The sequence below is a fragment of the Schistocerca americana genome, chromosome X, assembly GCF_021461395.2.
Source record: "Schistocerca americana isolate TAMUIC-IGC-003095 chromosome X, iqSchAmer2.1, whole genome shotgun sequence".
NCBI lineage: Eukaryota > Metazoa > Arthropoda > Insecta > Orthoptera > Acrididae > Schistocerca > Schistocerca americana.
The window spans coordinates 263015990-263088078 of NC_060130.1; the positions used below are offsets into that span (position 1 = coordinate 263015990).

Below are 72089 nucleotides of genomic sequence, written 5' to 3' on the forward strand. Positions count from 1 at the left end.
TAACCTTTTTAGTACGGTTACTTTAGCCTGTTTCTTTCATAAGTCCATTCACTGAGAAATTGAAAAAGTTCTGAAATTAAAATCCATTATCTGTTACAAGAACAAAAAATCTCAAAGGAACAAACAGTTTATTAATTTCATTTTCCCAAGCGATAGCCCATGATTTGAGAATTATTTTGAAAAGAAAGTGATTTTCGATGTACTGGAGTACCATGTTTTTACAAATAAAAATATAAAAATGTATATATATATTTCCTTGTGTTGACGACGTTACATAGGTATGAGATATTCTGTTATATTACTTGTGTTCTAGAATACACATCCACCAATGGTAATCCATTTCAAAAATGTTATCGAGTGTCATAAATGACAAACTCCCAAATCTGGATATACCATAAAATGGAAACAGAGAGAGTTAAAATGCTGAAATTGATAGTGGGTATTTATCACCACAGGGAGAACACATAATACAAGTTTCGGCCAAATCTGAGATAGTGAATGAGCAAATGCTCTTTTCTGGTTCAACTGACACAGAATAACACAATAGTAAAACTTTATTACGGATTAAAACCATGTGCCAAACATTGTTACGAACGCAGTCTTGGTGACAGTTTTTGTTTCTCTAAAAGTTTCACAAACTCTCTGTCAAATCTAGGACGAGGAACTCCAGGAATGTACTCCTATAACTGTGTGGCAGGAAGGTGCGACATCGAAGAAATTTCGAAGAAAACTGCAACTTCTAAAAATTTCTAAGACAGCAAAATATATTTTTTACTTTAAGCATATTATTCCGAATACATAGCAGATCACATGCAATTAAGCCATAAAAATGCAAAAAAGCAGGTCAACCTGTACAAACACACATTCCCAGTTGATGTAGTTTCATATGAGCTACCAAAAGAAAAGAAAAAAATGCACATCTTATAGTTTATAGGCCTAAAATAGAAAATCAACAACGAATGTTGTACAACATTTTTACAGAAATAAAGCGAGACCCTTTGAAAATGAAAAACAGGTATCGAAACATGTTCGATAAAAAATATGAAAAAGAAATATATTGTGTTCACAGAAGATGCAGCTTAAAAAACGTAAATGTAATTCGCAAACTCTCAGAAAAAAACGTCAATAGAAGCTTCCAACTCCAGCAAGACAATTATTTGAAAACAGTCTTTCAAGACAATAGCGAATCTTAAACTGAAAAATTGATCATACGAATACAAAATGAAAACAGGCAGGAATCTCATTCTCGTGTCTTGTCTCGCAAGCAGCAGTTACTCATCATCGAAGTAAAATCGTGTGATTTACGACAGAGAGCAAGTTTTCCTGTTGCAAGTTAGCTGTATGGTGACAAGATGATGCTTGTCCACATTGCGTGGACAGTGATGCTGCTCTACACCGAAGTAAAGGTACGTGATTTACGAGAGAGAGCAAGCGCCTTAGTTGCATGGCGGCGAGAAGATGGTAGTTGGCGACGTGGTGCAGGGGCAGTTCAGAGCGGCTGCGATCCGTCAGGCGCGGTGCAGGGGTCCCAGTCGTTCAGCTTGACAAGTCGCAAGCTCTCCTCCCATAGGCGGCGCGCCGATTCCGCGTTCCGCGCCCGCCGTGTGGGCGACGCCTTTTTGCACCCACTGCAACAACACACACACAGGTACAGTCTGTCTGGTCAGTCTTCACCTGTGTGCGGTGAACAGGATGGTGTTTGCTAACACAGCCTGAAATATTATCGCATTCCGATACTGCCCACATGATACGCCAGTCCTGCAGGGCAGCAGAGATGTCAAGCGTTACCAAACCTTTCCACCCATACTCCCACTCCTACTGAATGGACCTACTAGAAAGCAAGTTAATATTGCATTGTCATCCAGTTCTGAGTGACACTTAAAATTTCAAGCCTCTAGATCTCTGGGAAGGTAGTTAAAAAACAACTGCATAATTTGTATTGACCGAGAACAAAGACAAGAAAGCGACCTAACAAAAACGTGTCAAAATAATTTTAATTTAAGGCTATACAAAAACGGAAATTCTGCAATATTCCTTACGTATACGGTTCCACGGCCTCAAAACAATTGCATGAAATGTGTAATGTTGTAATAATACACCATCAGACCTTTTTTATATTTTATTTATCACTAGTGGTTGCAAGAGCTGGCTCTTTCTCAAGCGGAAGCTATATATGAAATTTCCTGGCAGATTAAAACTGTGTGACGTACCGAGACTCGAACTCAGGTCCTTTGCCTTTTGCGGGCAAGTGCTCTACCGACTGAGCTACCCAAGGTATGCAGGAGAGCTTCTGTGAAGTTTGGAAGGTAGGAGACATGGTACTGGCGGAATTAAAGCTGTGAGGACGGGTTGTGAGTCGTGCTTGGGTAGCTCAGTTGGTAGAGCACTTGCCTGCAAGACGCAAAGGTATCGAGTTCGAGTCTTGGTCCGTCTCACAGTTTCAATCAGCGCTCACTCCGCTGCAGAGTGAAAATTTCATTCTGGAAATATCCCCGAGGCTGTTACTAAGCCATGTCTCTGCTATAGCTTTTCTTCCAGGAGTGCTAGTTCTCCAAGGTGTGCAGGAGAGCTAGTGTGAAGTTTCGAAGGTAGGAGACGAGGTACTGGCGGAATTAAAGCTGTGAGGACAGGTCGTGAGTCGTGTTTGGGTAGTTCAGTCGGTGGAGCACTTGTCCGCAAAAGGCAAAGGCCCTGAGTTCGAGTTTCGGTCCGCTACACAGTTTTAATCTGTCAGGAAGTTTCATATCAGCGTACACTCTGCAGCAGAGTGCAATTTTCATTCTGGTACCTAGACAAATCAAAATATTATCAGTACAGACACACACACACAAATTATATATAGGGTGATTCAGCTGCCCCCTACCGATTTCTTTTTATGCAACCCGCAATGTTATACCTGGTCTTCATAAACCATGTGCAAGATTTTCGCTTTCTTTCGCTCACTACACACAAACTTTTAATCCTACAGAAAATACGAGGGTTGCCCAGAAAGTAATGCACTTAATTTTTTTGCTACAATTCTTTACTGAACATAATGAGAATTACACACACGAAAAAATGGCGATTTATCAACACACCCCATTTTTCCACGTAACCTCTATTCTGTTCTATGGCCTTTCTCCAGCGTGAAACAAGGCCGTGTTTGCCCTGTGGGTACCAATCCTTTTCCTGGTGGCGGAGCCAGTGCTTCACTGTGTGAATCACCTCCTCATCGTCCTCAAAATGTCTTCCACAAACGGCATCCTTTAGTGACCAAACATCAGCTTGCTGCAACATGTCAGGTGTGACACCCGTGGATGGTCTCCCTGACCGCTGCAAATCGTGGAGCACCGCTGAACCACTCTCTGATGATCTCACCCTCCGTGCCCTGTCGATAGCAGGTGCTCCATAGACTTCGCACAAGGGTTTGTGAATATTCCCGACAGTTTCTTTCCTTTCGGTGAATAAAATCAATGACGGCACGTTGCTTGTAATGTACACTCCTGGAAATTGAAATAAGAACACCGTGAATTCATTGTCCCAGGAAGGGGAAACTTTATTGACACATTCCTGGGGCCAGATACATCACATGATCACACTGACAGAACCACAGGCACATAGACACAGGCAACAGAGCATGCACAATGTCGGCACTAGTACAGTGTATATCCACCTTTCGCAGCAATGCAGGCTGCTATTCTCCCATGGAGACGATCGTAGAGATGCTGGATGTAGTCCTGTGGAACGGCTTGCCATGCCATTTCCACCTGGCGCCTCAGTTGGACCAGCGTTCGTGCTGGACGTGCAGACCGCGTGAGACGACGCTTCATCCAGTCCCAAACATGCTCAATGGGGGACAGATCCGGAGATCTTGCTGGCCAGGGTAGTTGACTTGCACCTTCTAGAGCACGTTGGGTGGCACGGGATACATGCGGACGTGCATTGTCCTGTTGGAACAGCAAGTTCCCTTGCCGGTCTAGGAATGGTAGAACGATGGGTTCGATGACGGTTTGGTGTACCGTGCACTATTCAGTGCCCCCTCGACGATCACCAGTGGTGTACGGCCAGTGTAGGAGATCGCTCCCCACACCATGATGCCGGGTGTTGGCCCTGTGTGCCTCGGTCGTATGCAGTCCTGATTGTGGCGCTCACCTGCACGGCGCCAAACACGCATACGACCATCATTGGCACCAAGGCAGAAGCGACTCTCATCGCTGAAGACGACACGTCTCCATTCGTCCCTCCATTCACGCCTGTCGCGACACCACTGGAGGCGGGCTGCACGATGTTGGGGCGTGAGCGGAAGACGGCCTAACGGTGTGCGGGACCGTAGCCCAGCTTCATGGAGACGGTTGCGAATGGTCCTCGCCGATACCCCAGAAGCAACAGTGTCCCTAATTTGCTGGGAAGTGGCGGTGCGGTCCCCTACGGCACTGCGTAGGATCCTACGGTCTTGGCGTGCATCCGTGCGTCGCTGCGGTCCGGTCCCAGGTCGACGGGCACGTGCACCTTCCGCCGACCACTGGCGACAACATCGATGTACTGTGGAGACCTCACGCCCCACGTGTTGAGCAATTCGGCGGTACGTCCACCCGGCCTCCCGCATGCCCACTATACGCCCTCGCTCAAAGTCCGTCAACTGCACATACGGTTCACGTCCACGCTGTCGCGGCATGCTACCAGTGTTAAAGACTGCGATGGAGCTCAGTATGCCACGGCAAACTGGCTGACACTGACGGCGGCGGTGCACAAATGCTGCGCAGCTAGCGCCATTCGACGGCCAATACCGCGGTTCCTGGTGTGTTCGCTGTGCCGTGCGTGTGATCATTGCTTGTACAGCCCTCTCGCAGCGTCCGGAGCAAGTATGGTGGGTCTGACACACCGGTGTCAATGTGTTCTTTTTTCCATTTCCAGGAGTGTAGATACGCAACGTTTCGCAATCGTAGCATTGCTTCCGGCTGAGATAAAAAAAATGCGGTACATTACTTTCTGGGCAACCCTCGTATGAACAGGACCATTAAATTTAATGTGGATACGTTTTCGCTGCAAACTACGGTTCGTGAGTTATTCAAGAAAAACATAATAGTCTGACCTTCAAACCTCCTCCCTCTCACTCATCTGTAAACAGCCAGCATTTCTAATATGCTGTTCGTGGCACTCCTTCTAACCGCTGCACAAAAGCTTCCGACTGCAGGAGCTATTCCCGATATTCACCCTTTTTTGGTCTCTATTGATTGAGCTATTACGTCACCGGTATTTCGTTGGCATTATTAATTTAAACGTGCTCTAGAGTGTAATGAAAGGAAAAGGTCTTTTGGAAACTTTATGGTAAAACTAATTTCGTTGGCAATTCCATCCAAACTCAACTCTTACAAGTACGGTAGTTTCGTAGTCAGAATGCTTGGCGAATACAACGCTGTAATTGTTTCTTGTATGAAACTTCCTGGCAGATTAAAACTGACCGAGACTCGAACTCGGGTCTTTTGCCTTTCGCGGGCAAGTGCTCTACCATATGAGCTACCGAAACACGACTCACGCCCGGTACTCACAGCTTTACTTCTGCCAGTGCGTCGTCTCCTACCTTCCAAACTTTACAGAAGCTCTCCTGCGAACCTTGCAGAACTAGCACTTGCCCGTGAAAGGCAAAGGTCCCGAGTTCGAGTCTCGGTCGGGCGCACAGTTTTAATCTGCAAGGAAGTTTCATATCAGCGCACACTCCGCTGCAGAGTGAAAATCTCATTCTGGAAACATCCCCCAGGCTGTGGCTAAGCCATGTCTCCGCTATATCCTTTCTTTCAGGAGTGCCAGTTCTGCAAGGTTCGCAGGAGAACTTCTGTAAAGTTTGGAAGGTAGGAGACGAGATACTGGCAGAAGTACAGCTGTGAGTACCGGGCGTGAGTCGCGCTTCGGTAGCTCAGATGGTAGAGCACTTGCCCGCGAAAGGCAAAGGTCCCGAGTTCGAGTCTCGGTCGGGCACACAGTTTTAATCTGCCAGGAAGTTTCATATCAGCGCACACTCCGCTGCAGAGTGAAAATCTCATTCTGTTTCTTGTATGCTATTAAGATTCACAAAACTGTTAGGTAAAATGTACACAAACGTCAGTTTTACAGTTTGTATGTGCTCAACTAATCAGGTGGCGTCAGGAGGCCAGGTAGTGAAGGCCAAAAAGTATGTCTAATATGGAAAATAAATCGTGCCGTTGTAAATTTTTGTACAATGGCCAAGTGCCAAGAACAACAACTAGAAATCCTGACCGGTGGGGGGCTGTGTGTTGGAGAGGGGCTGTGTTTGAAGGTCTCTTTGGTACGTTTTTCTTGAATAACCCGAGAACTGCGGTCTCTAGAGTAAACATAGCACTGTACAAAATTTAATTGCATTAAATTTCCTACAAAAATATCCTGTTCATTTTTTCCATAGGACTAATAGTTCGCTTGTACGGAACGAGAGAAGAAAATATCGCACGTGGGTTATGAAGGCCACCTGTACCATTGTGGGTTGCATAAAACGACATCGGCAGGGGCAGCTGAGTCACCCTGTGTAGTATAAATGCGCAATATTTAGTCGCACACATAATTATTACTTACGTTATAAGATCTTAAATGTTATTTTGGATTATGAATTACTTTTTTGTCATATTTGTGCATGATATTAAAATATCGAGTTACATGTCACACACATAGTTTGCTATTAAATTTATATCCTGTGGTGTCACCGCCAGACACCACACTTGCTAGGTGGTAGCCTTTAAATCAGCCGCGCTCCGGTAGTATACGTCGGACCCGCGTGTCGCCACCACACGGCCGGTCTAGTGAGACATCCTAGCACTCGCCTCAGTTGTACAGCCGACTTTGCTAGCGATGCTACACTGACAAATACGCTCTCATTTGCCGAGACGATAGTTAGCATAGCCTTCAGCTACCTCATTTGCTACGACCTAGCAAGGCGCTATTACCAGTTATATTGAGATTATATTAATGTCTAAACAAGAGCGATGTTCTCCAATTGTGGATTAAAGTTAAGTATTCCAAGAACTACGTTCTTTTCTTTATAGGATAATTACTTTACCTTGTTCCAGACCTCACGCCAATCTGCGTGAGCTTAAAAGCGTGCATTTCGGCCTCCTCTAGCAACACGGTGTTGGCTCTTCTGCCAACACTTCATATCCTTGATAAAAATCGATTTATATCGTATGTGACACTAAGGATTGTCTTTCGTTCTTAATTATCTATGACCAACAAGAATTTTGTCAAAACTTTCAACACTTTGTTCAATTTTGTTTTTGTTAGTTTATAGCGTTGTTTCGACTTCTTGCCAAATGTATGTAAAGTTTTATTTTCTCTAAGCTGTTTACTTAGGTTCGTTTTTTGAGTGTATGGAGAACAGAAAGATAAATGTTTATGTGTACTATAGATTGTCGATTTCCTCGAAAATGGGTTGGGTTGTTTGAGGGAGGAGACCAGACAGCGAGGTCATCGGTCTCATCGGATTATGGAAGGATGGGGAAGGAAGTCGGCCGTGCCCTTTCAAAGGAACCATCCCGGCATTTGCCTGGAGCAATTTAAGGAAATCACGGAAAACCTAAATCAAGATGGCCGGACGTGGGATTTAACCGTCGTCCTCCCGAATGCGAGTCCAGTGTGCTAGCCACTGCGCCACCTCGCTCGGTCCTCTAAAATGCGTACTAAATTTGGAGATGTTTTTCGTTTTTATTTATAAGTTCTTTACATCTTGCGGTAAATTTTAGTCCTGTTTATCTGTTCTACAACATGTCACAGTCGCTGTACTTAGTTTTACATATTCCTGATTGGTAGTATTTTTGAGGTTTGTCTCTTCTGGGTATTGTGTTCATTTCTAGTTTATTAGCTGTACAAAAGTTAATTTTAACATGTTTTCTGGGTGCTTCACGTTTTTGTCCAGCAGTGTATGTAAAAGAAATGAGCAAGGGAGGGGGAACCTTTTCAGTGTTATTGGTGAAGTATGATCACCTTAGTTGGGCACTGTGGATTCACTTAGAAAAAAGCCTCTCGCAGTCTTATTTGTAAAAGCACTTCATGTAAACACTTTCTTCTATTTGTTCAGTGCCCCAGGGCTTTGTCCTCTCCCCTCTCCTCTACCTCCTGTACACGGCAGATATGCCCCAACCCCCCCCCCCCCCTTCAGTACACCTCTTGCAATATGCCAATGACACCGCATTCCTTGCCCTCGCTCCTACCCTCCAACAGTCCCAGCTCCTTCTCCAGATTCATCTTGATCTTTCTGTCGCACGGTGTAACCAGTGGCTCCTGAAAATCAATCCTTCCAAGACTCAGTCAATCATCGTAGGTCGTACCACTCGCTCCTTCCGGCTCCTGGATTTCTCCCTTACCGTCTGCGCCCGTCCTGTCCGCCTCACCCCCACCCTCACCTACCTTGGACTCACCATTGACTGTCACCTCACCTGGATCCCTCATCTCCGCTCCATCCAATCCAAAGCCCACAACCGCCTCCGACTCCTCAAACTCCTCTCTGGCCAGACATGGGGGTTGCACCCCTCTACCATCCTCCACACCTACAAATCCTTAATCCGTCCCATCCTCTGTTATGCCAGTCCCGCCTGGATATCGCCCCCCCCCCCCCCCAAATTCTATAAGTCCCTCCAGATTCTTGAGCGTCACGCACTCCGCCTTATGCCAGTCCCGCCCGGATATCTGCCCCCCCCCCCCACCCAAATTCTATAAGTCCCTCCAGATCCTTGAGCATCACGCACTCCGCCTCGCCTTCCGTACACACCTCCCGTCCCCCATGCAAATCCTCTATGACATCATTCCTTTCCCCCATCTGCTCCTATTCCTCGAACATATCCGCATACTCTACACCTCCTGCTGCCTTGATCCCCCTCACCCCCTCGTTGCTCCTCTCCTCTCCCATCCCTGCCCCCTGCCACATCTTCAATGTTGTGTCCCCCCTACCCTCCATCTCTACAGCCGTCATCTCCTTTCCCAAGGTGGCTTCCATCAACTCCCCCTCCCGGATGATGCCCTCTCTCTGTCCATTTATCCCTCCTGTCAACTCAGATCTCAACCCCTCTCCTTTCCTCCGTCCTTTTCCTGGGCTCCCTGTCCCGCCTTCCATCCTCTTTTTTCCCCACTTCCCTCTCTCTGCCCCCCTTCTCTGCCCCGAGTCCTTTTGCATTTCTCTCCTCTGCCTTTTCCCATTCCCTCTCACGTCTGCCCTGCCCCTCCCCCCCTTATGAGTCCTCTCCCTCCTTTGGTTCCCTCCCTTTCATTTTTCCTCTCCTCCCTCCTTGTTTTCCCCCTCATCTGTCCAGGTCCACCCCCCCCCCCCATCCACCCTTGGCTATGGTGTGTCCTCTTTGTGCTGACATTTTAGTGCTGTGTTTACAGTGGGTGTTCAGGTGTTCAGTGTCGTGTGTCTTTTCCGAAGTGTTGTGAACGGACATCATACTGTCACTGGGTGTGATTTTATATCTCTTGCGAACAGAAACCAGACTGTCGCCATGTTTTTTAATTGTCTGTCTACTATGTTACCTGTCTGCTTCCTGTGTATTTTATTTCGCTTTGCCAACCCTTTGCTTTATGTTTTAACTTTCCACAATTTTCCGCCGTTTTACAATTTAAGTCCCGTTTTATCGCCTGCTTTTATTGTCTCTTATCTTCTTCTTACGTTTTAAAAAGTTTGTAGGCTGCAGAGCGTAATAAGCTGCTGCCAGCCCGCCCCCTTCAGGGGGAATCGAAATTCAATAAAGGGAAAATAAAAATGTTCAGTGCATGCAAATGAAATTGATTGGTACCGTACCTGTAGTAGAGTCCGCTTTCATTGCTGATGCTCTCTTCAACGGCGCAGTATATGGTGGTCTGAGCGCCCTGCTTCGGTGATTTCAGGTAGAGGCGGCCCAGTTTGCCAAAGATCCAGCTGAGGCCCGGGAAAAACGAGTCGTCTAAATGGCGGCCTAATTCGGTCGCGATAACACCAGGGTGCAGGCTGTACGTCGTTACGCCGCTACCTGTGCAGACAACATCACACATTGCCAGAAACTGAAAATCTCATTCTCTGGTCGGTACATCGTGTACTTTGAAACAATGAAAACAAAAAGAGTTTGTCTCCACCACTGGTGAATGACTGGTATAATCTCTTGCTCAAATCGACGAACGTCTTATGTCTTTCAACGATGAGATCTTAGTGAATGTACGTATTTGCAATTTACAGCAAATTTTTGATGAAATGAGATAAACTTCTTTGATATGGAACAACAACACATTTTTATGAACTGATGCTGCTGCATTTAACCTTACAATACCTGCATACAGCACGCTGTGGCATAAGAACATATAATATGATAAAGAAAATCATAAAGATGTTCCCCATGCATGCATGTCCGAAGGAACATTGTATCCTAACCCAGAATAACGCAGACACTACACAAGAGTTCCATACCGCTCCAGAGATTTAAAGATTTTCAGAAATTTTAGCTATTTTTCAACTACATTGGTACTTGTATCTGTATTGCTCATCTCAGCAAAGGGGGCAGTACCCCGCATTTTTCCTTTGTGAAGCATCTTCTGGGATCGGCGTTCAGCATTTCAGATATTTTCCCCTGCTGTCTGTCTCCGCCAGTGCCGTCCGCAAGGATCTGAACAGTAATATAACTTCATGGACTTATTAATATACTGCCTGACAAAAAAGGTGAAACACCCAAAAGACGTGGTCGGATCTCAAAGTAACTTCGTACATGTACACAACAGCGGTGGGTACGTGAATGATACAGAGTTCAATTCTATGCGACAGGTAGAATGCCCAAAAGAGTGTTTCAGAGTTTTTCGCGTTTAGCATTGTTGCCAGGTGTTGTGTACATAGTCCCGCGTAGTCAGCGCGTACACAACTTTCCCACTAGAGCGCGCCCCGCTAAGCACAACAGCGCAGGCGCAGCGCTCGTCCGCCTCCGCACTACGAGATGGCGCTGTGTTAGAGACGGGCCAAATTCTGCTTCCACCGATCCGCGTATTAATATGTAACGCAGCCAATGAGATTGCTGCTAACGTAGAACCTTTTCTCCTCGCGGATCACACTCGTGCGGTGATACATGAACGCGCGAGGTATTATAACGAGTGTACAGACCTCCGATTAGTCAGTCTGCATTTGTCTGCACCAGTCTGCATTAATCTTTACGCGTCTGCATTAGTCTGTACCAGTCTATAGTCAAGTTTCAGTCTGCGCCTAATAAGATTATCATATTCCTGTACATAGCCATGAAGATAAATGAATAGACACTTTGTCAAGTATCAGAGATACGTGAGAATAAGATTAACGTACCAAGACCAAAGCAACTTCAGATTGTCAATTGTAAACAGCATCTAGAATCAAGTAATTTCTATGCATTTTATTATTTTAATAAATATGTGTGAAAATTAATCAAGTTCTGTTTAAAGTTGGTCACCGTCAATCTGCTATTCTAAGCGTGCAAGTGGCATTTCTATCGTCCGACCTAACGGCAAAAGATAAACACGCCACGATAAGACCACGAGACATATTGCTGACACTCGCCTACTTCGTTAGAGCGACAAGTCAAATAATCTGATGGTGTGTGTACCGAAGGTCTTACAGTACGCGCACCACACCAGGTCTAGTAGATACACGCGGTCCAGTCACATTAGTGAGACTACTGTCGATGTTCGACATCAGCCTCCAATAGCCACTCACAGACGGCAGGTGGCAGCACTATCAGTGGAGGGTACATAAAGCGTTTCGTGGGGACGGGTAAAACAGTGCAGTAGTTGCCATAATGCGGAAACGGGGCGATATATCCGACGTCCAAAAGGGTACGGTTATTCGCTCTCGAGCCAAGGGTGGAAGCATTTCCGAAACGGCTAAATATGTTAATTGTTCGTTTACCGACGCCGTTAAAGCATACCGTGCATTGAAATACAGCGCTATCGAAAACCGGCCCCAAGGCAACTGTGGTGCACCAGGTGCCATGGATGACAGGGGTGAACGAACCCTGCGGAGATGTGTACGGGCGAATAAATGTCTAACTAATGAGCAACTGACCGCTGAGATGAACCAAGGGGCTACAAACGACGTCTCCTCAATGACCGTTCAACGACCGTTGCTGCGTATGGGTCTCTGCAGCCGCTGTCTGGTTCATGCACCTGCGGTGACTGCTGTTCATCAACGACGAAAGCTGGAATTTACACATCAGCATCGCAACTGGACATCCACTGAGAGTTGACATGTGTCCTTTTCAGATGAATCACGTTTCATCCTCCATTGGAAAGATGCACGCGTAATGGCCCGGGAATGTTTTCAGTGGATGATCTTATTGAGGGCACAATTGATCAATGCAAGTTTGAGTGTATCCTTGGGGACCATGTCCACCCCTACATACAGCACGTTTTTACTTGGCGCGATGGCACCTATCAGCAGGACAATATAACACGTCACACATTTAGCAGTGTACGTCGGTGGTTCGACGAGCACCAGAATGAGTTTACCGTATTCCTCTGCCCACAAAACTCCCCGAATTTAAACCCAAAAGAGAATCTATGGAATCACCTCGCTCGGTGTGTTCGTGCCTTCTACATCTACATCTACATCCATACTCCGCAAGCCACCTGACGGTGTGTGGCGGAGGGTACCTTGAGTACCTCTATCGGTTCTCGCTTCTATTCCAGTCTCGTATTGTTCGTGGAAAGAAGGATCGTCGGTATGCGTCTGTGTGGGCTCTAATCTCTCTGATTTTATCCTCATGGTCTCTTCGCGAGATACACGTAGGAGGGAGCGATATAATGCTTGACTCCTCGGTGAAGGTATGTTCTCGAAACTTCAACAAAAGCCTGTACCGAGCTGCTGAGCGTCTTTCCTGCAGAGTCTTCCACTGGAGTTTATCTATCATCTCCGTAACGCTTTCGCGATTACTAAATGATCCTGTAACCAAGCGCGCTGCTCTCCGTTGGATCTTCTCTATCTCTTCCATCAACTCTACCTGGTACGGATCCCACACTGCTGAGCAGTACTCAAGCAGTGGGCGAACAAGCGTACTGTAACCTACTTCCTTTGTTTTCGGATTGCATTTCCTTAGGATTCTTCCAATGAATCTCAGTCTGGCATCTGCTTTACCGACGATCAACTTTATATGATCATTCCATTTTAAATCACTCCTAATGCCTACTCCCAGATAATTTATGGAATTAACTGCTTCCAGTTGCTGACCTGCTATGTTGTAGCTAAATGATAAGGGATCTTTCTTTCTATGTATTCGCAGCACATTACACTTGTCTACATTGAGATTCAATTGCCATTCCCTGCACCATGCGTCAATTCGCTGCAGATCCTCCTGCATTTCAGTACAATTTCCCATTGTTACAACCTCTCGATATACCACAGCATCATCCGCAAAAAGCCTCAGTGAACTTCCGATGTCATCCACAAGGTCATTTATGTATAATGTGAATAGCAACGGTCCTACGACACTCCCCTGCGGCACACCTGAAATCACCCTTACTTCGGAGGACTTCTCTCCATTTATACTTGGATACTCAACCGAGAAACCTATCGCAGCTGTTCGTGGCAGTGGAGTCGACATGGCTCCCCATCTTTGTCGGTACCTTCCACAACCTCGCTGACTCTCTTCCTGCACGTCTCGCAAAGGACTATGTTGCAAAATATGATATTCAGGTTTTATGCAGGTGTTTACATTAATGTGACTGGAAAGTGCAGAAGTGGCGTCAACAGCTTCAGACGTTATCACACTGAAGGACGCGGAAATGACGCGTACTCGAACGAGACCACGTTAGTCAGCACCTGACAGAGTCTGAACAGGACTTCATTGCAGATCTCCATTTGACTGGCTGGTCGAATTGTATAACATCAAGATTTGTGCGGCATTTGAATGCGACAGTGGCCTCGTGTTGGACTGCGTGGGGACGTGAGAACAGCCATACTCGTCGTCAACCTTCCTGTCGACCACGTCTGCCCGCCACCACCACCTCAAGGGAGGGTCGCAATACAGCGCACCAAGCACACTGTAGTCCCTTCACTTCTGTGCCTCCCATCTGAGAGCAAGTAATATACTCCCTGTAACATTCTTTGTCATTTCACACCATTTGTCAGACACTAGTAACAACCGGAGTAGTAGTTATGTCTAAAAAGGAAAATAAGGAGAAAAATTCGTGGAGTCCAAAATTTTTGTACGGTGGTATGATAAAAGGCCATGAACAACATACTAAAAATGCAAAATTAAACTACATTAAATTTCCTAAAAAAAGATCATTTTCATTTTTTTTCTCTAAGACTAATACGCTCTGCATTGCAGGGCTTGTAAACATTACAGATTGTTAAAAATTGTGTTTTAATGTGAAACGTCCCCTTTGAACAATTATACATGACTGTCCTTAAACCGACACACAATATTTTTAGCGCAACGCAATCTGACTTTCAAAAATCCCTACAAAAGAATGGCCCTGACTAACATTAACCTATACCTTTCACAAATCACTTACCTCACAAAAATCTTCGTTACTCAAGCTACAGCAATACAGCGAGCGCCACTACTGCCAGCTAAATAAAAGATTCAAACTACGGAAGGCACTAACTACTGATAGGCATAGTTAGCAAATGAAAGATTTTAATAGAGAACAAACAATGTATTTACCTCAATAGTCATAATATATATAGCAGTTCATGACATCCATTCTTACAAATTTCAAAACTCCGCCATTTCTCTCCCCACATCCACCACTGCTGGCGGCTCACCTCCAACTGCGCAACGCTACGCGCTGATAACATCTAGCTGCCCAACACTACAATGGCAGACAACAATGCAAACTAGCCACAGACTGCACACAGCACAGCCAGTGATTTTTCATACAGAGCGCTACGTGGCGTTACCAGTAAGAAAACCTAAACAGCCTACTTACAAATGGTATAAAATCAATATTTATTGCTAAATGAAGTGGGTTAAGAAGAAATTTTAAAGGTTTGCATCGCATCTAAGTGGAATAGGGCTGCATTACGGATAAATTGTGTCCTGGATGTATAAGTGGGTGGAAGGTCGAAGCGTGTGGATAGGTATATCACCGCACTTCCCTCCTTCATAGGTCTGCGACCTGAAGACCGAGCGAGCGATTCACAACTCTCTCTACCCCACTACTTCAGTAGAAGCAACTGCAGGGTGTTCCACAAAATTATAGCGATGCTCTCGCAGCACACCTGGCAACACATTGTACAGACATTACATGGGAATGTTTATTTTTCACAAAATGCGTAACGCGACATCGAACGTAGATATGATTCCCTAATAATACTAACACAAGAAACGCATAAGAACAGAATATGCTTTAATCTCTGCATATTTTTCTACACTGCTAGACCGGAAATTGATGCTTAGTCGTTGCGTATGGCAGTTGTCGTGTTCTTCTGAAAAGGCCACTTCCCCCACGATGAGCGCTGCTCAGTTTTCAGTTTACAGACAGACTATACCTCCCCACCAAATCTTGTCTAGTTCTCTTAAGTAAGTAAATAAAATTTCACCGAAGTTGTGTTTACTTAGTGCAGTTATTTTTAGTTTAAAAGTTAGTACTTATCTGCAGTTTTTCAGTGAGCTATTATGTGAATAATCTCAACAGCTGGAGCTGTTAAGCGTACGCCGAAGAGATAGCCCCAAGTATAACAAGCTTCTGTATGTATTCGGCAATGACGATTTCACTGTATCTAATACCACTGGATGGAATGCTTTTAACATAAGATGTTTCAAATACATCATCCCAGCCTCAGCTTTGCCAGCACCTGAAGAGGTCGAGAGACTTAAATTAGCTCCCTCTGCTAGAGAGGTAGGTCACCTATGTATTATGGAACTCTACACATTTTAACATAATTCAAATGGTTCAAATGGCTCTGAGCACTATGGGACTTAACATCTGTGGTCATCAGTCCCCTAGAACTTAGAACTACTTAAACCTAACTAACCTAAGGACATCACACACATCCATGCCCGAGGCAGGATTCGAACCTGCGACCGTAGCAATCACGGGGTTCCAGACTGAAGCGCCTAGAACCGCACGGCCACACCGACCGTCTAGCATAATTCAAGCAATGCATTACAGTATGTTACTGTTCTAGACTTTAACATGATCAGTCCCATTCCATTAGACATGTTTACAGCCACCTTGCAAGAAATACTGTGGACGTATGACAAGTTGTCTCACTCACAAGGGAAAGGCCTCAGACACGGCCAACCGATTCGGCTCAAATTTGGCAGGTCGCTTGAGCACAACCTAAAACGAAGGATTCTAAGATATTTTGGGTCAACCCCCCCCCCCCCCCCGTTTTTGAGAAAATCACCCCTAAAGGTTATGACGAGCAATCGACTCAAAATTGGAGGGATCGATAGATAATAGTAAATAGAGAATTTTTCATCATCAGGTATGGGGTCCGCAAACGCAAACTTTTCCAGAAATCGAGGTAAGAAACTTTTACAACTGCCGCTTCTGTACCCACATGGTACACGCATGTCGCCGACAGCGCCCGTAGCGCAAGGTAACTGGCTGGGAATCGGAGAACCCGGGTTCGAATCTAGTAGAAACCTAGCGGATGTTATTCTTTTCTTTTGTATTTTTCCATATCTCAATTGATAGGGATAGGAGGGTTAATAAGGTAAGTAAATCAATTAGGAATGATAATAATAACGTAGGCAACCTAATTTCCCAAACGCCGTGAGTTAGTAAAGTATTAAACTTTTAAGCCTTGTCATATGAAAACAACTCCGAGTAAGAGTGCTGCGAATTCGTCACGAGGGATTACAGATAACCAACCGCGCGACGCTTGTTTACAGCGAGGCACGGGACAGAATAAACGTGGGAGAGTTATGTTGTCCCTGTTGCCTCTTCGTCATATCATAGTTGTGAACTTGCAAGAGTGAAGGTGTTCAGCACGAGCCTTATAGAAGTCAATCTGAAAGAGTTGTTTTCCGTCATTAGGCTGCCGCGTACCTCGCGGATAGATGTAGTGATTTTTCCATCGCTAATGCGCCGAATGAAATACGTTTTTCAATGAATACAGTGTTCTTCCGTAAGTAACATATGACGAGGGTCAGCCGACGTGCACAGTAAAAGTAATACCATCAAACTGCACACCTGTGTGCCAGCTGTGTGATGTTTATTTCTATCGCCAGGTTAAAAACTTTATTTCCAGGCTTCAGAGTTGCAGTGTGCTTCTGGAAACCCAGCGGGGATGGCACAACCGCACGGATGCAATAACTATTCACAGCATAATTCATAAATTACTTTCAGCACCGATTTTTCAGGCAATAATATCGCATGCGTGGTGCGCATCAAAATTAATTCCCGAAAAAATATTTTTAAATGTAAACCAAGTTTGTTTTCTTCTGTCTCTTCGGAAGGAACAGTGTAGCTGTCGAAAGATTGCATACATTATATGTTCTTGGTGCCGTGAGTATATTTGTATCGAATGTTTATATGGCAAGTACCATCCATCTAGTTGTTCGAAGAAAAGTGAGGACACGTAACAGTGACTGGAAGAGCCATTGTAAAGTGACCTGGAGTAACATTTTAGTTGTTTACTATCCCAAGACGTTTGAGAAATATATTTGCCTACCTTATTATTATCATTCCTTATTGATACTTACCTTATTAACCCTCCTATCCCTACCAATTGAAATATGGAAAAATACAAACCAAATAAGAACATCCGCTAGGTTTCTTTGAGATTCGAACCCGAGTTCTCCGATTCCCAGCTAGTTACCTTGGCCGTTAAGCTATTTTTTTTTTTTTTTTTTTCAATCTCATTTTGTTCGTTTTCGTTCGTTGTATCTGGTCTGGGCGGACGTCGAAAGACACCCGTTTCAATTCGTTGTTGATCCATTAACTCAGTTATTTTTATTATAGAGGGTACCTAGCTCTCTGACCGAACACGCTGAACTACCGTGCCGGCAAGCTAACGGTGCTGTCGGTGAACAGCATGTAACTTGTGGGTATAGAAGCGGCCGTTGTAAAAGTTTCTTACCTCGATTTCGCGAAAAGTATGCTTTTTCGGACCCCATACCTGATGATGAAAAATGCTCTATTTACAATTATCTATCGATCTCGCCAATTTTGTGTCGATTACTCGTCATAACCTTTAGGGGTGATTTTCTCAAAAACGCGGGGGTGTTGACCCAAAATATCTTAGATTCTTTTGTTTTAGGTTGTACACAAGCGACCTGCCAAATTTAAGCCGAATCGGTTGGCCGTGTCTGAGGCCTTCCTCTTGTCAGTGCAGCCCACTCTACAAGTTCCAGTGACTACTGCTCCTTTACACGGCATTACAGTATGTTGTCTGTGACACATAGCAGGAAGGTAGCACATTTGCCAATTCTATAGCTTTCCTACTAACACTACATAAGTCACGGACCACATCGCAAAAATTAAACACTTCTCGGCCTGGCGTATAAACAAGTATTTTACATAAAAGTTCACGTAACAACTGCAAATAAATACTCGCCTAGTTCAAATCTTCAAATGTGTGTGAAATCTTATGGGACTTAACTGCTAAGGTCGTCAGTCCCTAAGCTTACACACTACTTAACCTAAATTATCCTAAGGACAAACACACACACCCATACCCGAGGGAGGACTCGAACCTCTGCCGGAACCAGCCGCACAGTCTACGACTGCAGCGCCGAAGACCGCTCGGCTAATCACGCGCGGCAACAATTTAACAACAAACATTAATTTTATACCATTAAAACACTATTTTTAATAATCAGCGATTTTTTTCTTCTCTGTAACGCGGAAATTATTAGGCACAGATAAAAATGGATACGACCCTTTTTGTATGAACTTTCATTTAGTTTAATTTTGTAGCACAAACATTTTCGTCAGGCGTAACGGATTTCGAATTATTCAAAAAAACAAAGAAAGAGATATTTAAACGTCTCTCCACCCCCAACTCGACGCTCACACCCCGCCGGTCTGGAGATGTATGAGAATGGAGTTAGTTCCGCCGACAACAAGGTCATTAGAGACGGAGAACAAGCTCGGATTGGGGAAGCAAAGGGAAAGAAATCGGCCGTGCCCTTTCGAAGGAACCATCCCGGGATTTTCCTTATGCGATTTAGCGAAATCACGGAAAACTTAAATCAGCATGACCGGATACGGATTTGAACCGTCGTCTTTCTGAATGCGAGTCCAGTGTCCTAACCACTACGCTACCTCGCTCGGTCCCGCCGGTCAGGATTTTTAGTACGTTGTTCACGGCCCTCCCACCTACCACTGTACTAAGATTTGGGACTACACGAATTTTTCCCCTATTCGACCTCTTTGGCCGCCATTGACTGTGATACATCCAATTTCTGTCAAATGTGTAGGCTGCCATTAACATCATAACACGGACAGCTGCGTCTGGAGTAATGCCATGGCCGGGAAGCGTGGATTTCTGATGAATGGTGTCGCAATGTGTTCTGCGACGAATCACATTCTGCACTGTCTTACAGTGTTTTGGAGAGACACAACGGCGTTACTCATGATGTCATGGAGTGGGGAGCCATCGGGTATGGCTGGCAGTGACTGAGGGAACTCAAGGCACAACTCTACATCATGGACATCCGGCATCCACTTCTGTCGCATCTCATGCGGCAGTATCGTGGTACCATTTTTCAGCAGGACAATCCTCAACCCCACGAAGCAATAGTGTCTATAAACGGTCTGCGTAACGTTGAGGAACTCCTGCGGTCAGAAAGGTTCGTAGATCTGTCCCCAACAGAACATGTGTGGGCGTTGCTCGGACTTCAACTCTCTCACAATACCAGTATATAGAGGGTGAGTTACAACAGTTGTTGGCCAGCTTGCCTCAGGAGTGGATACAACTGCTTTGTGATACCCTTCCCAACCGAATCCGAGCCTGCAATCCAGGCCAGGGGGGGGGGGGGGGGGGGGGGTGCAACGGCATACTGATCAGTGGCATCATACTGTCAATCGTTTGTAAATTTGATTAGATTTTGTAATGACCGGAATAATATGACATACCCTCTCAACACGTGAGATTTCATTTCGTCCACCCACCCCACTCCCACTAGTCTGTATACTTCACTTTTTTTATCAGGCAGCGTATTAATATCCTGAATGTATACAAAGTACACTGGTGTGCAAAACCACAGCCGGCCGCTGTGACCGAGCGGTTCTAGGCGCTTCAGTCCGGAACCACGCGGCTGCTATGGTCGCAGATTCGAATCCGGCCTCGGTCATGGGTGTGTGTAATGTCGCTAGGTTTAAGTAGTTCTAAATCTAGGGGACTGATGACCTCAGATGGTCCCATAGTGCTCAGAGCCATTTGAACCATTCTTTTCTTTTTTTTTTTTTGTAAAACCACCAAAACGATCATTTTCTCAAATTCTGGACTGAAGCAGAGATGTAGGAAGACGTAATGCACCTAATAACATAGTCAGTTACGATCGTTTTGGTGGTATAGGTGTTACGGTGTGTTGAGGCATAACGTTGAATGTGCGTACTGACTTCCAAATCTTTAAACACGGTACACTCACCAATCGACGTATTTGTGGCACTGCACTCCTTTCCCCATGTGCGTCTTTTCATAGATGCATTCGGCCCTTGCTTCATTTTTATGGATGAGTAAGCGTGACTGCATCTATCAGCATAGGCGGGAAGCCCTTATAACGAGAGGAGATAATCGGCGAATGGACTGGACTGCCTGTTCCCCCGACTTAACCCTTTCGTGGGCAAAATTATTGAGCAGTTTTTTTTCTAATGAATGGAGATATCAAATTTGCTCCAACTGTGAAAGTGAGGTCACACAACAAGGTGGAAAGTATTCTTCCCACTGCCCTTCCTTGGAGTTAAATGACAAAAACAACTTTTTCAATATATGTCATATTTATTTGATAAATTTACTTCTCTTGTTACAATGATTGTTCGCAATTACTTGCCATGAAATTTTCTGAAACATGGGTCTATGCAAAGTGGTATTTGACAATATGTACAAACACAGTGAGTGCTCTTTTCCGCAGCTTTGGTGCTACAATGACGGCACGTCCAGTAGGTTTCTCCTAAAATGGGTTGATGCTCCCCTACAGCCACATGACGAAAATCTTCAGGTACTTTACCCCTTTTTGCCAGAAAGACAGGTTTTTGTCCGCGCCTTTTTTGGGATGAGAAGGCAGCGATCAATTGCCTGGCTAGATGGATCCTGTATGTGAGCTGATCATGCTGTCCACTTTCTCTTTTACTTATTTTCCACAGGATAAAACTATTTACTGCAGCAACGTCCACCAGGAAACAAAATATTCTGTGCCACCATTTTACAGAACGTCTGCCAATAGCATAGCTTTCTCGTAATTGATGAAACTTATCGACACCACCCATTATTTTGTTGTCTTCTGCCACAACTTCAGGACAAGAAATCTCTGTACTAGTACCATCCTTGTTTTTCCTTTTCACTGTGGCTGTTTCTCATGGGTCATGAATTGAGGACGGGAAAGTGAGTGGACGGTTATCAATCTAGAAATGACTCCTTTTGTTTCAAACTGGAATTCTCCTCGTTCCAATTTTACGCTTTCCTTCATAAATTTGAGTAAATCAAAAGTATTTACCTTAGACTATAGATTTGAGGAAAAACTCACTCAAACAGCACTGAAAGGCTCCTCTACAGAGCAACTGAGATATGCCTATGCGCGCAGGTACAGCAAAAACGGCTGGAACTTCCGATTGGAAGTAGTACCCTATACTGTTCACTAGGTGGTAGCACCGTACAGAGGTGGGAACTGTGAATCCCACAGGACTAGGAGCGAGTTCATTGTAGTGAGAAGCATGTTTCCCACGGCTCACCAAAGGGTTAAACCCCATCGAGCATGTGAGAGATGCATTGGGAAGACGTATTGCAGCCCGTCCACATTGCACCAACGTCCATCCAGCAATTGTCAGCCGCGCTGGTGGAGGAATGAACACCCTACCACATGAACTCCTCGCCAACTTTTGGCCAGAGTGTAAGCACGTTGCGGAACATGCATTGCCGTCGGTGCGCATTTCTTTCAGTTACCTTCTGTGCTACACTGTAGCAGTTCTCTCTATGTATGGTACAAGTTTAATGACAATGAAATGGACACCATTAGCTGCTTACAGGCGTTGACATACGGCAACGGGGACAGATGAAAATGTGTGCCCCGACCGGGACTCGAACCCGGGATCTCCTGCTTACATGGCAGATGCTCTATCCATCTGAGCCACCGAGGACACAGAGGATAGTGTGACTGCAGGGATTTATCTCTGGCACGCCTCCTGCGAAACCCACATTCTCAACTTATTGTCCCGCACTACATTCGTAGTGCCCCCGCCCATTATACTCGTTACTCGCGGCGCGGTGCCGATTCCCGTAAGAGTTTGGGCACTGTTTGTGCATTCACACAGAAGAAGATGGTCAAGAGGCCGGTGAGCCTTAACTATATATATACTAGGATGGTATCTGTTCTTTCGGGCATGTCCGAAAGAACAGATACCATCTTAGTATATAACAATAATTAACCTGTGTTTACTTCGCAGTGACGCATCATGCAAGAGCTACACTCATTGTTAGTTAAATTTGAACCCGAATGTATAGAATTCGAAATGCGCAGCACTTTTATAACAATCTGCTACATTTAGAATCTTCTCAAAGGTTTATGCTGTCTCCCGAAAACAGGAAACACCAGATATGAAATCATCATCATCAAATCTGTTAAAAAAGTGTCACACAGAGACTACATGTGTGGTTAACATAATGTAATATGTCAAATGATGTCACTAGTTCATGAATTCCGTACGTTTGTTTCTCAATGATCGAACAAAAGAAATAAGAGTTCAGAAAAGAAATCTTGTCGAGGATGATGCTGTTGATGGAACGTTAAATATTAACAAGGAGAGCACAGTAACAATGATTAAACTATGCTAAGTCTGTGTTAAGTCTGACAACTGAAAAATTAATCTGCAGCAAGTCGTTATGGGTAAAAGTTCTGCTTGAAGCAGTTAGTCCGAGAACACTAACCTTCCAGTCGCTTTGCCAGTTCTTTGGCAAACAAGATATTAGCGAGCTTGCTACGTCCGTAGGCGCCGACTGCACTGTACGATTTCTCCCACATCAGATCGTCGAAATTGATAGATCCATCTGTAATAAAAAGTAAATAACTACAAAAATTGTATAATCGAGAGAGTCTCGAGTCATTTATTTTTCAGTAAACAATCATGAGGGACGAAAGATGTAAGTTGTTATCAAGATTTGATAGAATGCTCTCATAAGTACTGTAAGAGTTCCTTGTGTATATAATATGCTTAGGGGCAGCGTGAAGAAACCAGTGGTTCCTCCGTCTCAACCCTTCCAAAACCTAGGCAATCGTCATAGGCCGCACCACTCGCTCCTTTCGCCTCCATGATTTCTACCTCACCCTTTATGGTCGTCCTATCCAACTCACCCCCACCCTGAAATACCTTGGCCTCACCCTTGACCGACACCTTACCTGGACCCCTCATCTCCTGACCATCCAGCAGAAAGCCCGTTCCCGCCTCCACCTGCTGAAACTCCTGTCCGGCCGGACATGGGGATTGCATCCTTCTACCATCCTCCACACCTACAAATCCCTCATCCGTCCTATCCTCTGTTATGCCAGCGTCGCCTGGATCTCCGCCCCCACCCGCTTTTACAAGGCCCTCCAAATCCTTGAACGCCATGCGCTCCGCCTTGCCTTCCGTATCCGCCTTCCTTCCCCCACACGGCTCCTGTATGAACTGATCCCCTTCCCCCACCTCCTCTTGTTCCTCCAACATCTCCGCATCCTTTACATTGTTCGCAGTGTTGATCCCCCCAACCCTCTGGTTTCCTCCTTCCTCTCCACCCCCCGCCCGTTGCCGCGCCTCTATCGCTGTATCCCTCCCTCTCTCCACCTCCACACCCTCCATCTCCTTCATCAGGGCACTTTCCAACGCCTCCCCCTCCCGGATGACGAACTTCGCCGTGACATCTACCCTTCTTTCCAACTATAACCTGGCCTTGTTCCCCCCCCCCCCCTCCCCAGGGCCCCCTTCTCCTCTTTCCTCCTTCTCCCAGAGCGGATTTTCCTCCATCCCCCCCTCCCCTGAGACCCTGCACCCCATACTTGCCTCTCTCCTTCCCACATCCCTCCCTACCTGGCTCTCTTCCGCGCGCCCCCCCCTTTCTCCTCCCCCATCTCTTCCCCTCCCTCCCTTCTTCAGGTCTCCCTCCTCTCCTAGAACCTGGCAGATCCTCTGTATTGATCATCATCAGTGTGCCACATCAGTGTTGTGTTTAGTGCTTTTCTCGTGTGCGTCAAGAGGTGTGATTTTAATTGTGTACTGCCTTGAGGTTCGCCGTCAGTGTTACGTTATGTGCTATGCCATCCGTCAACACCTTTATGCTCCAGTCATACTGTGTCTTGTGTTCTTTTAATCGTCGCAGTGTGAGGCTTTTTGTGTGTGCTACTTTTAAACAGTTTTTTATCTCCATTTTACAGTCACCCCGTTTTTTTGTCTATTGCCTTCCATGATGTTCTCCCTTTTTTATATCTATGTTCGCCTTCTTCTCTCCTTTGCTGTTTTTAAATGTCTTGTATTGTTTTGTTCTATGTCTTTCGGCTGAAGAGCAGCGCATATGCTGCTGCCAGCCCGCCCCGATGGGGAATTGAAATACAATAAAGTAAAAAAAAAAAAAGCGTGAAGAACTTATTTTCAGTTATGGCAACGTTTCCAGGTTTCAATATACCAAAAGAATGGCAGTTCATCTCTAATAGAGACCAGCAAAAATGCAAAAGTGTTGCGTTACCTTGTGACCATTCAGATTTTTATTGAACGTCGCATACTTTATTTGAAACCAGATTCAATCGCTTAACATCGACATACGGGTGTTGAGATGTTGCAATTGAATGTTACTATTAATTCAGTGCAAACATTCACGGTAGTGATAACTTGTTTCAGTTACAGAGCGTATTTCAAGCAAACCTGATATGCATCCTCATAGCGGCGCTACTATCGCCAGTCTTATGCGAGTGGCGCGAAATTTGAATAGACGTCATATTTCGGTTGTAGAAACCCGCCTAGCAACTCCTTCTTGGTGTTGGGAGTTTTTTAATCATTGTAGTTCAATATAATTCACCGTATGCACGTAAAAAACTAAAAAAATCAGAACATATGATATCATGTAAATTGTCTGTTTCCTGCCGTATGCGCATGCAGGATATATAGTACAGTTCTAAAACTGACTCTTTCCATATCACGGCGAGAGCTCACCATTATGTCCCAGGGAACATGCTGATATCCAAGCAATAAAAAATGCTACTCTTTTAAGTAGCCCTATTCTTGATGGCACTTTCGTTGTCGTGCGACATGTACCCATACAAAAGTATAAAATATCATTATTATCAAACATAGAATGAGAATTTTTTATATGTGTAAGGGACGATCAACAGGTTTCCGTTAGAGGACGTTGCTGCAGCGTGTGTGCAATGTGGCGCAGCTTCGATGTGTGTTCATAAGCACCGACAAGCAGACAAGGGATAAGTGTGGCAGTCGTCTTTCCGGCGTGCGTGCGGTACATGCGGAAACACGGCCAAGATGCTGTTATTCGTTTCTCAGCTGCCAAAGGACAAACAGCGGTAGACATCCATCGAAGAATGAAGAAAGTTCACCATCCTAAGGTCCTGATCTCTTCCAATGCGATTATCACGCCTTCAGTCCCTTAATAAAAGGCCTTCAAGGGTCGACGATTCCTGTCGGACAAGGATGAGCATCTGGCAGTTACGGACTACTTCACGCACCAGGACACGGTGTTTTACGAAACGGGTATCTTCAACCTGGAGCGACGGTGGAACGATTGCCTCATTGCTCACGGCGGGTGGACCATACGATCTTCGAACGGGAACTTTTTGATCGCCCCTTACTTTGTGAGTGGCTCTAGCAAATATGCAGAATAGAGAAGAAAACTAAATTTTTGCTATACGTACTGCGATGAGCTAGGGAAGAGACGACGACGATCCTAGCAGGAGCAGAGGCGCGCAGCCTGGGCAGCAGCAGGCAGGTGAAGAGGAAGTGGCCCAGGTGGTTGACGCCCAGCTGCATCTCGAAGCCGTCCTCCGTCAGGCTGCGTGGGCACGCCATGACGCCTGAAACACAGCACTCACGCCATCACAGCTCCTGGTGCGGGAACCACGACTAATACGGGCCCGACAACGAACGTGTGACGTCACATTAGTCGTCTTGTCGGCCATATTTCGCGAATGTCTGGTTCCGTGCAGGGCCAGTGGCAGTCAATATGTCAATGGAAAGGTACCTGCTAAAATTCTTAACATTGTCGTGTGCTATTGACAGCTTCCATCCATTTAGATGCGCAGTTAAGAATTATTAAACTCAAATGAAATAGTTACTTGATCCCCGCCAGAGACGGCTGCTGGCACTCGTTAAGACCAGCAGTGTCATGTGCTGTGCCATGGCTTGTCTTCTCGCGAATCTTGTCCAGGCGTGAGCAGCTCTACTCATGCCTCATTCTTTCTTTCGACAATGCTCAACTTAGAAATCTGGCAATATCACAGTACCGCTGTTGTCTGCATAGTTTTATGTATTCGATGTAATCTTGTAGCCAAGTGAGCGAATATTCACTAATGAAAGTATGTGACTGGTTTTAATACAACTAAATATATTCCTATTTTTTATTATTAACAGTTACTCCTCAAGACCACTGCAAGATGATCACAGAACATTCCACTACAATAACGAAGTAATATGAGGGCAATTCTGAAAAAAACTTCTATTTCGTTAATAAGCAAAAAGTGCAATAATTCACGGTTTTGGTTGTGGCTGTTGGTGTCCAAAGGGCACAATAATTCGACGATCGATTTTGTCTCAAGAGAGAAAGAATAAGGCCAAGTATACCTGATGATGGTGACAGAGTCCATCGCCCAAATATTATGCCATTTGGGTACCAACAGCTGGCAGTACTTCCATGAACTATTTTGTCATACAATATACTGGAATACACTGGAACAAACTGAAGAACCACAAGAAAGTAGAAACTAGTGCTACACTTTAACACATATAAATTGAGATTAGAACTTTAATCTGCTTTTCAGCGTAATTTTCTAATGAAACTAGGCGACTTCTACATACTGTAGTGTTGACGGTACGCGCCAAATGTGTATTCGATCCTGTTCTTAGCAACACGCTGAACAAACTGTTATACAGTGAGTATTTTTGTTACCCCACTTAGGCCGTTAAGTACGTTGCACCTATTTCGAAAGCATCATTCTAAGAGCCAGTTATTTTATATCCATTCCTCTTTTAAAATTATTGCTGGGTCGCAGATCACCGAAGATAAACCAGCGAAGATCGAATTCATGTAGTTGCGAACAGATTATACGAAGGAAAAAGCTGATATGGAACCACGTACATTAAAACAGACAAATGTGTTATTAATTTGTTTTTTTTTTATTAAAGAAGGAGACGAAAATCACAGCCCAGGAATCTCAGAGCGTTTGATCTGAGCAGAAATGTGTCGTTCCCCTGAGAATTTCTTCTTGTAGTGTCGAGAGGAAGGAATCTGTTGCGTTCTGATGTATAGAAAGAGAGAAACCCTTGATGACGAAAATGTGTCTGCCAGAGGATGTCTTTTGCCCACCGTGGAGATTTGATGAGTTTCGATGTATTACGATCATCAGAAAACCAAAAGCCCAAAAATGATACATGTAGGTATCCTGGACGACTGTGAGACGAAAGGACGAGTTGTTTCACACGATAACTCCTTGTGTATGCAATTCTTTATAATTTTTTAAATTCTAGTTTATCGATCATCCTCTTCCGCCGTTTTCGTAAGTTTCCAGGTGTTATGTATGTCTCCCTGAAGCAGTCACGGGCTGCATCCAGCAGTGTTATTCCGGGGAACATAACATTCCAAGGCAACACAGCAAACGAAACAACAAGTTGCGCTTTAATCATGAGTCAGGCTGTTCTCAGACTACAGTATCTAATGTCCTGACATTTGTTCGCATTAAAAGCAGTCGTAAGAGAATGAGGAATTCAGGTGATGTTGAAACTGGCTTTGGTTCCACGAAATCTTGGTGTCTGACAGAACTAATTGGGAGAGACTTCACCAGAGCTATAAAATTACCGTAGGCTACCACAGACTATCATAAGTAGGCTACGGTACTTCACTTAGTAGCCTTGCTGAGTTAAGATCGTCACCATGTTACCTGTACCCTAGGTATATTGCATACGTGTCGGGCGTTACCTCATCTCGATCCCTTTGTTTGCGTGTACGATCACTATCTTACTAAATTCCCCTAGAAATCGGAATCTATGAACCGTTTATAAACTGAGTGGTGATATATGAAATTTTGGTTCTGCATAATTATCCTCCTGCTTTTACATAAAAGGAAAACGGTACTTATAATAAAATTGAAATTGTTGATGTTTAATTCAGGTTTTATTCGAAAATTGTCGAATTGTAACGCGGAACAGAGGGATGTTGTATTACAAACCTAAAAAAAATACAGTTTTATCGTACAGCAATAGAAAAAGTAATTTCCTGAAACAAAATGGCAAAATAAAAAATAAAAGAAAACGTATCAAACGGCGCTTCAATACTCCGTCGAGCTTATATAAAACACGTTCTGGTATTCTTGTACAACTTTCGCACTCATCGATAAAAACAGGAAACTCTTGCCTTCGATCATGGTGAGGAATGTTCTATTGAGAACGAAATAATAAGTATGTTTTTTTATGTCTGTGCATACAAACTGTACTTGGATCAAACGTAGCTGCTTTGGTTACTCAAAAGAGCAGAAGTTACATGGTGAACTCCTTTTTATTACTCATGGAATGCATTTTATATTTTGTAAGGGTATAAAATACGCAATGAGCGACATGAGTTATAATTATGTGCAAAACAAACAAACAAAAGACAAAGAAAAGTCATCGGATTACAGTTTCTCTCTCACACATTTATTTATGTTTCTTTTTCTACCAAAACTCCCAATACTACCGGAAATCCTGCCATTTATTACGCCATTTGTGTGCTGTACCATAATTATCGAACTGTAGGTTTGGTAGAGCTGTCTTGAAAAAGTCAGGCATCATACACAAGGAAGTTATCGTAATACGCTCTTCGTAGAATTCAGCCATCTGCCAACTTTAGTAGGGTGTGTTAACATTCCCCATAGATCGACACACGCTGTGATGGTATCAAAGATGTACTTAGGATGGTCAAGTAGCTCCCGGTGTGGGGACTAGTGTTGTCAAGTAGGAAAATGACGCCGAACTTGTCATGACACGCCATGTCTCTCAGTTGCTTTTTTTTTCTTTTTCTTTTTTTTAATGTTACAATGGTCTGTGAGGCACTACTGAAATAATTGTTGTGCCTCTTTGCTTAAAATGGACTAGCAATACACATTTCTTTCTCAAAATACAGTGCACAGGACTTTCTTTGAAGACATGGTTTGGGAGCATATTACATATTCCTGGGGTGAACAGGCTCAGCACCTGGTCGCAGACGACATGACGCAAGACGACAGGCTGGACTACAGGTGGTGAGTGGTGGGGATAGGGGCAACTCCCACGACAGCGCAGTTCACCAGTAGCACCTGATACTGTCGGCAAGGTACTAAACGAAGTATTGTGTCAGTCGGACAAGATCGTACAGTTGAAAATCTGGGAACAGCCATATCACTTAACTAGCATATAATTGGCAGTTACTTAAAAACACATCTATGCTTATTGATCTACGCTCAGGAACACTGAACATAGGGCACCCAAAGGGAAGAAAGATGCAAACGCGAAACTTCGCAAATAACTTCACTGAGATCCGATACTCAAATGATCGAAGTTTGGTTCCAATGATCATACAGACCCTGCTGTGGCGCTGGACACCCTATTTATACGATGATCAGCGAACGAGTCATACACAGGGTGGTCGGAAATTCCCGCTACAAACTTCTAGGACTTGTAGTGGGGAGAGAGTACATAATATGTTGAACAGGAACCCATGTTCAGAAATGTACCATTTCCGTGCTACAACCAATTGAAAACGTGTTGCTAATGCGACCATTTTTACCAGTAGTTGACTGGGCGTGATCCAGTAAATCACTTGTTTTACAGTTCCACTCATTAACAGACAATGAGACTACTCGTGTACTTTTTGACGGGTTCTCATCAACGTGATGCACTAATGCCCCTTCCAGTTCCGGCGTGTGGGGGCCTCCCTGGAGCGCCACAGTCACGCCTGCTGCTGGTGAAGATACCCTTTCTCGTAACCGCTGCGTGATTGTGGCGAAAAGGGTACGAGATGTAGTCTGAAGTTGTGGAGAACTGTCTTGATAAAGGCGACGTGCAGCTCTTCCAATGCCGTGAGCTTCGCCATTCAGGAAGATCATGTCGGTGTTTCCTGCAAACTTGTACTCAACCATGTTGCTCCAACACTGACAGACCTGTGAATGAGGCTCAACCAGGTCAGTGAGGTAGGATAGGATGTCAAATGAGATCAGCCGATCTGACGTAAGCACCCACCACTGTGACTGTCCTGTTGTAAACCTACCTAGAAAACATGTTTTCAAACGGCTGTAGCACGAAAACTGTACGTTTCCGGACATGTGTTCCTATTCAAAATATTACGTATTCACTCCCCACTACAAGTCCTAAAAGTTTGTAACGGGAATTTCCGACCACCCTGTATGTGATGATCATATCCCGACTTGAGGAGGAAGTTCGTAGGCGCAGAATGCAAGGTAAATGTGTTAGATGACATTTCTCACATTAAACCAGTTTGAGAGGCGCCTGATGATCGACATGAAACCCGCAAGCTGGTCGATAAGCCATGTGGCTCGCCACGTCAATCGTTAGGAGTGCTCCGTCAGACGATGCTGGACGCAGTGTACACTATATGGCATCCAAGTGTGTATGGAGCGGCCAGGAAGACGACAAGGAGGAATGCCTGAACGATCGTGCGGCAAGCGATCAGGGATCCTATAGTGACTCGATCCACAATACAAGCAGATGTATGGGTGCCAGTTGTTTCACAGTCCATTTCCACATTCTTTGTGAATGCGAAGTTTCGATCCGGGCGGCCTTGTTGTGTACCGCCGTTAACAATAAGACATTGGCGACTCCTTACAGTAGCGCCAAGCCAGAACGACGTGGGCTACCACAGATTGAAGAAACGTCGAGTTTAGCGATGAATCATAATTCCTGATGTGGACAGATGTTATCTGCATAGAGGTGTGGAGGCAGCTTGGTGAACGCTACAGTCCCTCCCATGCAGTCGCACGCCGCATCACCCACACAGGTAGCGTAATGGTCCCAGGGCCCATAGCCTACGGTTGCCACTCCTCTCTAATTGTGGTACTTTGAAAATTTTAGGGGCGAGAATTATGTTTATTTTTTGACCCATGTGGGACCTCTCCTGCGTGGTCTACCGGGGTACTTTTATAGCTAGATAACGCTCTTACACATACAGCTCGAGTTGCTCAAGACTTAAAACATTATGTTCCAACGGTTCTACAGCCGGACTGCTCCCCGAACTCACCCCCTATAGGTCATGTGTGGGACCAGGTGAAACACCAGACGCCCCCGTGTCACAGGAGGTGGCTGTTCAAGATTTGTTGGCCAGTCTACCTCAGAATAACATCGGATGTCTAATCATCTCGATACTGGACCGTGTTGCAGCATGCATTGCAGGAAAATGTGGTCCAATGCATTACTGATGTTACATTGTATTTGTCTACTTGTTTGTTTATTTGTCTTGATTTTGGGATCATGTAAATCTCTCATCCATATCATTACTTCTAATAAATTTCAATTTGATCGAATTCTCCCATCTTGGTCTGCTATTTTCAATGTTTCTGAGTGTATTTATGAGAAGAACACATCACTAGGGTTCAATATGGGGCTTAGCTAACTCTATCCATCTACGTTTCAAGGCGATGTATGCCACTGGCAGGAATAGATGAATAAAATAGCCCCCCAGCATGGAAACCATACATTTCTGGCAAGTGTTTCTTATCCTCATAGGAATCTCATCCCACAGCTTATCCTCGCTGCTCAAAACCGATTCGCAACGTTTCTCGGTGGACTATTTGCCTTACCCGCGTTGTTGATGAGCAGGTGTATGTTGGGGTGCTGCTCGAGCAGGCGGCGCGCGCAGTCTCGCACCGAGGTCAGCGACGAGAGGTCCAGCCTCTGGACGCGCACCTCTCCCGCTCCCTGGTAGCTCCGCAGACGCTTCCGCAGCTCTGTCGCCGCCGCCTCCGCCTTCTGCTCGTCTCGGCACGCCAGCACAACTGTCGCTCCTGCAACCAGAAACAATGTACCAGTCAATATGTGAACTGCTTCTTCTTTTCCCTAGCGCTCATGCCATCTTGTACAGGGTTCTCTTTTCCAGCATTTGGAAAATTATGTTTTATTACTAGCTGACTGCCTGGTGTTACCAGGGTATGTATTCCTTCCAGTCTTCTATTAGTCCATCTCCTCCTGCCTCCTCTATCGGCCTATCTCCTCCTCGCCCTCTAAGTCCATCTCCTCCTTGCCACCGAGCGAGGTAGCGGAGTGGTTAGCACACTGGACGACGGTTCAAAACCACGTCCAGTCATCCTGATTTAGGGTTTCTGTAATTTCCCTAAATCAGGCAAATGCCGGAATGGTTCCATTGAAAGAGCATAGTCGATTCCCTTCCGCACCCTTTCCTCATCTGATGGGGTCAATGACCTTGCTGTTTGGTCCCCTGCCCCAAATCAACCAACCAATCCTCCTTGCCTCGCTAAGTCCATCTCCTCCTCTCCCTCCCTCTGTTCATTACCTCTTCCCTTCACTCTCTGCATGTCTATCTGCTCCTCTCTCCTTAATTTGTCCATCTTCTCCTCTTCCCTTCCTTTATCCATTTCTTCATCTCCCTCTCTCTGTCCACTCCTCCTCCACCCTTCTCTCTCCAAGTCATCCCCGCCACCCCAACAGGAGGTTGCTGATTCTTACTCCCACAGTATTTCTTTCCAGAGATTAAGTAACATGTGTACCAAGTTTCGTGATCTATGTCCAGTGGTTTAGGAGATGTGGAACATACATACATATTTATAACGTGCATGGCTGTGTGGATTTAACTGTGTGGCCGGATGTCCTTCGTGACATCAATGTCGTCAAGGTAACCCAAGAGAGGGAAGTCATCATGTCGCCAACTCTCAGTGAATCGTGTAACTTTTTTGTGTTTTAACGTATTTTAACTGTTTGCTTATCACATTCTCTGAGATGGAATATAGAGACCAGAGCAGCAGTTGCTTGAATGAGCCAGTGAAGCTGCAAAAAAAAAAAAAAAACTCAGGTTTGCTGTTGTATCAGTCCACTTTCGTTAATCCGCCGCTCGGATTCGATCGTGTTCTGGCGTTCTTCTCTCACTCGCAAACTAGCGCGCTGCGCTTTATGCTATACAAGCGGGTCAAAAATCGATATATGAACTACACTGTCGGAAATGGAAAGTATTACACCATCCTCGACTGAGCGTTACCATCGTTACTCCTGCATGTTCATGCCTGAGAGATACGAGCTTGTTTTCAGTACACGTACAAACGTACAATCACACACACACACACACACACACACACACACACACACACACACACACACACACACACACAGAGAGAGAGAGAGAGAGAGAGAGAGAGAGAAGAAGAAGAAAAAGAAAAGTGTGAGTACATGGTAGGTATTGGTTGTGTCTAAGTTTAGTGGAATGTTGAAATACAGCAGCCCCACAGGATATGCACATGCAACTTACCGCCATGTTTCGGACTTTGAGACAGGTCGAATAATTGGCATGAGGAACATGGGGGCGCAATCAGATCTGAGGAAGTACTGATAAATAAGCCAGTGTTAGTTATCTTGAAACTGAACTACCATGCTCTTAGTTTCGCTAATATTCCAGAGCTGTATTCAATGCTTACCATAATCCACATTGAACTGAGAAGAGTGGAGATACAGTGACGCCGCGACTTGAGAATGCAGCCACAATGTATCCCCAATCTCCTATTCATGACATTAGCTGCATCAGCTTCTAAGTCTCGTAATCATTCTCTCTTATTCCATCATGATCACCATCTACCACGTACATGTCTCTCCAGTACTCCAAAACCATAGATTGCTGCCGTCTTCCAGCCAACCCTACATGTCCACTAATCCTCTAAAATGTTTCCAGTATTGCACAATGGCGTAATTGTTTCACAGGTAAGATTTTACAATAAAAAATGCCGAAACGTCAACAAGCCAATGAATCGCATTAATTCCTTTTTTCTCCAAAAAAAAAAAAAAAAGACATAAAAGAGCTTGCTATGAGGCTAGTAGCCAACTATGCTCCAGCGTCCATCCATAATATAGGTCAGAGCTGTTTTCAAGTCTTTTTAGGAAAGCCAGGAGATGTTTCTCTCCGCAAGCATGACACTTCACAAGCTTCCAGTGCCTATCGCCCACTGATAGACTTCCGCCTTCTGGAACAAAGGCATTCCTATTTCGACGATGCACCAACCATCATACAAATGGATAATGAGCTGTCTGCCTGCAACTCCATGTGCGCAAGCGTCTTCCATCCCTCCCAGGGCAGGAGGTGGGCGCCCCACCTGATATCTGCGAAGGATAGCGCGCCTACAACCCCTCCCCCTGCCCATCGCGCAACATATTCAAATGGCTCTGAGCACTATGGGACTTAACATCTTAGGTCGTCAGTCCCCTAGAACTTAGAACTACTTAAACCTAACTAACCTAAGGACATCACACACATCCATGCCCGAGGCAGGATTCGAACCTGCGACCGTAGCGGTCGCGCGGTTCCAGACTAAAGCGCCTAGACCCGCTCGGCCACACCGGCCAGTGCAACATATTCCACCAGGCCTCGCCACGTGATGCGTGTCTCATGCTTCCAGCACTCCCTGCTTCTAAATTAAGCGCAGAAAACAACTAAAAGTACTAGGCATCAAGTCAGATTACAAGAACATTAAGAAAAAGAAGTGAAATTGGCACATAGTATCACAGTGATAATATGTTTCTCATTAACCTAATTCAACGTCCATTTTCATGGCTGAAGGTGACCAAAGAATGAAAAGAGGTTATCCGAAGGGCTTGTCATCTTTCAGTATTATGAATTCTACGCACTGAAATGCTGTATAATATTTACTATTAAAAACAGTCTTGATCACAATTTATTTTTTAAGGTGACCGGTTTCGACCACTACTGTGGTCATCTTCAGACCTACAAGTCGTATACAAAGCTTTAATTAGAAGGCTACATACATTAAAGAAAATTCATAAAGTTATAAAGCTATAAAACGATGAATTACTATTGAGTAGGAACCTCTTTCTGCTGGAAAATCACTACTGGAGAAACCAGTGCACGTCTTACTATATATATAATGGAGGCTCCGCCCACTTCTAACGGCATGATGTCATTACTAACCAATGAGTTATAAGTCGAATAACAATGTAAAATTTCTTAGTTAAAAGAACATTGTCAAGAAATAAAAATAAACACACACTAAACTTAGCTTATTAGGCAGCTATTGTCAATTAAGAAGCGTTAAAATATTTAAATACGTAGGATAAATGAACTTCGGTTTGGCAGTACATGGGTTGCCCTCTCAAGGCCTGTTAGTGAACCATTTGGAACCACTGGTTGCAATGGTGAAGTTGGAAGCCGTTCCAAAGATGAGGCAACAGGCTTCATTCCACTGAAGTTGTTGTAAAGTCGATAGGCAAACTATTGGTTGCCATGGTGAGGATAAATGCCAGTGCAAAGATGAAGCAGCAGGCTTCATTCTAACGAAGTTGTTGCGAAAGTGGAATGGCGAAGACTGTCACATCAGACGATGTATTACTGAGCAGCAACATGTCTTTATTGAAACGATTTTCAATGAGTAGGCTACAATAATCTTTAGCTGGCATGTATACTACATGCTGCACAAATACGGTAAGAAGTAGTTGTCCATATTTATGAAATATTGTCTATGAAGTTCGGATGTAGATTGCATTTATTTATTTATTTTAAATTACATGTGACAATTTTTAAAAAGCCTTGCTATTCCTTAAGTTGTATGCCAGTCTTATAAACAAATAAAAATAATGAAAATGGAAGGAATTTAAAATTATAATACTATGAGCCGTAGTGTCAAAAATAAAAGGATGTGAATTAGCGATATGCAGTCTAAAAGCATATAAGCAAACATTCTAAAACAGATAGTCAGTCATAAAATAATGTTTGCTGAAATAAAATTACAAAGTAAAGATAAAATATTTCTTAAAAGTCTTAATAATTTTAAAAAACGAAGGACAGAAGAGTGAACATTCTAAAGCAGATCATCGAAAAGCTCAAAGAAATGTTTGTCTTTGAATTGAAGTTCTTCGTTTAAAACATATAATGGATTACTTTTGTGAAGTGAAAAGATTTCAATTTCCTCTAAAGTATTTAGCAGTAGTTCTTTTGGCACAGTATGTAATATTTTCAAATTGTTATAAATGCAACCCTCAGAATGATTGTATCCATCAAGATGTTGACCAAATACTGGTTAGTAATGACATCATGTCGTTAGAACTGGGCGGAGCCTCCATAATATATAGTAAGACGTGCACTGGTTTCTGCAGTAGTGATTTTCCAGCAGAAAGAGCTTCCTACTCAATGGTAATTCATCGTTTTACAGCTTTATAACTTTATGTATTTTCTTTAATGTATGTAGCCCTCTAATTAAAACTTTGTATAAGACTTGTAGGTCTGAAGATGACCACAGTAGTGGTCGAAACCGGTCACCTTAATAAATAAATCGTGATCAAAACTGTTTTAAAAAGTAAATATTTTTAACACATTGATCACTGTCACTCCCATAATGTATTCAAAAGTAATTGCTGTATAATACATTTTAGCTATGTGGAGTGTATAGATAACTCTTTACTGAGTCTTATGCTGAGTAATCTTTTGTGTATTTTTAAAACGTGTTACATAACATGTGGATGCTGACGTCAGTAACGCGTTACTTTGTACCTTGCAAAGGAAGGAAGTCTTCTACCATAGAACATGTTACATTTGCAAATGAACTGAGTTTCTTAATGTCTTAACAATTTTTGCTGTCTTTACAATGGAAATTTGTATTAGTTGCCAATAACTTCCATTTAAAAACGTTTTTAACTCGTAACTGGTTTTTGATAATACTTCTTCTTAATATGATTTCACTTACTGATGTGTAGAAGAGTAACACTCTAACAAAGGAGTATGAAACGTGGTAATGACAATAATTTCTCGAATGCAACAATTTTAAATTCCAATATAATATTTGTTCCTAGGTACATAACCATGTTAGACATTGGAACAGTTTTTCACATTTGGAAAAACCTTACTTTTCTGGAGCAACGTTTTGAAATTCCATAAAAAGACTACATCACACGAAAAGTTAACGTTATCATTTCAGAATAGAATAAGAAAACATATTAAACTTCTATTAGAGGGCTGGCTAGAGGCAAAAGTCAGAAAATTGTTCCAAAGTACAACACTCTCCCCTACCATTTTCAGATTACATTAATAAACGCTTCAGCTGACTGCAGGTAGCCTGCAAAAAGCAATTTCAGTTACCCATCAAATCCAGGTTTGTTTTGTGTGTGAAAATGTAGTCAAAAATTGCTCCAGGCGGCAGCTAGCTTAGGGAAAATTAACTGATATCAAAAGTTCTGCACATAAGAATATATTCTGCAAGACTCTTTGCATGGCTCATGTGTCTGGCAGAAGCTGAAGAAAACTGTACATAGGACGTTTCTTAAAAAATATACTCGCAGCAAGTCCGCATTAAGAAAGAAGAACGAGTGCCAAAATGTACAAAATTTGCTGAACACATATATTATATTAGGAAAAAATCTGGACATGTGCAAATCAGACTCTCGCTCTGAAGGTTCAGTACAAACTTAATTATGTATATAGGTAGTACATCTATAGGTTTTGATGAGCGAGTTAGAGAGAGTAGGGGGGTAATCAGGGTTCTGAAAGAATTTCTTAGTGCAGGGTGCATACATTCAGGCGGATACTTGATTGATTTGTGACTCACTGAACCCTCCTCTTAACCTACTGTTCTGTTAATTGATTTATCACCCCTGAAGGTTGATTTACGACCACCTGGGGATAATTCGTCCTTCTGCAAAGGGTTCCCAACACTACCTCTCTCCCTTCACCTCCCCCACCACTCTGGGAAGCTCCCTCGTCGGTACAAGCACACTTTTTTAATTGACGAATTAATTACATCGATAAATTAATTACCTCCTCCCCTCTGGTGAATCCCCCAGCCCTCCACCCCTCCCCCACCCAGATATTGGCAGTAAAGGGTCTCAGTCTCTGCTGGAGAGGAAGGATCTCATGACAGGAAATTCAAATCAGTGTCAATTACATAGCAAAGGACATACTGTTTATTTATGAAATTGAATTCACAGGAGTAGGAGCTTCCCTTTATTTGGTGGAAAAAGCTCATCGTTCTCTGCTGTTTGAGGAGATGCATGTCTTGTAAAATACATCGAAAAGAAGTAATAAAATAGATCGCTTTTTTCCGACAACAGGAGGAATACCATCACAAAATCGATGTCACGATAAGTCATTGCATGTAATTATACTGTTAAAAATCTTTTAATAGCGTCTTCACACTGACCGCTGGGCAGAGACAGGACATTGCAAACCGACGTGTAAGATGCCTCACATGTTACCACACACCATTCTCTGAGAGGCAGCATTACATACGATTGGGCCCCGGGACTGCTGTTGGCTGCCGCACTGGCAGCCATATCGTGGTATTACCACATCTCAAGTGCCTACTTCCCATCACATGCCACTGCTTGGAGGAAATTTTGACCTTCCTGTACAAATCAGCAGACCACAGTGTCTCTGAATATTGTGCTCCTTTCTTTTTTGTGACCGGATGACAGCCAGGTCACCCCCACAGCCATGGACCCCTTTGTTCGTGGCAGCGTCCTCTGACACATCTATTGCAGCACCTACACAACCTGCTCAGAAATACACAACTTACATACCAGGTCAGAGGAAGCAGCTGCTCTACGAGACCGCCCTGCTGTGCAGATATTGAATGAGTTAGTTCACAATATGACCAGCAGAGGACACTGGGAGAAGCAACCCTCCAACTCGTCCTCCCTCCAATTCCCTCCTCTCCTACCCCAGACACCTCTGGCTACCTCCAGTTGGACAAACCATCAGGTGGCGGCAACTCTTGATACGGGTGGCAGCATCTCTTTGATACTGATACCTCGAAAATTTCTCCTGAAACATATGATCTCTCTCTCTCTCTCACTCTCTCTCACTCTCTCTCTCTCTCTCTCTCTCTCTCTCTCTCTCTCTCTTTCTCTCTCAGATGGCCATTTCCTGCCTAGCGAAGTATGTCTGTCATGTGCCACACTAACCCTCGTTTGTCCTGAACAAAGCAGTGGACACTTTGTATATCCCCAGCTGTGAATGTCTTCGAAATATTCCCTCACTCTGTCAGGCTGATTGACTGATTTATTAATTAAATCGATACTCTTTGTGTGTAGGCAGTTTTTCAATGCATCCTATTGGTGGATGATACGATTGGTATATTTGGTGGGATTTGATCCTGCAACTGCCCAGTTTCCAAACCCTTCTGGATTTTTTCCCTTGCCTCCAAATGGCGGATACTGGCACAGTGAAGTCATTTGGTAGGAGGTCCTTTACATTAGAGGTAGCTGAGAATTTCTGATGTCAGCTCAGTTCGTTGTTATACCCTTAAACAATCTGCAGAGGGGCTGCATTGATATGTGTACTCGCAGTACCACTATTGGAAACAATAAATTGATCAATCGCGAATTTGATATTGCGATAGGAATTTCAAAGCCCTATATAATCGATAAGTTGGTTCTCGCCACTACCCCATGATGAAGAAGGAGTGAAAAGGGTCTACCACGTGATAAGATAGTAACAGCAACAATACCACCGCAAGACAGAGTCCACTGGACTGTACTGAGAAGCAGTAAACACCATAGCTGTCACTGTTAGTTGTCTGAGATCACTGGAACGCTCATATATCCCACATTTTCATGTCCCAATGTCGACATGCAGCACCCTAGGCTAGGGGTCATGTATCAATAGTTGATTCCTACTGAATACACAAATTCACGATTGCAAAGCACGCGCCATTCGCCAACTGCCAGGTGGTCAAACACACGCCTACCATGAGAGACCCACATCTGCACCGGCCATGCAGGCAGCTGCACACCCATCCCCCAGCATCCACATTCACTGCGTACTGAATGATCAGAGGTCGGAGAGAAACTGTCACCAAGCAGTCAACCAAACAATTTAGATGGAAGGAATTATTGTCCAGCGCAAAGACCTTTCATACTGCATCTTCTCATGCAATACACTCATCCAATCCCATTGTCACTCAACCAGTGTACTGGCTAGTTCATTATTCAGCTATCCAGCGGGCACCATAAAGGCTGCTGCACAGGACTTGTCCCCGAAGCTGTGTGGAAGAGGTGACCAAGCGTCCAAATAGCACTTGTAATGCATTCAATCTTGATACCTTGTAGACAGTGTCACAGAGGTTCTACAATATATCCACATGGTTATAGGCAAGGGAGGATGATGGTTGATTGAGAATGATCACATACAGTAGATGGTGTGCTATGTGAGGAGTCAGTAAAAAAAATGCAACGCTACATTGAAGTCGTTGTCATATGTCGCAATATGTTTTGTCAATAAGAAATATCGCCTCTGTCTTGTTTTTTTTCTACCGCACTGTGTGGTAAAAAAGAGTGTGGCGCCGTGCATAGCCGTTGTCATACATTGCTTGGCTGTGTTACAGCGGAAAAACAATGTATGAATCTGCTTACGAAGCTGTGACACAAGAAACCTCTGCTGTGAATGATAGTCTTTGGGATATGGTCTACTTCCATACAGGTGATGAAACTTTACACAGGTCTATGGGAGCGACTTTGATCACTCTCCACCTGCTCCAATGAATCATATGTTTAATTGCATCAAAACATATTGTCTTGTGACAGCCAGAGCGAGAGCACCAGCAGCAGCGAGTACTGTTTGTATAAAGCGTTTATTTTGCATTTTGTTTACGACCTTCCACTAAGGAAGGGATTCTATTTGTGTTTATCTGCTCTGCATAGTAACTAACAGTTCTTGATAAAACTTTACGTAGTTTTCGTGTTAGATTTCTTAGTGTTTTCTTGATCGTTTAGAACAGAAAGCGCCCTAAAACCGTCTTTTGTTTGTTTCGCGGCCGTTAGCCACTAGTCACTTGAATCAGCAGTTGTCTTGTGACAGCCAGAGCGAGAGCACCAGCAGCAGCGAGTACTGTTTGTATAAAGCGTTTATTTTGCATTTTGTTTACGACCTTCCACTAAGGAAGGGATTCTATTTGTGTTTATCTGCTCTGCATAGTAACTAACAGTTCTTGATAAAACTTTACGTAGTTTTCGTGTTAGATTTCTTAGTGTTTTCTTGATCGTTTAGAACAGAAAGCGCCCTAAAACCGTCTTTTGTTTGTTTCGCGGCCGTTAGCCACTAGTCACTTGAATCAGCAGTTGTCTTGTGACAGCCAGAGCGAGAGCACCAGCAGCAGCGAGTACTGTTTGTATAAAGCGTTTATTTTGCATTTTGTTTACGACCTTCCACTAAGGAAGGGATTCTATTTGTGTTTATCTGCTCTGCATAGTAACTAACAGTTCTTGATAAAACTTAACGTAGTTTTCGTGTTAGATTTCTTAGTGTTTTCTTGATCGTTTAGAACAGAAAGCGCCCTAAAACCGTCTTTTGTTTGTTTCGCGGCCGTTAGCCACTAGTCACTTGAATCAGCAGTTGTCTTGTGACTGGGAAAACCTAGCGTAGTTTTCGCGTCTCGTATTTCAGTGAGTGTTTCTTGATTATCAGAGTAGCTCATCAGAAGATTATCTTGGGAATTTGTCACCGTATAGAGTAGGGTAAACATAGTCATGTGTAGGGACTGTGGTTGTTGTGAGCGGACGCAAGGAGAATTGGCCACTCTTCGGGGGCAGGTGGAGGCTTTGTCTGTTAGGCTCATCGAGCTGGAGGCGCAGGCGTCGGCTCGTAGTGGCGTTGGGGCAACTGTGGTGAGACCTATGCCAACTTCGGTGGCCTTGGAATCACATGGAACCCCTGATGTAGCTGCGTCTTCCGGCAGTGAGCATCTTACCGGTCAACCATCACTCCAGGGTGAATGGCGGACAGTGGTGGGCTCGCGCGTGCCTGGCCGAAAGGCAAAGGTGGGATCTGGCCGCGTGGCAGCTGCCTTACCCCTTTCCAACAGGTACGGGGTGCTTCCTAGTGGTGATGACATCGTTTCCGAGCCACCACAGGATGCCTCGCCTGTTGGGCCAGTGGCCGATTCTCCGGCAAGGTCCCGACAGTCACAGAGGGCGGGCCTATTAGTTATAGGGAGCTCCAACGTTAGGCGGGTTATGGAGCCCCTCAGGAAAATAGCGGGTAGGTCGGGGAAGAATGCCAGTGTGCACTCGGTGTGCTTGCCGGGGGGTCTCGTCCGTAATGTGGAGGAGGCCCTTCCGGCAGCTATTGAACGCACTGGGTGTGACCGGCTGCAGATAGTAGCACATGTCGGAACGAATGACGCCTGCCGCTTGGGTTCTGAGGCCATCCTTGGTTCCTTCCGGCGGCTGGCTGATTTGGTGAAGGCAACCAGCATCGCACGCGGAGTGCAAGCTGAGCTTAATATCTGCAGCATAGTGCCCAGAGTCGATCGCGGTCCTCTGGTATGGAGCCGTGTGGAGGGTCTAAACCAGAGACTCAGACGACTCTGCGACTATAATGGTTGCAAATTCATCGACCTCCGTTATTGGGTGGAGAACTGTAGGGCCCCCCTAGACAGGTCAGGCGTGCACTACACACCGGAAGCAGCTACTAGGGTAGCAGAGTACGTGTGGCGTGCACACTGGGGTTTTTTAGGTTAGAGGGACCCCCCCTTGGGCGAAACGATAAAATACCTGACGGCTTACCAGAGAGGACATTATCATCGTTGATAAAGAACGTCCGTCCTCAGAGACCAAAAACAGGAAAAGTTAACGTAATATTGGTAAACTGCAGGAGTATCCAGGGCAAGGTTCCTGAATTAGTATCTCTTATTGAAGGAAATAGTGCGCATATAGTATTAGGAACGGAAAGTTGGTTAAAACCGGAAGTGAACAGTAACGAAATCCTAGACACAGAATGGAATATATACCGCAAGGATAGGATAAACGCCAATGGTGGAGGAGTATTTATAGCAGTAAAGAATTCAATAATATCCAGTGAAGTTATTAGCGAATGCGAATGTGAAATAATCTGGGTTAAGTTAAGTATCAAAGGTGGGTCAGATATGATAGTCGGATGCTTCTATAGACCACCTGCATCAGCAACCGTAGTAGTTGAGCGCCTCAGAGAGAACCTGCAGAACGTCGTGAAGAAGTTTCGTGATCATACTATTGTAATAGGGGGAGACTTCAATCTACCAGGTATAGAATGGGATAGTCACACAATCAGAACTGGAGCCAGGGACAGAGACTCTTGTGACATTATCCTGACTGCCTTGTCCGAGAATTACTTCGAGCAGATAGTTAGAGAACCAACTCGTGAAGCTAACGTTTTAGACCTCATAGCAACAAATAGACCGGAACTTTTCGACTCCGTGAATGTAGAAGAGGGTATCAGTGATCATAAGTCAGTGGTTGCATCAATGACTACAAGTGTAATAAGAAATGCCAAGAAAGGAAGGAAAATATATTTGCTTAACAAGAGTGATAGGGCACAAATCGCAGAATATCTGAGTGACCACCATCAAACGTTCATTTCTGAGGAAGAGGATGTGGAACAAAAATGGAAAAAATTCAGAAACATCGTCCAGTACGCCTTAGATAAGTTCGTACCGACTAAGGTCCAAAGCGAGGGGAAAGATCCACCGTGGTATAACAATCATGTACGAAAGGTACTACGGAAACAAAGAAAGCTTCATCATAGGTTTAAGAGTAGTCGAATCATAGCTGATAAGGAAAAGCTGAACGAAGCGAAAAAGAGCGTAAAGAGAGCAATGAGAGAAGCATTCAACGAATTCGAACATAAAACATTGGCAAACAATCTAAACAAGAACCCTAAAAAGTTTTGGTCATATGTAAAATCGGTAAGCGGATCTAAATCCCCTATTCAGTCACTCGTTGACCACGATGGCACCGAAACAGAGGACGACCGAAGAAAGGCAGAAATACTGAATTCAGTGTTCCGAAACTGTTTCACTGCGGAAAATCGTAACACGGTCCCTGACTTCAGCCGTGCACGGACGCCAAAATGGAAAATATTGAAATAAACGATATCGGAATTGAAAAACAACTGCTATCACTTAGTAGCGGAAAAGCATCCGGACCAGACGAGATACCCTTAAGATTCTACAGTGATTATGCTAAAGAACTTGCCCCCTTTCTATCAGCAATTTATCGTAGATCGCTGGAAGAACGTAAAGTACCTAGCGACTGGAAGAAAGCGCAGGTCGTTCCCATTTTCAAGAAGGGTCATAAATCAGATGCGAATAATTATAGGCCTATTTCGCTTACGTCAATCTGTTGTAGAATAATGGAACATGTTTTGTGTTCTCGTATTATGACGTTCTTAGATAATACAAATCTCCTTCATCATAACCAACATGGATTCCGCAAACAGAGATCATGTGAAACTCAGCTCGCCCTATTTGCCCAAGAAATTCACAGTGCCGTAGACACTGGCGAGCAGATTGATGCCGTATTCCTGGACTTCAGGAAGGCATTTGATACGGTTCCGCACTTACGTTTAGTGAAAAAAATACGAGCTTACGGAATATCGGACCAGGTTTGTGATTGGATTCAGGATTTCCTAGAAGAAAGAACACAACATGTCATTCTTAACGGTTCAAAATCTGCAGATGTAGAGGTAATTTCGGGAGTACCGCAGGGAAGCGTGATAGGACCTTTATTGTTTACAATATACATAAATGACTTAGTTGACAACATCGGTAGCTCCGTGAGGCTATTTGCAGATGACACGGTTGTCTACAAGAAAGTAGCAACATCAGAAGACTCGTACGTACTCCAGGAGGACCTGCAGAGGATTAATGCATGGTGCGACAGCTGGCAGCTTTCTCTAAACGTAGATAAATGTAATATAATGCGCATACATAGGGGCAGAAATCCATTCCAGTACGATTATGCCATAGGTGGTAAATCATTGGAAGCGGTAACGACCGTAAAATACTTAGGAGTTACTATCCGGAGCGATCTGAAGTGGAATGATCACATAAAACAAATAGTGGGAAAAGCAGGCGCCAGGTTGAGATTCATAGGAAGAATTCTAAGAAAATGTGACTCATCGACGAAAGAAGTAGCTTACAAAACGCTTGTTCGTCCGATTCTTGAGTATTGCTCATCAGTATGGGACCCTTACCAGGTTGGATTAATAGAAGAGATAGACATGATCCAGCGAAAAGCAGCGCGATTCGTCATGGGGACATTTAGTCAGCGCGAGAGCGTTACGGAGATGCTGAACAAGCTCCAGTGGCGGACACTTCAAGAAAGGCGTTACGCAATACGGAGAGGTTTATTATCGAAATTACGAGAGAGCACATTCCGGGAAGAGATGGGCAACATATTACTACCGCCCACATATATCTCGCGTAATGATCACAACGAAAAGATCCGAGAAATTAGAGCAAATACGGAGACTTACAAGCAGTCGTTCTTCCCACGCACAATTCGTGAATGGAACAGGGAAGGGGGGATCAGATAGTGGTACAATAAGTACCCTCCGCCACACACCGTAAGGTGGCTCGCGGAGTATAGATGTAGATGTAGATGCTGACACATGGACTGCATTTGTTTTCGATATATCGGAAGAAAGAGAGACAGGAAAATCTCATCGAGTTCTCTACCAGGTGACGTTAGTATGGTATGGAGCTTAAAAGTTTGGCAGTATATAGTTTGTAGTTTTTCTCTGTTGGATGGTACAAAATAACGTCGGGAGAAAGAAAGAGATATATCTGGGTGACAGATGTGAATGCACCCTGAAGGACTCATATCTCCTTGGACTGCAGTACCTGTGTGTAGTTTGGAAACGCACCGCAATACAGTAGCGAAATCTTCGTTTTTCTTCTAGTTCCCGTATCATGTGAAGTCTTCCTGATTTTCGTGGTAAGAAACGCCACCATAACTGCTTGTGCTATCTTTTCTATTGCCTCATGTTGCAGGAGAAAGCTTCGTTTGGCGCTGCTCTTACACATTGTACACGACTGGCAGAGCTGTGACCAATTTTCCCATCTCTACCGAGTGGTCAAAACACGGTCTTATTATCTCAGTTCACCCTGTTCTCCATGGAATGCAGAAGGTGGTAGATTAAGCACTCTCCGACTTCCAATCAGTTCCGACTTAAATTGGAACAATCACATGGACAAAGCTGTAGGGAAAGGGAGGGTGGGGCAGAAACTAAGGAACAGTAACAAGTTCCAGGGAGACTGTCTAAGCCGGCCGAAGTGGCCGTGCGGTTAAAGGCGCTGCAGTCTGGAACCGCCAGACCGCTACGGTCGCAGGTTCGAATCCTGCCTCGGGCATGGATGTTTGTGATGTCCTTAGGTTAGTTAGGTTTAACTAGTTCTAAGTTCTAGGGGACTAATGACCTCAGCAGTTGAGTCCCATAGTGCTCAGAGCCATTTGAACCATTTGAAGACTATCTAAAAACACCCTAGAGTTTTGCTGTATGGGGTCCTTAGCAAGTAGGCTCGAAAAAAGTGCCACGAATATGATTCACCAGTGTATTTAACAATTAAAAGCATCTCCATTGAAACCAGCGCAAGTGTGTGGTTGAATGGAGAGACTTGATTCCAGATCGTAGACAGCATTTCCGGGGCAAAGCGCAACACTATACATCTGAAAAGCCAATGTACTAATCATAGGATTTTGTAAATTTTTACGACTTCAATGTCTACATCTACATGGATACTCTGCAAATCACATTTAAGTGCCTGGCAGAGGGTTCATCGAACCACCTTCACAATTCTCTATTAATTCCAATCTCTTATAGCGCGCGGAAAGAATGAATACCTTTATCTATCCGTACGAGCTCTGATTTCCCTTATTTTATCATGGTGATCCTTCTTCCCTATTGGTGATTGGAATTTCGTGAGAAGATTCCGTCGCAACGAAAAACGCCTTTCTTTTAATGGTGTCCAGCACAAATCCTGTATCATTTCTGTGAAACTCTCCCCATATTTCGCGATAATACAAAACGTGCTGCCCCTTTTTGAACTTTTTCGATGTACTCCGTGAGTCCTACCTGGCAAGGATCCCACACCGCGCAGTAGTATTCTAAAAGAGGACGGACAAGCGTAGTTTAGGCAGTCTCCTTAATAGGTCTGTTACATTTTCTAGGTGTCCTGCCAATAAAACGCAGTCTTTGGTTAGCCTTACCCACAACATTTTCTATGTGTTCCTTCCAATTTAAGTTGTTCGTAATTGTAACACCTAGGTATTTAGTTGAATTTACGGCTTTTAGATTAGACTGATTTATCGTGTAACCGAAGTTTAACGAGTCCCTTTTAGCACTCATGTGGATGACCTCACACTTTTCGTTATTTAGGGTCAACTGCCACTTTTCGCACCATTCAGATATGTTTTCTAAATCGTTTTGCAGTTTGTTTTGATTTTATGATGACTTTTTTAGTCGCTAAACGACAGAGTCATCTGCACACAACCGAAGACGGCTGCTGATTTGAAGCATTGCTTTTATTAAATGATTCCTCACATAGCACACCATCTACTGTATGTGATCATTCTCAATCAACCGCAATCCTCCCTCGTCTATAACCTCATGGACAACATCTGTGACACTGTCTACAAGGCATCGGATACATTCAAGAGCCAAAGAAACTGGTTCAGCTGGCTAATATCGCGTAGGGCCCCCGTGAGGACTCAGAAGTGCCGTAACAGGACGTGGCATGGAGTAGACTAATGTCTGATGTAGTGCTGGAGGGAACTGATACCATGATTCCTGCAGAGCTCTCCATAAATCCGTTTAAGTACAAGGGGATGCTCACGAAAGTGTCACCTGTCGGAGTCGTACCTAGACCCATCAAGGGTCCCATATCACACCAACTACACAAGCTCCACACCATTACAGAGCCTCCACCAGCTTGAACAGTCCCCTGCTGACATGCAGTGTCCATGGATTCATGAGGTTATGTCCATACCCACACACATCCATCTGCTCGATACACTTTTCATCTTTCCGAACACCACATTACAAATGTGTCTTCAGCAAAAGTCCTTTCTCTCTTTTACAGAAATCCAAACTGGCACCACTGTTTCTGTCGCACTTAATACTTCGGAAACGTGATAATTACAATAAAATAACCGAAATCCGAATGTAGAGTTGAGGTATTTGTAGGGTTCTGAACCTTATTTGGTGAAAACAGCACCCTTATGGGATCACTTTGTTGTCTATCTGTTAAGACCCTTTTGTCTGAGGGAAAGATAGTGGTACCACACACAAAATTTAAGTTTCTAATTCCTTGCAGTCAAAAGATATGGCTTTCTATGTCACACATTTTGATACTCCCAAATAGAAAGGTAATGGGAATTCTGAGACAGTTTGTTAGAGCAGGCTGCATACATTCAGGGGCAAACGTGATTGGTTTATGACCCCTCCCCCTTCCTACTGGTTTGTTAACTGATACCGAGCGAGGTGGCGCAGTGGTTAGACACTGGACTCGCATTCGGGAGGACGACGGTTCAATCTCGCGTCCGGCCATCCTGATTTAGGTTTTCCGTGATTTCCCTAAATCGCTCCAGGCAAATGCCGGGATGGTTCCTTTGAAAGGGCACGGCCGATTTCCTTCCCCATCCTTCCCTAATCCGATTAGACCGATGACCTCGCAGTCTGGTCTCCTTCCCCAGAAACAACCCCAACCTGTTAACTGATGTATGACCCCTGGTGTCGTCTAATTAACAGCAGCATGCTCGACAAGACTAATCACGCCAAGAGCATGTATGTATGATGCATTACTTACTAGTATATTTGTTTCTGTATCGTCGATATGCAGCTACGAGGGATAATAACAACATCTTAATTATGAACACATAAAAATAATATTACGTAATTCTTTTGTATTTGCCTGCAGATACATGTCTGGAGTCCTGGCACACAATGAGATTCGCACGCCTTAGTACCGTAGGACGCCACTAGACAACCTCAAAAAGAAAAAAAAAAAGAGAGAAAACCACGCAGACTACTGGTAATGTGAAGGTGGGTTAACAGATTACGCCATGTTGTTCGGAACCCTCTAGCGGTGTGCTATGGTACTAAGGTGCGGGAATCACATTGTGAAACAGGGCTGCAAGCATGTACCTGCAAACAAACAAAAATACTTACGTAACTTTATGGACTGTATTTGTTGTTAGTTCGCCGATTTCAGTAGGAATATTTTATTTTTCTGCTTTACTCCAACGCATATCGGAACTCCATGAAGCACATATTTTTTCCGTCTTCTTTTGGCCATGAAATGTTCCTCTTCTGAAACGGAGAAAATCTTCCACATTTGCACTTACGATTTTACTGCCAGGCGGAAAATTTTGCGCCTTATCCTGGGAGTCCGGTAATGGCTACGCCGAGTAAAATTGGCGGCAATTGTCCACTAAACTGAGTAGACATGGGATAGAGCTACTCGCATATACACGTGGTAGTACTGTCACTTTCATAAGGGATAATGTGGTCACTGTACTCAGGTTTCCGACGTGATTATGGCCGCACAACAAAAATTAACAGACTTTGAACTCGGGTTGGCAGTTGGACCTAGATGCATGGGACATTCCGTTTCGAAAATCGTTAGGGAATTCAATATTCTGAGATCAATAGTGTCAAAGAGTGTGTCAATAAAACCAAATTTCAGGCATTACCTCTCACCACGGGCAATGCAATGGCCGACGCCCTTCACGTAACTACTGAGAGCAGCAACGTTTGCCTTGAGTTGTCAGTGCTAACAGACAAGCAACACTGCGAGAAAGAAGAGCAGAAATCAATGTTGGACGTCCGACGTATCCGTTAGGACAGTGCGGCGAAATTTGGCGTTAATGGGCTGCGGCAGCTGATGACCGACGCGAGCATATTTGCTAACAGTAGGACATCGCCTGCAGCGTCTGTTCTGGGCTCATGACCCTATCGGTTGGACCGTGGACGATCGGAAATCGTGGTCTGATCAGATGACTCCTGATTTAAGTTGACAAGAGTGGGTGGTAAGGTTCGAGTGTAGCGCAAACCCCACGAAGCCATGGACAAAAGTTGTGAACAAGGCACTGTGCAAGTTGACGGTGGCTCCATAATGGTGTGGGCTGTGTTTACACGGAATGGACTGGGCCCTCTGGTTTAACTAAGCCGATCATTGACTGGAAATGGTTATGTTCGCCTACACGGAGATCATTTGCGGCCTTTCATGGATTTCATGTTCCCAAATAGCGGTGTCATGTCACCGGACCCCAGTTGATCGTTATTGGTTTGAACAACATTGTGGACAATTCGGGTGAATGATTTGGTCACCCAGCTCTCCCTGAATGGTTCCCATCGATCATTTATGGAGCGTAATCGAGAGGTCAGTCTGTGCCCAACATCCTGTACCGGCAACACTTTCGCAATTATGGACGGCTAAAGAAGTTGCATGGCCCATTATTTCTCCAGGGGACTTTCAACGACGTGTTGAGTCCATGCCACGTCGAGATGATGCACTGCACCGGGCAAAAGGTCTGACACGATGTTTGGAGGTATCCCATGGCTTTTGTCACCTCAGTGTATAGGCAATAGCTAAATGCGGAGCGACTACAAAATGTAATGTAATGGACAGAATATCGTGGTATCCAGATGGAATGCGGTGGAAGCCTACCTCTGCGTGCCAGGTCCATCGCTGTCTCCTTGCCAATGCCTGTATTGGCGCCAGTGATGATGGCCGTCTTGCCGTCTAGCCGAGCCTTGCTGCGACACCGTGAACTGAACAAGCCACCCATCGTCTTCCAGCTGCAAAGAAAAATTAGATATGAAGCAGCACACCACACTTACTGTGAACCACACATCCTCTTCATAAAGAGTATATTTCAATCTCTCTCTCTCTCTCTCTCTCTCTCTCTCTCTCTCTCTCTCTCTCTCTCTCTCTCTTCCCCTCCCCCCCCCCTTCTCTCTCTCTCTCTCTCTCTCTCCTCTCTCTTCCCCTCCCCCCTTCTCTCTCTCTCTCTCTCTTTCTCTCTCTCTCTCTCTCTCTCTCTCCGTGTGTGCGTGTGCGTGTGCGTGTGCGTGTGCGTGTGTCAGGGACAAATGCAAAAATTTTACACTAAATTTATATGCTCTTAACGTTACCGAAGTCTCCAGAATTTTAACAAATGCTATGCATAAATCATGTGAGGTTACACTGGCGGCAATATAATGCTAAGCCACACTTAGAGAATTTTAAATAATTAATGTAATCTGTGGTGTGTGATCAGGATCTACATCAGTGTCATCAATAAATGGATTACTGTTATTTACATACTCGCTAAATAGCTGTGTCATTGAATACAGGATTTCATGATAACTGCCGTGTTTCCTCTATGGCGTAGCATTCTTTTCATCCAAAGATAAGAAGAAAGCTGCGATAAGACAAAACAATGTATATAGCTGTCAGCACTTTCTAGCGGTAGACATGCGAACTGCATGGTATCAGCATGTAGTGCGGCTGAAACCAAAACAGAGAACGTGATCAAATTTTCACGAAACTGCTCGTTAGCACTTTCTCCTGTCCACCCTTTCAATTTGCCAGAGCCACCCTTGTACAGTCTTAAAGACGACTGTCTGTCAGTTTAATTCAACTATCAGATTTCAGATTTCATTACGTTAAACGCTGAAAACGCTGCCTCACATAGATTCGTCGATACAAAAAAACGAGGTAACATACGATTCCACTTTTACTGAGTTAAGGTGGGTTTTTACACTCACTAATTTCCAAAAGTTATTTTCATTGTATTAGAAAATTTCTTACTCCTCAACTCACTATCAACTGCTGCTTCTGATTTGAAGTCTATAACAACTGTTGCAAATTGGCAGTTTTAGCTGTGGCTAAACTAGCATTACATATCAAACATACACTGATAAGCCAAAACATTATGACCACAGCCCACTGCGACGTTTGATGGCGCCTGGTGGCACTGAGGGTAAGTGACGCGGAAACTAAAGTATGTAAGTGGAAAAGACATGGGCGGGGGAGCACCCTAGCGACGATGCTGACTGCAAATGGGGAAATCCATTGAGATGAGCTACTTAGACAACGGGAAAATTGTTGTCACGCATAGACGCATAGCCTGTGAACTAGTATCTCGAAAACGACGAGGTTGGGCAAATGTCCACCTGCTAATGTCGTGAGTATCTATGGAAGGAGGTAGAGGAGCAGTCAAATACTACTAGGAGCTAAATGGTTGGACGTCCAATACTCCTCACAGAATGTGGGGTTCGGAGGCTTGCTGCTCTGTAAAGTAGGATAGATGGTGATCTGTGACATCTTTGCCGGAAGAGCACAATGCAGGTGCACGCACAGGTGTGTTGGGGCAAATTGTTCATCGTTCATTATTGAACATGGAGCTCCACAGCAAGCCATCCTTACGTGTTCACATGTTAACCCAACGACATCATCAGTTACGATTGCCGTATGTATAGGACTATTGGGATTTGATCGTCGATCAGTGGAAACGTGACGGCTCTTCGGCTGAACCACATTTTTGCTACACTAGGTCGATAGTCACCTTCACAAACGCCGCCATTTAGGTGAACGGCGGCTCGAAACGTGCAATGCGCAATGCATGCAAGCTGCCGGGAGCAGTATTAAACTATGGGACACATTCTCCTGCGCTTACATGGGACTTGTATTGGTAATCGAAGACACGCTGACAGCTGCGAACCACCTACATCCCTTCACGCTTGATATCTTTCCCAACGGCGATGTCATCCTTCACCAGTATAATTGTCCGTGTCTCGGAGCTAGAATTGCGCTACAATGGTTTGAGGAGCATTATAGTGAACTCACGTTGAACTCACGGCGATCAAATTCACCTGATGTAAATCCTATGGAAACCATCTAGGTCGCTATCGATCGCCGCCACCACGTACGCCAATCGGCGGCTCGTTATTGACGTGAAATACATGACGTCTGCGTTGACACCTAATGCCACATACCTCCACAAACCAACCAACAAACTGTCAGCTCCGTAATACGCAGAATCAATTATATATTTAGTTCTAAAGACGGACAAAGAAGTTATTAAGCAGGTGGTCATAATGTTTTGCCTCATCACTGTACACTCTTATCTTTATGTCCTATAACCAAAATTGTCAGCATGGAATTGGTATGTTCTCCTGTATTTAGCTGTACACATTTTTCACGATCGCGTTAGTAAGTGAGAACCAAACTTGGCGAGTGGACTTTCTATTTCCGATCGGTAGCACTCAGCAGCATGCGGGATCCTTCGTGGAGTACTAGTTTTGGAGTTGTTCGTTTGCCAACTATACACCACACTATTCGTTGGTGTCGACTTCAGTTTCTCTGAGCTGTGCTGTCGCTGTAGTATGTGGTGTCACGCTATTTTGTTGGGATTGCTTCGAAAATGAGTGATGAGGCGATTATTTGACATGTCAGTAAAACAGCTATCTCAGTTTCGATAACACGAAGTATTTAACTGATCATTACCTCCATTATATACAGTGTTGTTTCGTGGAAGCTCAAAAACACAAGTTTGTGTTGTCAACTGGAGGCGGAGCTTGTCCCACCACCCCTGTCCCTCCACCCAATCGCTCACTTACATTTCCCGAGTAGTAACCTCACAATGCAGGAGGAAGGACATGCTTGGCGTGAACGTTGAAGGCGGTGAAATGCAGATAGAGACAAGACAGGTGGAGGCAGTGTCGTCAGATTTACCGCCTATGAATACCGTGCAAAACACTCATTGTCAACAAACTGGTATTTTACAAAAACAGCTCGTTTAAACCGATTTCGGACACAGGTTCTGAAAGAGCGGCTCCTAAAGACAATGCGATCGACGGCTTGAGCATCCCTGCTCCAGAATGAAGTAGTGGAGTAACACTACATTCCATGACGGAACTACTATTACGAAGTACTAACTCATTTCAATAGGATACAGTGTCTTGATACTCGTCAATGTATGGTTCGCAGCTAAACCTCTTGGAACAACTGTTCAGCCTCCACTACCTAGAGAGCTGATTCTCAACTTCCTTCTTCGGTTTCTGGTAGTTCCCTTGTCGTACACTGTCCGTCACCATTCTTTTGACTTTTGTTTCCAAAAAATGTTGCAGTTGGTTTCCGGTCTATCCTGCTTCTTCCGAAATCTGTTTCTTCTGTCACTCAGAGTTGCTACTAGCTAACCATAAACACGATGCCCTCAGTGATTGGTTTGGATTTCAAGCCTCCATTCCCTCCAGCATATCGCTTTCTGGTTTTCGTGACTACAGGTCTTCCACTTCTGTTAGCAAGTGGCCGACCGGAGTGGCCGAGCTGTTCTAGGCGCTACAGTCTGGAACCGCGCGACCGCTACGGTCGCAGGTTCGAATCCTGCCTCGGGCATGGATGTGTGTGATGCCCTTAGGTTAGTTAGGTTTACGTAGTTCTAAGTTCTAGGGGATTGATGACCTTAGAAGTTAAGTCACATAGTGCTCAGAGCCATTTTTTGTTAGCAAGTAATACAGGAACAATAATACTTTGCCAGTATCCTTATTACGATTACCTGTCCGCTTTTCTTTCTGTTCAGGAGAAAATTAAACTAACAAGATTACTGTCAGGTCCGCTTCTATTAGTAAGAGATCAGAATATAAATTTATTTCCCATTAGTTCTTGGAAAATCCCCATATGTTGCTTGCAAGTTTTCTGTCCAGGATATTGTAATTGCTCACTTTGGCCTGAACATTGCTGCTTCTGCATTTTTTATGGAATCTTTAAGAAATTCGTAATACTACTGATACGTAACCACTATTATTATGTACTATCCCAATACATCGCCCTCTAACCTATTTATTATCCGGCCTTGTGATCGGCCATTTGGACAGCATATTAAATTGTTTAATGACTCCAAGTATCTCATTTCCCATTCATAGGGAAATCGCGGGTCTTATAAATCCTAATTATTGTAGCGTCATCTATGGTAGTACAGAAAAATTTTCTGAGCTCCTTACAATTTTGAGTATGGTACGACCCACCTGAGCATGTAAACATTCCACTTTCCCATTACATTTCTTTTGAAGAAAGTGTTCTTTTCTTACACCAAAGCACAGATTGTACCATGTTTGTTTTTACAAACTGCGTTTAGTGTTATTCTGGTACGTGGCTGATGAGGTTGGCAGGCTTACGTCTTTTTTCTGCCTCATATAACAAACAGTTTCATACATCTGGAAATCTCCTTTTAATATAAATTTCATCCTTTTTATACGTCTCATACTAATCCCGAATTTTCATCTTATTCTCACGATACTTTTTTCTGCTGAATCTCCGTCTCACATCTACGTGATGTTCCTTCTGAAAATACTTTATCAACATCAGCTTTGATAGGATTTCGGTTCTAATAGATGTGGTATCTTCGCTATGAGGAATCCTATCACCATTTTCCCCTTTCTCCTCCTCCTCGTTCTTGTTTCCACTGTACATCTTGTAACAATTCGTTACAACATTAACGAATGCTCTATCACAAATTGGGACCCTCATGCTATTTAAAAGAAGAATTGAGAACATTCAGTCAAAAACTGACAAACATAGAAGAGTTGCGATCTAAGTTCAAACACAGTCAGTCACGCTGTTGATTAACTCTCGTATCCGATGACAAATAGCCGTAAAAATTTCCAAATTTTATTACTTGCAATAACTCAGTTGCATGCGCAAACTTTACTTTACAGTGCTTCCAGAATTAGTTAAGATTATTGTTCCAGGATAAATACGCGGAATTTCGTCTCGAAATGTATCTTTATACCACGTGACTGTCATCCAAACTGTAGTGTAGACTACCGCAACACACAGGCCACAGAGGGTCTCAGTCATAAAACACATTTTAAAAAGAGATTTAACGGTTCAGTCTGTTAAAGGTATGGGTTCGTCACAGTCTACAATGAGAAAGAAACAGAAGCAGTTGCAAACAGAAGTTGTAAGGAGTAGTGCTAGACCTACGCTTTAGCATCCACGAGCACATCGTTGTCTGCAGAGCCATCAAAGCTGCCTGATGTACTATCATCTACAGCTGCATCAACAACTGTCACCGGTGAGTGAAATTGAAGGAAATATTTCGGGGATAATGTGTAAAATATGTATGTAGAACTGTAAACGGATCCTAGCCAAGGCTGACATACGTTACAAACCAAGAATAATGGAGATGTAACCCTTGTGCGCAATTTCTGGTTAAGCCAACTCACAAGGACAATTATAAATTTAAAAATTACAGGGTCGCCACCAGCCCAAGCCCTTCCTAACAGTTAAGAAAAGACCGAACTGGAAATTATCAGTTTAATTAAATTAAGAATTTAATTATAAGAATGCAAATTTTTCAGAGAAACTAACAAAATGGTTCAAATGGCTCTGAGCACTATGGGACTCAACTGCTGAGGTCATTAGTCCCCTAGAACTTAGAACTAGTTAAACCTAACTAACCTAAGGACATCACAAACATCCATGCCCGAGGCAGGATTCGAACCTGCGACCGTAGCGGTCTCGCGGTTCCAGACTGCAGCGCCTTTAACCGCACGGCCACTTTGGCCGGCCAGAAACTAACAAGATGAACAGCATTGTATGTCGTACATCAATGAGCTCGTTTAATTAAATCTGAATTCCTTAATTTTGAAACAGTACACCCGTTCACTTTGATGTTTCCTCCCATTTTTGTTCATCAAAAGCAAGCAGATTAACTTTAAAAAAATTCAGGGAATAGAATATTAATTTGAAAAGTGGCATCAATGAGAACGATAAAGGACGCATAATTTATCTTTTACGTGGCACATTTATTTCATGAATGAACTTGATGCACATCCTATGAATACACATGGCTGGTACCACAAATAAAAGACAACTAAATAATTCGCCAAAAAATGGTAGATTAGCGCAATTAGAAAGGATAAAAACACAAAAGGGAAGTGGAACACAATAATTCAACCATTCCATCTACATACCCACGACAGAAATAGTTCGGAGAGATACCTATCACCATTATGCTCATTCACTAGCTTGGAAAGAAGTTTATCCGATTCGCAAGGTTTTGTGGCGTAAATATACGACATGGAAACCGCGCCTGTCTCTTACAAACGGACGAACTTCAGCACATGGTAAACTTGATTACGAGCTAACTGTTCCCAAATTATACATTAAACCAAGCACAAATATAATAAATATTAATGGTGCAATACCAGAATGATTTTGCCACCGCGAAATAAAATTAACTCGGCAAGGCAGAAATTCCCCCAACCGTTTCAACTTACACGTGGTCCGTTCAGAAACAAACCGTTAGAAACATTTCCTCTATGTGCACGAAACACTGACATTTTACTGAAATTATAACACACGAATCAATTAAACTGGTAATATGAAAACCTATTGCAGTGCAGCGGTAGACCAGAAGGATAATCGGTTAACAAACACGAGGTACAAGACGAGCCCAAATAGAAAATAGCATCTTCCACGAAAGCATAGAAAATAAGAGCAATAAAAATCACACTCGCTCGAAAACACTATTATTCTCACGTTCACCCGAAGTTGTACTGACTAGCTTTTCCTAAACGTATTCACTGCTAGAAATTCCACGCCATGACGTCCGAAAGGAACAAAGCAACTTCCGCACTTTTAATGTCAACCACCATCACCGCCGATTTGTTTAACAAAATAATTATGCCACAGTCCACAAATACACAACTTCACACGCTTCAGTTAAGCTGAAGTACTTAAATAGTCCATGAGTTTAACATAGGGAAGTTCTAATTCGACCTACTTCCTATCAGCAGAACCCTTCTCTAGGAGCTACGAACTGTACTCAACAACCGCTAGCTGCAGAGTCCTTTCTCCACCGAGCTTCGCCTAACTACCGGTGCAACGGAAGCTCCCAGAGGGGTTGGCTTCCATCACCAACCTGACAGACAAACCAGCCTCAGAATAAAAGGAGTAAACCTCTCTGTCCAGGTACTGGGATCCTAAAGTTGGTCATCCTGTGCTACCCTCCAAACGAGAAGCAATCACCTGCTCCTAGCAGACGACAACCATCTCAGCGTGTTCCACAAAAGAAACCCGAAACCACTCGTAAAAACACTCATTCAGTCACATTTACGCACACATAGTGTAGAGTGAAGGAAAAACGTAATAAATAAAGGCTATGATTTCCTATGGAACACAAAAAAATCAAACATAATATCATTTAATAAGCCTTAACTTGATTGCTCAGTCTATCTGGTAGAGTTAATAAATTAAGCCGCAATCAGGCGGTGGATAGAGTAGGATGCACAGAATCTAGTGAGTCAAGCGTCTTATGAAACGACTCCACAGAAACGTTTCAAATGTATATAAATAGTGTGCCGCTTTTTCTATTAAAGTCCAAACACTGGTGATACGTTTCCAGAACATTTATCGTGAATACGAATCCCCTACACTTCATGCCCTTTGAGAAGGCTTTCTGGATGTTGAATACTGTAATGTACAGGCAGTTGTTGTGCGGAATATTCAGCAGTCACGTTTTCTCCCATTAACTGTAAATGGTTGTACAGATGTTGCGGATCACATTGTGCAGTGTGGTTAACTTCATAACCACGACAGTTAACACAGTATCTTACAAGAGCATTCGTCCTGGAGACCAAATGGAAACTTACTAGTATTACGCGAATATTAGGAATGAACATGAATTCTTAAAACAAAAACAGAAAAAAACCGACCGAGTGAAACTCATCTCGCTCTGTTCGTACACTAGACTCAGAAAGCAACAGTTACAGGCGCCTGAGTGATTCTGTGTTCCCTGATTTCGGAAAGGCGTTCGATATAGTTCCGCACTGCTGCACAATGACTAGAGTAAGAACGTACGGAATATATGACCACTTATGTGATAGGACTGAAGAGTTCCTAGGAAACAGAGTACAACACGACATTCTCAACGGAGATAAATCTTCAAAAATGGTTCAAATGGCTCTGAGCACTACGGGACTCAACATCTGAGGTCATCAGTCCCCTTGAACTTAGAACTACTTAAGCCTAACTAACCTAAGGACATCACACACATCCATGCCCGAGGCAGGATTCGAACCTGCGACCGTAGTGGTCGCGCGGTTCCATACTTAAGCGCCTAGAATAGCTCGGCCAAAGCGGTCGGCAACAAAATACGAATCTGCGACCGTGGCAGTCACGCGGTTCCGGACTGAAGGGATTAGAACCGCTCGGCCACCGCGGCCGGCTGATAAATCTTCAGATGTAGAAGTAACTTAGGGTGAAGCACAGTGGTTTGTTATAGGACTATTAGTTTTGACAACATAGGCCTATATAAGTGGCCTAATAGAAGGGCTCGGAAGTTACACGAGGCACTGCAGAAACAGTAAACCACTCGTGCTTATGACTGGCATTATCGTATATGAATGTGTCATTGAATTCATTGATCGGGCAACCGACTCCATCATTTTTCACCCCAAAATGATAAAGTGCGGTGTGCATGCAGTTCTTTCACGAAACCTGACTGATCAGAACTACAAACAGCAGTTGCGAGTATAACAGCAAGTTTCGTTTTTACGTCAGCTATGAATTTCTCTATAGCATTGTCTGTCACTGGCAGCTGCTCAACACGTTTACACGACGTAAACTTAGTAGCTTTGCGACTTCCAATTCTGTTCGATTCCTTGTACCTGCGCAGCCAGGTCGACGAAGCCTGGAAATTAGCAATGTTCATGTCAGATGCAATTCGGAGGGCCCAGTCTCGTAGACCTCCATCGGTAACGTGCACTGCCTCTCACGAGCAGTTCTAAATCTTTCGAACAGTTTTCCATTCAGATGGTTTTGGGTTTCCGTTTGGCACATATTTCTTACTTCATGTAATTCATTCATCCATTTGCAGAGTTCACGCTCCGATTTCACGAAACGAAAGCGCCTTTGAGCAAGCCGTAACTTCAAGCGTCTTTCCCCTCCTCCGTTTAACCAATATTTCACTGTTTTTTTTTTTTTTTTTTTTTTTAAGGCTTGGAAGGTATTCTTCTGTTACTGGCACAACTGACGTCGTCCGAACCACAATTCATGGAATCGTCACAGTTATTTCCTATTTCTTCTAACGTATCTACAGTTTCAGACGAAATGTTAATATCATTCGAATGAATGTCAAGGAAATCAACTAACCTATGACACATATGTACGTCCTCGGGAGAGGTAGGTGATTTCGGTTGGAAACCACGTACTTCATGTTCCGTCATTGCTAAATTGAGAACGTTAATTGGATTCCACATTACTGTGAAACTGGAAGAAAAAAAGGTACTATTAGCAGGCATGCCTTGCGAAAGTACATTAAATATTAATTAAGCAAAGGCAAATGATTAAGTTCAAGGTTCGACTTCTATGCACTTTCTAATTGTCTTGCCAACACTACGTGTGGCTTTCCTGAGGGTGTCTTGACGTTCGTTTATGGTGATAGCAGTATTTATAATTCGAACGGTCAAATCGTTCCTTGTGTTTAATTTATCTTTGTAGAGTTCGCTTTCAAACCGTCCCCACAGGCCTATATCTGCAGTGGTAAAGTCCGAGGATCTTGGTGGTCAATAAACACGACACATCGTCTAAATCCAACATTATCCGGAAGATGGTTCAGCGTATGGTCATATTAACAGTTTTATTAATATCTCTCTTAGAGTGCAAAAATAGCTGTCCGCCCCGGTAGCTGAGTGGTCAGCGAGTCTGACTGCCATGGAGCAGGCCTGGGTTCGATTCCCGGCCGGGCCGGAGGTTTTCTCCGCTTGAGGACTGGCTGTTGTGTTATCTTCATCATCATCGACACGCAAGTCGCCCATTGTGGCGTCAACTGAAGAAACTTTTAACTCGGCGGCAGAAATTCCCCATCTTTTTATGTAGTATTCACTCATTTTAGCAGGATTACACTGAAGGAACCTGTTACGAAGCTGTCAGAAGATGTACAAGCGTGGACTATCAAACGAGGAGGATGAAAGGTTACTTTTTATGGTGACATATATTATGATTTTAATTTCCCTTCGTCTTCGGATGACGATATTGTGGTAACGGCCGATTCTGGTCTTTCAGCATCTCAGGGTCAAAAAAATCATCTTCTCGTCTCCTGCACGCGCCTTCCAGAAGTAACAACGTTCTTTGTAAGGTCTGTTGCTAGGTATGCAAAAAATAAAAGATCACGTCACCCCTCACACTATTTCAAAACATATTTAGCGAAGAAACCATCCACCTCCTGTTCAAAGCGTGCCTGGCTTTCATACAGTACATTCCGCCAAGGAAAATAAAGAAATTTGTTTGAGAATAACAACTTTCTGTGTCTGTGAAACTGGATTTCTATGGAAATTCTTAGTTTATATGCATATAAAGACTGAGATAAAAATTTCTGTAGATTATATAAAAATGGAGCAATGTAATAACTAAACCTCTGGAACATTATTAGGGAAGAGAACATCCACTGAACGTTGACAACTGGTACACAACTCGAGATCTGTTCCAGTACATGCACGAAAGTTCAAGTTAATAGAAACGAAAGATGTCAAAAGTCGAAAGCAAGCTGCACAGAGGAGAACTGGAAATTAGTTTGGCAAGCACACTAATGGAAATGAAATGGTGTAACAGAAGATTGGTTGTTTCTCCAGTCTGATATTCTTTCTTTTATCCCTCGAGACGCCCACCTATATTGCGTAGAACTGATTCGCCGTATCATATTTTCACCGATCCCGATATGAACTGATTTTATGACCTGAATGGAACGCACTAATGGGAACTTTACGTATTACGTATTTTTCGTGCCCCACGATTTAACGATACTTCTCGTCTCAGATTTTATTACTTTCTCGCACTGCTCTCGCCGAGATAACGCACTGCTGCCTTGTGGAACTTCTAGACATATCCTTCGACCATGTGTGCATCTGGTAAATATTGCCCATGTTGCACCTAACTGACGGTTCAAGGGAAAATTGAAATAAATAACATGATGATGATCTGCAAAATACTCGCTAATATCAATTACACGCCTGCAGAAAGACATCCAGTCACCCACTAAAAGTGTTATAGACATAATGATGCCATCTTCCGTTTGTAACATACGGACAGCATCTGAAGTGGTAACAAGGCAGTGTGACAGACCAAAAGTTGCCTCTCTGTAGGGCCATCGAGTTTTTGCATTGTCAAGTAACTGGGTGCTACCAGTGAAACAAGCTAGTGAGCTAGATTCAGAGTATCGCAAATAAGTTGTTTCTATTTTAGGTGTGATGTGGGAAAACATTGGAACGCATATAGCTCAAGACTAAAGTGAAACATCATAAAAGTGCTTCATCTGGCATCGCGTTAGGATCTCGCATCTGGGACGAAGACAGTTGAAATCCACGTACGACCCTCATGATTTAGATTTTCTATGATTTTCATAAATCGCTCCAGGCAAAGGCCAGGATGGTTCTACATCTATATCTACATAGATACTCCGCAAGCCACCACACGGTGCGTATCCTGTGACACTACCTGTCATTTCCCCTCCTGTTCCACTCGCAAGTAAAGCGAGGGAAAAACGACTGTCTGTAGGCCTCCGTATGAGCCCTAATTTGTCGTATCTTATCTACTTATCTTCCCGGTCCTTACGCGCGATGTATCTTGGCTGCAGTAGAATCGTTCGGCAGTCAGCTTCAAATGCTGGTTCTCTAAATTTTCTCAGTAGCGTTTCTCGAAAAGAACGTCGCCTTCCCTCCAGGGATTCCTGTATGAATTCCCGAAGCATCTCCGCAACACCTACGTGTTGTTCGAACCTACCGGTAACAAATCTAGCCGCCCGCTTTTGAATTGCTTCGATGTCTTCCTTCTGTCCGACCTGATACGGATCCCGAACATGCGAGCAGTACTCAAGATTAGGTAGCACCAGCGTCCTATATGCGGTCCGCGGTCCCCTTTACAAATGAACCACTCTTTTCTAAAATTCTCTCAATAAACCGAAGCTGACCATTCGTCTTCCCTACCACAGTTCTCACATGTCCGTTCCACCTCAAATCGCCTGGCAACGTTACGCCCAGATATTTAAATGACTTGACTGTGTCCAGTAAGATACTAGTAATACTGCATCCTACCATTGCAGGTTTGTTCTTCCTACTTATCCTCGTTAACTTACATTTTTCCACATTTAGGGCTAGCTCCCATTCATCACACCAACTGGAAATTTCGTCTGTGCTCTTGTATCTTCCTACAGTCTGGGATTCCATCCGGGCCCGGTGATTTATTTGTTTGCAAATCTTTCAGTTGTTTCTCTGCGCCAGGTATGCTTATTTCTATGCTGTCGCTACGGGAGTCTATCCGATGGTCAAATGACGATATGTTTGTACGGTTCTCCTGTGTGAACGATTTCTTGAACGTGAAATTTGAAACTTCGGCTTTCGTTTCCTTTGAAGGACACGGGCGATTTCGTTCCCTATCCTTGAAACAATCTGAACTTGTGCTCCGTCTCTAATGATCTCATTGTCTATTGGATATTAGGCCCTAATGTTCCTTCCTTTGCCTTAGGAGCTATTCCTAGGGCTATGGCTCTTCAATGTGATTAGTGTAAAATTCGACACCTTACCGTACATCACGGTATCATCAGCAAACAACAGCAAATTGCTGCCCATCCTACCCGCCAAATCATTTATGTATACAGAGAACAGCGATCCTATCACAGTTCCGTGGGGCACTCCTGACGATACCTTTGTCTCTGATGAACACTCGCCGTCGAGGACATCATAGTGGGTTGTATTATTTAAGAAGTCCTCGAGCCACTCACGTATCTGTGAACTTGTCCCATATGCTCGTACCTTCGTTAACAGCCTGCAATGGGGCACCGTGTCAAATACTTTCCGGAAATCTATAAATATGGAATCTGCCTGTGCCCTTCATCGATGGTTCTCAGTACATCATGTGAGGAAAGGACAAGCTGAGTTTCGAAAGAGCGATAGTTTCTGAAACCATGCTGATTCGTGGACATAAGATTCTTAGTCTCAAGAAAGTTTATTATGTTCGAACTGAGAATATGTTGAAGGATTCTGCAGCAGACAGAAGTTAGGGATATTGGTCTGTAATTGTGGGGGTCCGTTATTTTACCTTTTTTATATACTGGAGTCACCTGGAATTTTTTTTCCAGTCGCTTGGGACTTTGTGATGCGCGAGCGATTCACGATTACTGCGGTGCCGTAGAATACTCTTTCTAAAAACCTACTGGGATTCCATCCGGGCCCGGTGATTTATTTGTTTGCAAATCTTTCAGTTGTTTCTCTGCGCCAGGTATGCTTATTTCTATGCTGTCGCTACGGGAGTCTATCCGATGGTCAAATGACGATATGTTTGTACGGTTCTCCTGTGTGAACGATTTCTTGAACGTGAAATTTGAAACTTCGGCTTTCGTTTCCTTTGAAGGACACGGGCGATTTCGTTCCCTATCCTTGAAACAATCTGAACTTGTGCTCCGTCTCTAATGATCTCATTGTCTATTGGATATTAGGCCCTAATGTTCCTTCCTTTGCCTTAGGAGCTATTCCTAGGGCTATGGCTCTTCAATGTGATTAGTGTAAAATTCGTTTACGTTGCCAAAAAGCTGCAATTATGCCACTTGTCATTTCGACAAATACTAAATACCCTATATGGTCATACTTCGAAGAAAGGAAGATATATTAGAGTTTAAGGTCCCGCCGTCAGCGAGGTCTTTAGAGACGAAGCACAAGCTCGGATTACGAAAGAATAGCGAAGGAAATCGTCCGTGCCCTTTTCAAAGGAATCGATCCGGTATTTGCCTGGAGCGATTTAGGGAAACCACCGAAAACCTAAACTTGAATGGATGGGGACTTGAACTGTCCTCCTCCCGAATGTGAGTCCAGTGTGCTAACGACAGTGCCACCTCGCTCGGTGCGATATTTTGAAAGACTTCCTTAGTCAATGCAGCAGTAAAAATGGTTCAAATGGCACTGAGCACTATGGGACTTAACTTCTGAGGTCATCAGTCCCCTAGAACTTAGAACTACTTAAACCTAACTAACCTACGGACATCACACACATCCATGCCCGAGGCAGGATTCGAACCTGCGACCGTAGCGGTCACGCGGTTCCAGACTGTAGCGCCTAGAACCACTCGGCCATCCCGGCCGGCAATGCAGCAGTAGAAAGACAATTCCGTCACTAATACCCCTATAGACAGGAGCAGGTGAAGAGGATCTATGGTTTTTTTTTGTATAATTATTATGGCTACATACGTGGCAGAGGGAAGACAGAAAGGAATCTTACAGCTCTATCATCGACATTGGAGACGAAATACCACTTCAGCTGGACTCAGATGAAAAAGGATATATATACTGTGAACATTTTGAAGCAATCAATCCAGAATTTGCCTGAAGCGTTAAACTGGAACTATGAAATAACTAAATCATTATGCAGACCGAAACCTTGACTTTGCAGTGGAGTGTACTCCCTTGTGAAATCTACTGATAGATGAAAATTGTGAGCCTTCCAAGGCTAATTTACCAACTGTCTGATTTATCCATACGGGGCTCATTGCCTGCCATCCCGGTGTAAATTTTGCAAGTTCCTCTCTTTTCACTTTTCTAAGTTTACAGAAGCACCACTGCAGAATAAAGATTCATTCTGAAAACACACTGCCTTTTTACTTTGTGTCTGTAACCTGTAGCCACGCAAACGGAAAAGCTGTCACTGCAGTCTGATGCAAGAAAATATAGACAGAGCGAGTTGACGTGTCGGAAGGCCCCACCCTGGCATTACAGTAGGGCTGGTTACCACATGTCTAGCTGCCACGGCTGGAATATAGCCGACACAGAAAAGACAGGGGCCCAGGCTGTTGTAACGGTGACACGGTGACACGTCCGAGCTTGGAATCGCGTCGATTCCTGGGCCTACGTGAGTAGGAATGACGTCCTCTGATTACTGGGATGGGACGGGCAATTGTAAATACTGCCTGTGCCAGCTATGCTGTATCAGTCGCCACTTGCAGCCAGCTCTGAGAGGTACTCCACGCCAATCGTTGTCCTGATATGGACCACCCAACTTACTGATTCTAGGCGCCGCCTTTCGTAGCTGCGTGACTGCAGGTTGCGTCCAGTACTGATGCCACCGGGAGCTGAAATGGTGCCTTCCACCTAGGGGGCCATCTGCTGAGTGATTTATACTAACTTCAGGGCAGCTGTCCGGAGCCCACAGTTCATACCTGGGCCTAACTCACTTGCGAGCTGCCTCTTGCCGTGTGCGCCAGAGCAGTGCAGAATGGCCCACCAAGCAGCGAGTTTTTCGGGCTGGGCCCACCGCATTCGACGTGGCCGCCTGACAGCCCGTGGCTCTGGGCTACCTCAACTTGCCACAGGCCACCGCACTTGCTGTACTGCGTCACAACGCGGGTAAAGCTGTGTAGTAGACTCACCGCACCACAGAGGGGGTATGCGTGACGCACGCCATGCCTAATACTGTGAAGCATGCACCTCCCAGGGTGACCAGACGCCCGGATTAATCCGGACATGTCCTCCTTTTTAGCTCTTTGTCCGGGGTCCGGGTGGATTTTTACAGTGTTCGGCTTTTTCGCAAAGTTGAGCGTAATACAGTTAAATTTACAATTCGTCCCGTTCTATTCCTCTTTTCTTAAATACTTTAACTATTGGCACAGCCTTCATGATAAACACGCACGAAGGCGGTGTTAGCACAGTCTAACATAACAGTCGCGACACTTCGCCTCGATTTTGTTGCCTACCTCGCCAGCAGCGCCCCATGCTGCCAGTAGGTTAAACAGAGTTCGGCGCGATCGTGAAAGCGAATAGTGGTTGTTTATTTTGATTTATACAATGGTTTTTACAAGCGGGAGCGTTTGTAGCGCAACAAATTGCAGGAACAACAGGAAGAAGACACCGCAGCTGTCTTTTTTAGGTTTACTAAGGATCCTGAGAGGTATATAGCATCGTGTTAATAAACTGTATCGTCAGGATTCACTTGCAAACTACATGTGTATTAATGATTAATGTTTCGTTTTAAGAGGAGGAAATGGCTAGTTAATAGCAGCGAGAAGACCTTATGAAAAAAGACCCAGTTTACCTGCATAATAATATTAGGTTTTGTTCGCTACATTTCGAACAAAACCAATTCATGAACGCAGACAATAATAAACTCGTGTGGAATGATATACCCACACTGTTTGACACCCCAAGTAAGCCACCTCAAATGTCGATGAAAAGGAAACTGCCACAAAGATTCAACAACCCATCTATCAAACTTCCTGGCAGATTAAAACTGTGTGCCCGACCGAGACTCGAACTCAGGACCTTTGCCTTTCGCGGGCAAGTGCTCAACCATCTGAGCTACCGAAGCACGACTCACGCCCGGTACTCACAGCTTTACTTCTGCCAGTATCTCGCCTCCTACCTTCCAAACTTTACAGAAGCTCTCCTGCCAGGAAGTTTCATATCAGCGCACACTCCGTGGCAGAGTGAAAATCTCATTCTGGAAACATCCCCCAGGCTGTGGCTAAGCCATGTCTCCGCTATATCCTTTCTTTCAGGAGTGCTAGTTCTGCAAGGTTCGCAGGAGAGCTTCTGTAAAGTTTGGAAGGTAGGAGACGAGATACTGGCAGAAGTAAAGCTGTGAGTACGGGGCGTGAGTCGTGCTTCGGTAGCTCAGATGGTTGATCACTTGCCCGCGAAAGGCAAAGGTCCCGAGTTCGAGTCTCGGTCGGGCACACAGTTTTAATCTGCCAGGAAGTTTCATATCAGCGCACACTCCGCTGCAGAGCGAAAATCTCATTCTGAATCCATTTATCGTTATAAAACAGTCCTATGACACAGAAGCAGCCAGTTCAACTCTTCGTGTATCAGTACCAGATTTGTGTGAATCTGCAACGCAGCACTGTTTTGACGATGAAGTGGTTGGATTAAGTGCAGTTATTCGTGTCTTACAAAAGCGTGTGAACTGTCAGAATGTGCAGATCGCTAGACTTCGAGCAAAACTATTATGGGACAAGGAAAGTGCCTACAGACAGCTACAGAAACTGTATCAGAAGGATCAAGTGCAAAGGACAAACGAATGTTGAAGACTGTAGGATCCCGATATTTACTGGTATCAAGACATAGTTCCCAACAACAAGAAAGCAAATAAGAAACTGAAGAAGTTGGCTCATTTGGGCTGCTGATTTCTTTGGTATGTATTTCCTTCACTTCTGTTTTTAGTCAATTTTCCTTGCTTCCTTCCTATGACGACATTTTGTTATCTGAACTGTCTCAGCACTCATCAAGCTGGGCCTGTCGTAGCCACGGAGACATTCTCTCTATGTCACAACGCAGTTGACAGCAGTGCTAGCTATACCGCACTTTCAATAAAGAAGAGTTATATAGGCTAGCTACTACAGTATTACATTTCAATAAATGAATACCTTTGAAGGAAAGAGAACCAAGCAACACCTCTGCGAAACTGTATCTAAGATCTAATTTATTTTTTTATGTAGTCATACATAATTCTACAGCTACATCTATACTCTGCAAACCACTGTGAGGAGTGTGGCAGATGGTACGTCCCATTGTACGAATAATTGGGTTATTTTTCTGTTCCATTCACGTATGGAGCGCGAGAAGAATGACTGTTTAAATGTGTGCTGTAATTAATCTGATCTTTTCCTAACTATTCCCATGGGAGCCATATGTAGGTGGTTCTATTATATTCCAAGAGTCGTCATTTAAAAACGGTTCTTGAAAGTTTGTAAGTAGGATTTCTCGGTATAGTTTACATCGATCTCCAGGTGTCTGCCAGTTCAGTTTCTTCGGCATCTCTTTGACCCTCTCCCATGGGTGAGACAAATCGGTGCCCTTCTCTGTATACATTCAATATCCATTGTCAGTCCTATTTGGTACAAGTTACACACACTTGGGTAGGCTTCTGGAATAGATTTCACGGGTGATTTGTAAGCTATCTTCTTCGTATATTGAATGCATTTCCCCAGTATTGTACCAATAAACTGAAATCTGCCGCCTGCTTTACCCATGACTGAGCCTATGGGATCATTCCATTTCATATCTCTACAAAATGCTATACCCAGATATTGCTACGAGTTGGCTGATTCCAACTGTGACTCGATGGTAGTCCAGTCATAAGATGCAAAGTTTTTTTCATTTTGTGAAGGACAAAATTTTACATTTCTGAACGTTTGAAGTTTGTTGCCTATGTGTGCACAACACTGAAATCTCAGAAATAACTGATTGAATATTTTTGTAGTTTCTTTCAGGCAGAACTTCACAACAAATAATTACATGACCACCAACAATCTGTGGTTACTATTATTGTTGACCGTAAGGCCATAAATACACAACACGAACAGCAAGGATCTCAACACACTTATCTCAACACACTTTCTGGTTCAAAATGGCTCTGAGCACTATGGTACTTAACTTCTGAGGTCATCAGTCCCCTAGAACTTAGAACTACTGAAACCTAACTAACCTAAGGACATCACACACATCCATGCCCGAGGCAGGATGCGAACCTGCGACCATAGCGGTCGCGCGGTTCCAGGCTGTCGCACCTAGAACCGCTCGGCCATCCCGGACGGCACACTTTCTGGGGTGTACCCGCAGTTAAGTCAACATCCGTCAATAACCCTTCATCCAAGATATCCTACTGCATCCTCCTACCAAAAAATCCTTAGTCCAGTCACACATTTCGCTTCATACCCCATATGATCGTATATTTGACAATAAGCGTAAATGTGGCACTGAGTCAAACGCTTTTTGGAAATCAAGAAATACTGCATCTACATAACTGCCTTGATACAAATATTTCAATGTATCAAGTGAGAAAAGTGTGAGTTGGGTTTCGTGTGGTCGATGTTTTCGAAATCCATACTGGCTGGTATGGAGGAGATACCCCATTATGTTTGAGCTCAGTGTGTGTTCTAAGATACTGCAACAAATTTATGTGTAAGATGTTGAACGGTAATTTTGTGGATCTCTTCTGCTACCCCACCTGTAGATGGATCTTACCTACGCTTCCTTCCAACTACTGCGTGTGTTTTTTGTTCGAGGGATCTACAATAGATTGTAGGTAACAGAGGAGCTAACTCAGCAGCAATATGGAATTTGACAGGAAGGCCATTGGACCGGAGTGGCCGTGCGGTTCTCGGCGCTACATTCTGGAGCCGAAAGACCGCTACGGTCGCAGGTTCGAATCCCGCCTCGGGCGTGGATGTGTGTGCTGTCCTTAGGTTAGTTAGGTTTAATTAGTTCTAAGTTCTAGGCGACTGATGACCTCAGAAGTTAAGTCGCATAGTGCTCAGAGCCATTTGAACCATTTTTGAGCCATTCGACCTTGGGGCTTTGTTCAGTTTTAACGAGTAGGAAAACTCTTGACTGACTGCAAATGTTAAGTATACAATTTCTCACAAGACTGGAGGTATAGCTTTAAATTGTATTACAAAACAATTGTATGAAGTAACATCTTCAACTGTCAGTGTTAGAAGAAAGTGTGGAAATAATTCATTCCGACATCAGCAAACCATGTGAGGCTTGACAATTAATTTTCGTTCAAATGAGACATATAATGGGCTTACATGGAGTTCGATTTTATACATGTTGCTTTCTATTTTGATCCCATGGTTGCTTACATACTTCCTGTCATATATATTTCAGATGCTTTAATATATAATATGCTCTAGCCGATTTCCAGTACTTGTTACTGTACTGTCCTTCATTTTACGTAACATATTGGATGAGCGAAAATTAAAATTTTTGGGAACTACTTGCCATTTTGAAACAGTTCAGCAGCCATATATCCTTCCATGCATCGGCCTACCTCAAAACGTTCTTATTATCTGCCTCGCCTGTATCGTACAAGAAGTTGTATTTCTTCACCTGCTGGATGAGTTTTTCTGTTTGCATGATTTCTGTGGTGTCACCGCCAAACACCACACTTGCTAGGTGGTAGCCTTTAAATCGGCCGCGGTCCCTTAGTATACGTCGGACCCGCGTGTCCCCACTATCAGTGATTGCAGACGGAGCGTCGCCACACGGCAGGTCTAGTCTAGAGAGACTCCCTAGCACTCGCCCCAGTTGTACAGCCGACTTTGCTAGCGGTGGTTCACTGTCTACATACGCTCTCATTTGCAGAGACGACAGTTTAGCATAGCCTTCAGCTACGTCATTTGCTACTACCTAGGAAGGCGCCATATTCAGTTACTACAATTACTATCTTCAAGAATGTATTCTGAACAGATAATATTGTGAATCATTACCGTCAAGAGCGACGTTCATCATTAATGGATTAAAGTTAAGTATCAAACTAATTACGTCCGCTTTCTGAATTCTCATTCCTTGTCATGTTCCAGACCTCACGTCAGTATAGTTCTTCCCTCCTCACGCCAGCCTATGTGAGCTAAAACGCGTGCATTTCGGCCTCCTCTCGTAACACGGTGTTGGCTCTTCTGCTAACACAAAAATTTCCACAGAGTACACTGCACGTTCGTCCATACGACAGACCTGTCTCTCGCTGACGCTAGCTCTGCCGCCAGTGTGTGAACACAGCCTGAAATGCGGCTGCAGGCGCTCACAGCCGCCTACCGCGGCGGCGAATCTGTATTTTGAGACAGACTGGCGCTGCCCCGCGGCTGCTGGCAGATGCACGTGGCGGCAAGACCGCCCTTTGTGTGACCGACACGTTGTGGTAACAAGCATTTCAACGACTCGGCCAGTTCGCCGCCGCTCAAGGTCACAGATTGCGCGGGCAGACCGCGTTCTATATCGCCAGGCCTATGCGCGCGACTGCTGAGCAGCAGCACCGTGCATCACTGGTCGGCCCCTGCGGTGACGTCACAGAGTC

The 72089-nt window shown here is 44.1% G+C and overlaps 1 protein-coding gene and 1 non-coding gene across 2 annotated transcripts; both read right to left on the reverse strand.

Moving 5' to 3' along the window:
• Positions 1–740: 740 nt before the first annotated feature.
• Positions 741–51061, reverse strand: LOC124555745 (retinol dehydrogenase 13-like). The gene is made up of 6 exons (XM_047129769.1): positions 50937–51061; positions 32091–32294; positions 25968–26126; positions 23003–23122; positions 9776–9983; positions 741–1628 (listed from the first exon to the last, which is right to left on the reverse strand). The coding sequence occupies exons 1-6, from the start codon at positions 51055–51057 to the stop codon at positions 1490–1492; spliced, it is 951 nt and encodes a 316-aa protein (XP_046985725.1). The 5' UTR covers positions 51058–51061; the 3' UTR covers positions 741–1489.
• Positions 22142–22215, reverse strand: Trnat-ugu. The gene has a single exon. It is a non-coding gene; the product is annotated as a tRNA-Thr (tRNA).
• Positions 51062–72089: the final 21028 nt, after the last annotated feature.

What these genes read in the sequence shown, in the direction of transcription:
- LOC124555745 (XM_047129769.1), bottom strand. Translation starts at nt 51,057, where the DNA reads ATGGGTGGCTTGTTCAGTTCACGGTGTCGCAGCAAGGCTCGGCTAGAC. An exon ending in CCTGCTCATCAACAACGCGG is followed by an intron (nt 26,127 to 32,090) that starts GTAAGGCAAATA and finishes GCTGTGTTTCAG; the next exon opens with GCGTCATGGCGTGCCCACGC. An exon ending in CTCTTCCCTAGCTCATCGCA is followed by an intron (nt 23,123 to 25,967) that starts GTACGTATAGCA and finishes TTTTTATTACAG; the next exon opens with ATGGATCTATCAATTTCGAC.